Source organism: Carettochelys insculpta, chromosome 30 (genome assembly GCF_033958435.1).
Source record: "Carettochelys insculpta isolate YL-2023 chromosome 30, ASM3395843v1, whole genome shotgun sequence".
NCBI classification, from domain to species: domain Eukaryota; kingdom Metazoa; phylum Chordata; order Testudines; family Carettochelyidae; genus Carettochelys; species Carettochelys insculpta.
The window spans coordinates 15,108,565-15,178,666 of record NC_134166.1 but is presented as its reverse complement, the minus strand read 5'-3'; the positions used below and the strand labels follow the sequence as shown (position 1 = coordinate 15,178,666).

The 70,102-nt window shown below is 53.6% G+C and overlaps 2 protein-coding genes across 5 annotated transcripts in view; both read right to left on the bottom strand.

Moving 5' to 3' along the window:
• Positions 1–16,282: 16,282 nt before the first annotated feature.
• Positions 16,283–40,813, bottom strand: LOC142003820 (acetylgalactosaminyl-O-glycosyl-glycoprotein beta-1,3-N-acetylglucosaminyltransferase-like). Of its 4 annotated transcripts, XM_074981113.1 has the most exons (4): positions 40,730–40,813; positions 27,351–27,942; positions 26,668–27,045; positions 16,283–16,948 (listed from the first exon to the last, which is right to left on the bottom strand). In XM_074981113.1, exons 2-4 carry the CDS (start codon positions 27,940–27,942, stop codon positions 16,848–16,850), a joined length of 1,071 nt encoding a protein of 356 aa, XP_074837214.1. In that variant the 5' UTR covers positions 40,730–40,813; the 3' UTR covers positions 16,283–16,847. The 4 variants fall into 4 exon arrangements, 3 of the variants coding, with proteins under 3 accessions (XP_074837214.1, XP_074837213.1, XP_074837215.1); XM_074981112.1 differs by lacking the exon at positions 16,283–16,948 and having other exon boundaries at positions 23,272–27,045; XM_074981114.1 differs by lacking the exon at positions 16,283–16,948 and having other exon boundaries at positions 23,272–27,015.
• Positions 40,814–64,669: 23,856 nt separating this feature from the next.
• LOC142003543 (guanylate-binding protein 3-like) overlaps positions 64,670–70,102 on the bottom strand; it is a 10,048-nt gene continuing 4,615 nt past the window's right edge. Inside the window, exons 7-10 of the mRNA XM_074980581.1 lie at positions 69,198–69,472; positions 68,478–68,690; positions 67,921–68,023; positions 64,670–67,334 (exon numbers count right to left, since the gene is read on the bottom strand). Coding sequence (XP_074836682.1) covers positions 66,910–67,334; positions 67,921–68,023; positions 68,478–68,690; positions 69,198–69,472 — 1,016 coding nt within the window. The 3' untranslated portion in view covers positions 64,670–66,909. The remainder of the gene's footprint in view (positions 67,335–67,920; positions 68,024–68,477; positions 68,691–69,197; positions 69,473–70,102) is intronic.

The following is a 70,102-nucleotide window of genomic DNA, read 5'->3' as shown; positions in this document are numbered from 1 at the left end:
TTCTGAGTCTGGGTCATTGGCCAATCTCTGACAGCCCCCACTTTAGCTGGCTCTGGCTTTAAGCAGCCGCTGCCCACCTTGTGGCCCAGGTAGGTCACCTCAGCCATCCCCACCTTGCACTTCCCTGCCGTGATAGTCAGACCAGCCTTCTAAAGTTGGTCCAGCACCTGCTTGACCTGGGACACATGGTCCTCCCACGTCTGGCTGAAGATTCAAATGTCGTCCATTTAAGCCAAGGCAAAAACCTTCCATACCCCTCAGAAGCTGGCCCAACATGTGCTGGAAGGTGGCAGGTGCCATGTAATGGGGTTCAGGGGTCCCCAGGCACTCCACCCCACCCGCAGGCAGGAAAGACTCTCACTCAACAGGTAGAACAGGAAGCTTATTAGTCAACAGAGGGTCAGCTCAGCACAGAGTTGTCAGTACAGCTGGCAGACAGGCATTCCAACCCATCTAGGGGAGAGGAGCCTGAGGGGTGTCCCATTTGGGGTCTGACCTCCCCTCAGCCCAGGCAGGCTGCCTTCCCTCTCTCTCCCAAGCTTCTAACTTCTGCCTCGGATTCAAACCCCAGCTCGACTCCTCCCTGCTCATTGTTCAGGACAGAGGTGTTACCTGCCAGCTTAGGTTACAGCCCCAGGGGGTCACCCATAGCCACTGGGAGCTGCTCTGCCTGTCACATACACATCCAGCCTGAGTCTCACACATCCACCTCATCACGTGCCCCCTTGAGGCCAAGGGGCAGGACCAGGAACTCGCAGAGCCCCCACGAGGGTAATGAAAGCCGATTTGAGATGGGCATCTTGAACCAAGGGTACTTGCCAGTACCCCTTGGTGAGGTCTACGGTGGTGAGGTAACAAGCTCCCCCCAGCTTGTCCAGGAGGTCGTCCAGCTTGAGCATGGGTTAGGCATCCAACATGGTGATGGCATTGAGCTTGTGCTAGTCTGCACAAAACCAGACAGCCCCATCTTTTTTGGGGACCAGACTGGAATTTCTGCACAAGCTTGACCCCTTCAGATGGGCTCTGAACAGGGCCTGGGAGAGGCTCTCCCATTACAAGCATAGGGAATGTGGCAGAAGGAACATAATGCTGCTGAAGGCTGGGAGGAATGAGTCTCCCAGAGATCATCTGCATGAGAATGCAAAGGTGTGCATGGGTGATACCTTTTCAGGCGAAGCCTAATGGGTAGCAAGTAAACCAAGAGATTTGGTCTGTTGTAAACATGTAGTTGTAAAATCACAATTTAAGCTGACACTTAATGTGGGAGTTGTGAGATCTCACCAATGCTCTGGGTTGTTGTGGGGGACAGGGCAGTCGCCTTAGCTGCGTAAGACATTGATTACACAGGGCTCCCTGGTTTAAAGCATTGTGAGGGAGAAGGGGGGGCGGTGGGGCACTGGTTGAGCCAGCTTGCTGAGTGCCATGGCCCTGCCTATACCTTGGCCATACAGCTCTAAGCCCGGCTTGACTAACCCTCCCCACCTGTTGAAAGATAGAGCTGGATACTAGGGTGTTTGTGAAACCCCATATGAGAGATACCAGGAGCTGAAATCACAGAGTGGCAGCTGAGGCCACACAGAGCTGAAATCACTGAGTTCTGCCTTAGGGTGATCCCAAGCAGTGGGGTTGGGCAGATGATAGCGGCCGGTGGGAGCGGTGGCGGATGATGGCGACTGGCAGACAGCTGGTGACAGCAAGGGGAGGCTACAGCCAAGTGGACAGCTAGTATTGCCCTGGTGATGTATCTGTGGGCTCTGGGTTCGGGACTGCACCGCAGAGGGTACACCCTGTAACTGTGTGTGTGTGGAAAAGGGCCAAGAGCCCCAGCAAGAGACTGGGTTCTACTGCATATGGGGATGGTATCTGGGTAAAAGGGGTTTTGTCTCTTCTGTGCTGGGATATGCTGCATCTGTCGCTGTAACCTTGGGGTAGGTTACGGTCATTAGACAAGCCATTTCTATCTCAGACTCTGTGCTTGCGAGGGGGGGGAGAACTGCCTTACAGGCACCCAGCACGGGGGTGAAATTGTCCCAGGCCACTGGGTGGGGGCTCGAGCCGCTTGGTTGTATCCTTGGTAGGAAAACCCCACAAGAGTTGAACCCGGCCCTTCTGGCAGGCATCTGGCGTGAACAGAAGGTTACACAAGTGATTTTGCCCTTCAGGTATTCCAGCTTTCTTACCAGCTGTGTTGAAATTGGGCCATGGCCACCCTCACAGAATCCCACCGGGCCTGGGAGGGCAGTGGGGGCTGCTGGTTAGGGTAGGGGGGCTGGGAGCCAGGACTCCTGGGTTCTCTCCCCGGCACTGGGAGGGAAGTAGGAGCTGGTGGATTGGAGTGGCAGGGAGGGGTGGGCTGGGAGCCAGGACTCCTGGGTTCTCTCCCCGGCGCTGGGAGGGAAGTAGGAGCTGGTGGATTGGAGTGGCAGGGAGGGGTGGGCTGGGAGCCAGGACTCCTGGGCTGTCTTCCCAGCTCTGGGGAATCCATACAAACACCAGCTGTTCCCTATCTCTAGCTTCTCTTCCAAATCTCTTCTCTCCCCAAGTGGATGACGATGAGTTCGTGAACCCCCCCACCCTGGTGACCTACCTGCACCAGACGCCCAACGTCTCCCACGCCATCCATGGTAACATCCACCGCCATGCCCCTGTGATAAGGGAGGGGAAATACGCCATCTCCCACTCGCTGTACCCCCAGGACAAGTATCCCTTCTTTGCCTCTGGTGGTGGCTTCCTCCTGCCCCGGGCCACCATCCCGGCCCTGGCGGCTGCTGCCCAGGTCCTCCCCGTCTTCCCACTGGAAGATGTCTACATCGGCTTCCTGGTGCTGGGGGCCGGGCTGCAGTTCCGGCAGAACAACCTGGTCCGGGTCTTCGGCATGAAGGACGAGCTCTGTTATTACCGGGAGGCCATGGTGGTGCATGGCGTGGGGCTGGAGCGGGTGGAGGAGGTGTGGAGGGAGCTGTATGTGGAGGGTCGGTGTAACATGATGGGACCTGTCCTTACATATTGAGCGCCAGCTCCCACCCTGCCCCGGGACAGGGATTGGCTGGGACGGCGGCAGTGGGTGGGTAGGGATTGCAGGAGGGGTCTGTCTTTCTAGGGTGTGCCGGCTCCCACCCGGCCCCAGCATGGGAATTGGGACACGGGACCTTTGTCCATGAATCTGAATTAAGTTTGACTTCTCTTGCATTACTCTTGTCTGATTGTAGCTGAGGTATGGCGCTCTTGGTGCCGTTGGAGGCCAGAGAGGGGAGGTGAAAATTATTCTGTGAATGACGCCCAGGGACTCTGTATCTCCCACTCTACTGGCTGACCCCAATGCTGACAACAGAGATGGTTACAAAAATGTCATTAGGTTTCAGAGTTAACACGTACAGGACTCAGCCCATTTTTCTCTATGGCCGGAATGGCGGCAGACGCAGACTAAGGTCTCAAGCATGTGGAACCCCCAAAAGTGGCTGCCCAAGAAATGTGCAGCTCTAACCAGGTGGAGAGCCGTGGCAGATTGGCTCATGAAGCCCCCGAATCACATGTGGGTGTGGGGTGAAAGGAAGCCGAGAGAAGCCCAATTAATGCTGTTCACTGTGGTTCCTACTGAGCTGCTTGGCCTGGAATGAGCGGAATGTTGTGGCTGCTTTTGGGCAATGGGCCTGGCTGACCCTCTTCCGATTCAAAATGTGGAGAAATTTGATTGGTTTGATTACAGCATCCAACCACCAGGAGTGGGGTCCAAAGAGGATGGAGAGAAGCTGTTCTCAGTGGTGAGAAAAGAGAGAACCAGGAGCAGGGACACAGCCCTGGCTGAGAAGATTGAGTTGGGGGTGGTCCTGCTTGGAGCAGGGGGTTGGACTTGATGATCTCCAGAGGTCTTGTCCTGCCCTGGGATTCTAGGACAGCCATTCAGAGGGGTCACCAGCTTCGTCTGTTTCAGCAAAAATGACGAGTCGTCATGTGGCGCCTCAAAGGTTCACAAGTGTAATGGAGGCTGCAGCTCCTGCTTCCAGGTGCACCAAGCAGCAGGTTCAGATGGTGGAGATCCAGGCACACTCACAGTGTCAGGAACCTTACATCAGTGCTAATGAGGCCAATTCCGTGAGGGTGGATGTGGCCCAATTCCAACACAGCTGATAAGAAAGTTGGAATACCTAAAGGGCAAAAATCACTTGTAATGCGAGAGCCTCTCCCACGCCCTGTTCAGAGCCTGTCTGAAGGTATCAAGCTTGTGCAGAAATTCCAGTCTGGCAGCTTCTCGCCTCAGTCTAGTTTGAAATTTTTTTGCAGCAACTTCTCAGTCTGTGGCTGTGTGGCCAGGGGCTTAAAATGTTCTTCCCCGGTTTTTGTACATTCCCGTTCTCACTGTCTGATTTGTGTCCATCTATTCTGCAGCGTGGAGCCTGTCCGGTTTGGCTAATGTCCGTGGAAGAGGGGCAGCCTTGGCACCCGATGGCAGTTACCATGTTAGTAGACGTGCAGGTGGATGAACTCCTGAGGATGTGGTTGATGCAGTTCTGTCCTTCGCTGGCGTCGCTCGCAGACGTGCGGACAGAGTTGGCAACGGAGTCGTGTGATATGGCTGGATTTTATATGGATAGGGAAACCATTGTATGTGTCTATTGTATCTATTGGCACAAATTGGCTGTCTACTGAAAGCTAACGATGCGCTGAATTTATGTACATGGTTTACAAGTCTGTATCACGCTGGCATGTAACGCTATTGACTTTTAGCTCTGCTGCTCTACGAGGAATGTTCCAGTGCTGACGTTCACAATGGGAGGTGTTTAACATGGAACTCGTAACATGCTTGTATTTCAGGTGACAAGTATTGGCCCTCTACTGGTGTTAGGAATGTGAAAGTTCTGGGAATTCCCTGCTGGAGGCGAGGTCACCTCGTTGCCAGCTGAAAGTGGACTTAGCAGAGAAAACAAAGAGAAGTCCTGTGGCACCGTGTAGACTAACAGATGTTTTGGACCATAAGCTTTTGTCTGACAAAGCGGGTCTTTGCCCACAAATGCTTATGCTCCAAAAATCTGTTCAAGTGCCCCAGGACTCCTCGTTGTTTTTGCGGATACCGGCTAACACGGCTGCTCGCCGATGCTTACCAGAGAAAGGGCCCCATCGGTCTCCAGTCCACATCGCAGGAATTTAGCTGGGACCTGTCCTCTGGCTTGTTGCCAATGGCAGAATAGCCAAAAAAGGACACGGGCCGGCGATCTCATCATGTCTTTCTCCAGTGTGAATGTGAAACAAGGCAGGGCGGTCCCTCCACATGGCTGTAGCAGGGACACAGAGAATCACAGGAACATCTGTGCTATGAACTGAGCCTGACTGGACTGCCGTCCCGTCCCAGCAAAGGATGGATTCCAGACACTAGAAGAGAGCAGCTTGTTCCATCATGGGGACTGGGGTGATTTAGGGGGAATGGATCCTGCTTTCAGTGGTGGGTTGGATTCAATGACCTCCTGAGGCCCCGTGGGTTGTATGACCCCCTCCCTACACTATCCCTGAAGATTTTTAGAACAGCTGACATGAAGGTGATAGCCTGGACCATGAAGGCCCTTTGGTCATTTTTACAATCTGGGGCCTGATCTCAGGACCAGACCTTGCCAGAGTGCCGCACGACGACAGGGAATTCGGAAGGAATCCGGTTTAATGACGTGCAGTTCTCAAGTAGGGTGCAGATGGGAGTGGGGGGTGTCACGTCAGGTCCCGGCGCTGAGTAACGAGGGCCGGAGAAGGGCCCTGGCTAACCCCTGGCACAGAGCTGGAGAAAACCAGCCCCTTGTGGCCCTGAGGAATCACTCGGTCCCCTCCCTGTTCAAAATGGACAATTTATCTGCTGTTGTCTAACGTCCACTTCCAGACCCCATCGGCCTGGGAGCTCATGTTCAGCTGTTGCTCCTCTAAAGTCTCAGCACACCAGCTTCCCAGACGGTGGTTCCTGGACACAGAGCACTCGGGTGGCTGCCCAGCCGAGATCCAGGTAGCGCCCAGCTGACTGGCTGAGCGCCCCCAGCCGGCAGTGTGGGTTTCTGTGGGTGTTCCAGAGCCTTACATGCCATGGGGCACAGGACGCAATTTATTCCACTCACAGATGGAAAAATGAGAGGGGCCCCTGTCTGTGACCTGCCCTGTTCTTCACCAGCTGGCCTGTTCTTACACCGAGGTACTCGCTCGGGACATCCTAAAACACCAGCATGGAAACTCCCGCAAGGGCTAACCAGCGTGCAGCTTGCGGCCTTTGCTGGGGAAAGAACCGCACAGTGGTTTTATTCCCCTTTTATTTTAATCACAATCAACTCTGCTGCCATTTGACCACATCACCTCTTGTCCCGCACGCTGGGGCAGAGAGCACAGGTTTTGCTTTTCACATGACAGCTGTTCAGGTATTTGAAGACCGTGGCATAAAGCCTCTGCCTGTAGTGTAAAAGTCCATTTTAGTTGTATCCAGGGGTAACGTTGAATAGTAGCAGAACAGTCACTATGTTAGTCTGTACTCCAACAAAACAAAACGGCAGAAATGTAGCACTTTAAAGACGAACAAAATGATTTACTCAGTGACGAGCTTTGTAGGACAGACCCACTTCTTCAGATCAATCAAGGGTAGTGTTGTAATTTAGGAAAATCATGTGGTCTGTGCCTGATGTTGAGCTCAGACTGAGATATTATAAAAGAGCGTGAGGAATGTTTGTTAAAACTAACCTGATGTTCTGTCTAACTGCTGATCTCGCATCTATGCTAACGAAAGCCCCTGGGTGCGTAAGTGAGGAATGTGTGTGGTAACTGCGACACCATCCCCAGATTTTCTTGGGTGGGAGCAGGACAGAGATGAGAATGGCTGCAAAGCCTCATTAAAATCTGAGAAGAGGGCATGTGGATGAACTCTGGAGGAGGAACCAGGCAGTCATCAGTGAGAACCAGCCTAATGGGGCAATAGATAAAAGATAATAAAAACAACTTAATTAAATATTAAATCAGTTCTGTAGAACCTTAAAGACTAACAAAATAATTGAGTAGGTGATGAGCTTTCGTAGGGCATACCCTTTCTCCAGATCTGAAGAAGTGGGTCTGCCCCATGAAAGCTCATCACCTACTCAATTATTTTGTTAGTCTTTAAAGTGCTACGTGACTGCTGGCTTGTTTTCTGAAGGGCGAGGTCTTTGTGATTAATTAAGCATTATGAAACCTCAGAAGTTCACAATCACTCACAAACAGGATGTGATCTGCCTTCTCAGCCACTTCCACCGGAATCTCAGCCCCTGCTGAAAGGGACTGGTTCTGATTTAGCCTCTTATTTCATTATTTTGGCCAACTAATTGGACTCGAGCAATAAATAGGGAATGATAACATCAGCTGGAAGCACAGGGTGTGGGGGGTGAGCAGCTGCTAGCTGCTTTTCTACTGAATTTTTAATAAACACAGCATGTACCTTTTCCACTGAGAAAGATCCTGAGTTCTTCCTATGAGCATAACAATGCAGATGTAGGTCCTGTATCTTTCTCTGAGCTCTGTTTTATAGCAGCTGGTAGGTCTGTATTAAGTATTATGAGTTAGTAAACCCTGGTTTATAGATCTCATAAGTCTGTAAGAATCCTGGCTGTTCCTTTGTAACAGAAATTGCTCTCTCTGAAGCCAGCTTGCTTGTGTGAATGAGAAGAGTGTACTTGTGGGCATGTGTGAGATGGAATCAGCCCCTGAAGCCGGCCTGTGTGGGTGACCAGCTGCCAGCAGCACCTGTATGGCCAGAGACCGGGGCAGGGACCTTGTCATGAATGAAAGCCTGTAAAGGGTTAACGCTGAGCGATGGGGTTGAGCCACTATTGAGGTATTATGGATTCTAATCTGACAGTGCAGACACAATGTTTTTGTTATATTATACCTTAGTTCTGCTAAATGACTAGCAGAAAACGTATTTAATTTGTAACTGGCTTATCACAGGGACCAGTGCCTAGATACAAGTAGTCAGACTGGGTGTCCAGTTACATGTAGAACCATCTGATTTTTTTTTTAAGATAAAGTTTGCTCATTTTGACCCCATTCATTGTCCCCTTCCCCTCTTCTGTAGCAAAGGCAAATTTCCTTGTCTTCCGCCGTGGGTTTCACAGATAATTGCTGACTGAACTCTTGGGCCTGCGTACAATACCTGTTGGGTTTTTTTTTTTAATATTGATTTCACAGTCCCGGCTTTCTTATAAACCCTTTTCACTTCGCTATTGCCAAGTGGGCCGTATGTTTGAAAGGAATTCTTGTTCCACCTCTCACTTAACGGGTGCACACTGCTGGGCGTTCCTAGTGTTGTGCTTTGCTGTTCCATAGCTGAGCTGGTTCGCCAACATCTCTATCCAGCGCTCCTCCATTTTCTCAACCCTAAAACAGTTTTAGACACACTACACAACAATGCTGGCGATAAGTCAATGTGCTGCAAGCTGGACAAAACATTACATCTAGAAAGCCCAATCTTTGTTGCAACAGTAAATCCATGATGTATTTTGGTTGATCCTCGGTTTGTACCAGCTTTTATCCCTGGGGGGTGGCAGATTATAGCTTAAAATCCTCCTTTCACAAATACCTTTGCTGATTTTTGGCAAAACAGAGGAATTACTCCCAGGTTTACTTGTGTTTTTGTTCTGTGGCCAGGCCAGATTTCAATGGCTTCTACCCTTTAAGCTGGTTTAGGGTGAATTATCCCACGGGTCAACCATCAAAATTCATGCGGCGGCATGCCTCACTTTCCTGTCTATCCAGCAGACCAGGAATGTAATAGTTTCTCTGTCGTGCAAAGCTTTGGGTTTATTCACAGATAACTGAGAAACATTATTACAATAGTGACACGCCCCCATTTTTATGAGTAGGGGTGTTTCCAGTTGCCGTTTCCAACATGCTTAAAGCTTCTCTTTTACCGAAAGAAAATCATATACATTGCTGCTTGTTACAGGGTCACTTGGGAACATTAACAGTGTGTTAAACTGTAACATTAGCATGACATCTTTCACAAATGGCTGATTATAAATATTTTGCTAATTCTCCTCTCTTCTTTCTAGTGCCAGTAACTCTATAACCAGGGGAGTGAGAAATCTAATACTCCTCTGCTCTTTACCTTGCCTTTTACCTTGAGGGTTTGCACACCTTAATGATCAATCATTTCAGTTCCCCGAAAACATTTCTGCGGTATAAACCACTCATCACCGCAATTGAACACCTGTGTGCTATATTCTCCTTTTACCACTTCTCCACTCGTTCTCAAAGCCAGCATGTGCTGTCCCCCTTGGGCAGTTCTCCACCAGTAATGGCTTGCTTAAAAGAAGCACACAGGATCTTTCTCAGAAGAGAAGACAATACGCTGCATTTACGGAGAGTATCAAAATGAAAAAGCAGTCGAGTAGCACTTTAACAAAATAAGTTATTAGGTGGTGGGCTTTCGTGGGACAGATTCATTTCTTCAGACCATACCCAGACCAGAACAGACTCAATATTTAAGGCACAGAGAACCAAAAACAGTCACCAAGGTCGACGAATCAGAAAAATGTAATCAAGGTGGACAAATCAGAAGAGCAGAGGGGCGGTAGGTGAGGGGGAAGTCAAGAGTCAGATCACAGTAGGTAAAAAAGTCCATATAATCACCCAGGTAATTGGTGTCCCACTTCAAACTATGTGTTAATGTGTTGAATTTGAGTATAAAAGAGAGCTTGGCACTGTCTCTTTGCAGCGGATTCTTAAAGTTCCTTTTCAGTAAAACACTGACTTTCAGGTCATTAACAGAATGGCCCACTCCATTAAAGTGCTGGCTGACAGGCTTGGGAGTTAAGAGCTTTTTGAAGTCTGTTTTGTGTCTATTCATTCTTTGTCAAAGAAAGTTTACCATTTGTCCTATATACAAACTATGTGGGCATTGTTGGCACATGATGGCAGATATGATGTTAGTAGAGGAACAGGAGAATGTGCCCGTGATTCTGTGAATCACCTGGTTAGGTCCAGTGATGGTATCCCCAGAATAGATATGTGGACAAAGCTGGCAATGGGGCTTGTTGCAAGGAAAAGTTCCAAGATTGGTATCATTGTGGTATAGTCTGTGGTCGCTGGTGAGAATCCTCATAAGGCTGGGAGGTTGTCTGTAGGAGAGAACAGGCGTGTCACCTAGGGCCTTCTGGAGTGCGGCATCCTGATTAAGGATGGATTGTAGGTCTTTGATACGGCGTTGCAGTGGTTTGAGTTGGGGGCTGTAGGTAATGACCAGTGATGTTCTATTGTTGGTTTTTATGGGCTTACCTTGGAGTAGCTGGTCTCTGGGTATTCGTCTGGCCCTGTCAATTTGCTTTTTTTATTTCTCCTGGTGGGTGAATCAGGTTAATGAATATACGGTAGAGATCTTGTAGTTTTTGGTCTCTGTCAGAAGGATCAGAGCAAACGCGATTGTACCTAACGGCTTGACTGTAAACAATGGATCTTGTAGTACGTGTAGGATGGAAGCTAGAAGCATGTAGGTAAGTATAGTGATCAGTCGGTTTCCAGTAGAGTGTGGTCCTGATTTCCCCCCTTGATTACATTTTTCTGATTTGTCAACCTTGGTAACTATTTTCGGTTCTCTGTGCCTTAAATACTGAGTCTGTTCTGGGCTGAAGAAGTGGGTCTGTCCCACGAAAGCTCATCACCTAATAAATTATTTTGTTAGTCTTTAAAGTGCTACTGGACGGCGTTGTTGTTTTGATAGTGCACAGACTAGCACGGCTGCCTCTGTCACTGACAATAGAGTAGAAAAGCCGTTAGTGGATGCTCACATGAACAGACACACACCTAGTCCCCCCACCCCTCCCCAGAGAGCTACCAGTCCTGGGAGCTGATCCCAGTGGAAGGTGTCTGCACCAGGTCCCTGAGGCAGCCGCTGCTGCTTCTGGCTGCCAAATCCTACCTGGAGTCCACTTCCTGAGGCTCATGGGCCCGGCCCTGGCTGCTCAGAGGTTACTGGGTCCAACCCGTCTTCCTGAGCTCCAGCACATGGCCCTGCTGCCTACTACTTTACTTGGGTGATCCCTAGTTCTTATCTTATGGGGCCAAGTAAATAACTTGTCCTTATTTATTTTCTCCACACCAGCCATGATTTATACCCCCTCCAGCCCCCTTAGTCGTCTCTTTTCCAAGCTGAAAAGGCCCCATCTTTTTAATCTCTCCTCATACGGCACCTGTTCCAGACCCCTCAGCATTTTTGTTGCCCTTTTGCGATGGCAAGGTACCTTTTTTGAGATGAGGCTACCACATCTGTCCACAGTTTTCAAGATGCAGGTGTACCATGGATTTATACAGAGCCAATAAGATATTGTCTGTCTTATTCTCTCTCTCTTTTAATGCTTCCTAACATCCCACATGCTTTTATGACTGCCACTGCACATGGAGTGGCTGTTTTTAGAGAACTACCCATAGGGGCTACGTGTACACGTGAAGCCAACATCGAAATAGCTTATTTCAATGTAGCAACATCGAAATAGGCTATTTCGATGAATAACGTCTACACGTCCTCCAGGGCTGGCAACGTCGATGTTCAACTTCGACGTTGCGCGGCACCACATCGAAATAGGCGCTGCGAGGGAACGTCTACACGCCAAAGTAGCACACATCGAAATAAGGGTGCCAGGCACAGCTGCAGACAGGGTCACAGGGCGGACTCAACAGCAAGCCGCTCCCTTAAAGGGCCCCTCCCAGACACAGTTGCACTAAACAACACAAGATACACAGAGCCGACAACTGGTTGCAGACCCTGTGCCTGCAGCATGGATCCCCAGCTGCCGCAGCAGCAGCCAGAAGCCCTGGGCTAAGGGCTGCTGCCCACGGTTACCATAGAGCCCCGCAGGGGCTGGAGAGAGAGCATCTCTCAACCCCCCCAGCTGATGGCCGCCATGGAGGACCCGGCAATTTCGACGTTGCGGGACGCGGATTGTCTACACGGTCCCTACTTCGACGTTGAACGTCGAAGTAGGGCGCTATTCCGATCCCCTCATGAGGTTAGCGACTTCGATGTCTCGCCGCCTAACGTCGAAGTTAACTTCGAAATAGCGCCCGACGCATGTAGCCGCGACGGGCGCTATTTCGAAGTGAGTGCCGCTACTTCGAAGTAGCGTGCACGTGTAGACACAGCTAGGGACTCCCAGATCTCTCTCTGAAGTGGTTATGGCTAGATTAGTCCCTGTCATGTTGTATGTAGAGCTGCAAATATTTTTTCTCACGTTCATTTCTTTAGATTTGTTATCATTGAAATTCATTTGCAGTTTTGTTGCCCAATCACCTAGTTTTGTGAAAATGTTCGAAGCTCTTTGCAGCCTGCTTTGTTCTGAGCTATCTTCAGCAGTTTAGTGTCATCTGCCAATTTTGCCGCCTCACTGTTCACCCCTTTCTCCAGATCATTTATAAATAGGTGGAATAGGACTGGTCCCAATATGGACCCCTGGGGGACACCTCTAGTTACCTCTCCCCCTTCTGAAAACAGACCATTTATTCCTCAACAACAAGAAGTCCTGTGGTCCCTTATAGACTAACAGGTATTTAGGAGCATCAGCTTTCGTGGGCAAAGATGATGCATCTGAGGAAGAGGGTCTTTGCCCATGAAAGCTGATGCTCCAAAATAGCTGTCAGTCTGTAAGATGCCACAGGGCTCCTTCTTGGTTTTGAAGATCCAGACTAACACAGCTCCCTCTCTGATGCATTTATTCCTACTGTTTGGTTCCTGTCGTTAACCAGTCACTGGTCTAGGAGAGGGACCTTCTCTCCTGTCCCATGAGAGTTTACTTTGTTTCAGAGACTTTGGTAAGGGACCAGGTCTAAGGCTTTCTGGAAACCTAAGTACACGCTACCCACCGGCTGCCCCTTGTCCACCTGCTTCTCAACCCACACTAGTAGATGAGAAAGATGTGATTTCCCCTTACAGAAGCCATGTAGACTCTTCCCAACATATGAGGTTCATTTAGGGCCTGGTCTGGCCTGGCCATGGGGGCTCTGAGAGGGCAGTGGGGACTAATGGTTAGAGCGGGAGAGGCTGGGAGCCAGGACTCCTGACACTGCATTGCCTACACTCCTTGTCTGCATCGTGCCTGCATCCCCCACCCCCCACCGCACCATCAGCCTTCCCACAGTTGTTCCCCTCCCCTCCCCAGTTTCCTTCCTTCCTGCACTTAGCCTGTCCCATTGTCCAGCAGGAGCAGGACATGACGCCCCATTCCCTGCTGGCTACATATTTCCGCTGCCTTGGGCCTGGGCCTGATGCTTGGAGAAGCTCCAGTGGTCTTTGGGCCTCTCCCGGGGCCATCTGGTTTGCCAGAGCAGGCGCCAGTCTGCAATCCTTTTCCCAGCAGGGCAGCATCTGCCAAGAGCCCGCCAAGGAGGCAGGGTGGAGCTGCTCCTTTCTTTCCAAGCCCGTAAAGAAAATAAATACCAGAGCCCCAGCCAAGATGAACACGGGGGGGTCACAGGTGCCAAAAATCCGAACCCCACACACTGCTGCAGACGCTTCTCATACGCAGAGATCAGCTGCTCCCTGCAGCTCCGCTGGCCCCCTGGGTTTCCTCCCCAGAGATGGTCCCGTAGCCACCCCGGAGCTAAACGCCCGACAGGCTGCTACGCTGGGCAGGAAAGAAGTTCATCCCCGGTTAACACGAGCAGACGAGTTGCCTATTGTGACAGCGTCCTGGGGACCTGGCTCCCCAACAGCATCCTGGAGTGTGGTGGGGGGGGGCGGGGGGCGTGTCTCTGCCCTGCTTCAGGATCTCCAGCCTGGAGTTCAAACAGCCACCAGCCAGGAAAAGAGCAAATCATCAGGGCCCTTATTTTTACTTCCAGTGCTCAAATCCCTGGGCCTTCCGTCCAGTCTGGGCCCTAGTGTCTGCGAGGCAGCACGTTAATTGTCCAATCCCGACACACACAGGTTTTAGATGGACGGTTAGGAGGCCTCAAGGACCAGTTCTGAGGCTGGTATTATTTAACATCTTTATGAATGACCTGGAGGAGGGGATGGATTGCACCCTCAGCAAATTTGTGATGACACTAAGCTAGGGGGAGAGGTAGGTACATTGGAGGGTAGAGGTAGGGTCCAGAGTGACCTAGATAAATTGGAGGATTAGGCCAAGAGAAATCTGATGAAGTTCAACAAGGACAAGTGCAGAGTCCTGCACGTGGGATGGAAGAATCCCAAACATTGTTACAGGCCGGGGACCGACTGGCTAAGTAGCAATACAACAGAAAAGGACCTGGGGATTACAGTGGATGAGAGGCTGGATATTAGTCAACACTGTGCCCTTGTAGCCAAGAAAGCTAACAGCAGACTGGGGTGCATTAGAAGGAGCATTTCCAGCTGATCTAGGAAGTTATTATTCCCGTCTATTCAGCACTGGTGAGGCCACATCTGAGCTACGTCTACACGTGTATGCTACATCGAAACAGCTTATGTTGAAATAGCTTATTTCGATGAATAGCGTCTACACGTCCTCCAGGGCTGGTGCCGTCGACATTCAACGTCAACGTTGGGCAGCACCACATCGAAGTAGGTGCTGCAGGGGAGCATCTACACGCCAAAGTGGCCCACATCGAAATAAGGGTGCCAGGAACAGCTGCAGACAGGGTCACAGGGCGGACTAGCGCTTCCGGGGCAACAGCTAGCCGCTCCCTTAAAGGGCCCCTCCCAGACACACGCAGCCTGCACAGCACGCGGTCTGCAGAGCCACAGGCACGCACACCTCGGGCAATGCAGTCATGGACCCCCAGCAGCAGCAGCAGCAGCAGCAGCCAGAGGTCCACACAGCCGCCCCTGCAGGAGCAATGCTCGCCCTGCTCAATGCTATGCAGGAGGCAGCTGACCACCTTTTATTCGCGGAAGAGGAGCTGCCCCCAGGGGAGGAGGAAGCAGCCCCAGACCTTGCTGCCCTCCAACCCCCACCCCTGCCACACACGCCGCCAGCTGTGGAGCTACCCCACGAACACCGACTGGTGGGAGCGGCTGGTGGTCGGCAAGTGGGACAACGAGCGCTGGCTCCAGAATTTCCGCATGAGCCGGCAGACATTCGTGGAGCTCTGCCAGTGGCTCACCCCTGCCTTACGGCACCAGGACACCGCCATGCGACGTGCCCTCATGGTCGAGAAACGGGTCGGCACCGCTCTCTGGAAGCTGGTCACTCCAGACAGCTACCGATCTGTGGGGCAGCAGTTTGGCGTGGGCAAGGCCACATTCGGGGCTGTCCTCATGGAGGTAAGAGGACCGGGGGGGAGCCCTGGGAGGGGGAAGCCCTGGGAGGGGGGAGCCCTGGGAGCGGGGAGCCCTGGGGTGGAGGGCCAGACACACCCTGCACACCCCTCACTGGTGCTCTCCCATGTCCTTCCCCTGCAGGTCGTCCGCACAATCAACGCCCTGCTCCTCCACAGGCTCGTGCGGCTTGGGGACCCGGATGCCGCCATCGCGGGGTTTGCCACCCTGGGCTTCCCAAACTGCTTCGGGGCTCTGGATGGGACCCATATCTCCATCCGTGCCCCGGAGCACAGCGGAGGATGCTTCCTGAACAGGAAGGGCTACCATTCGGTGGTCCTCCAGGCCTTGGTGGACAGCCGGGGCCGCTTCCTGGACATTTATGGTGGCTGGCCTGGCAGCACCCACGATGCCCGGGTGTTCAGGAATTCGGGCCTGTGCTGCCGGCTGGAGGCAGGGACCTACATCCCCCAGCGGGAGATCCCTGTGAGGGACACCACGATGCCCCTCTGCATCATCGCAGGCGCGGCATACCCCCTCCGGCCCTGGCTCATGCACCCTTACACGGGCCATCTCACAGCCAGCCAGGAGCGGTTCAACATGTGCTTGAACCATGCGCGCCAGGTGGTCGAGCGCACTTTTGGCTGCCTCAAAGGGCGCTGGAGGTGTCTCCTCACCCGCCTTGATGCAGGCCCCACCAACATCCCCCAGGTTGTGGGCGCGTGCAGCGCCCTCCACAACCTGGTGGAGAGCAAGGGGGAGGCATTCTTCCAGGGCTGGGCTGTGGAGGCTGGCAGGGCTGACGTGCAGCCACCCGCTGCCCCCAGTCACCAGGTGGACCCCAAGGGGATCCGGGTCCAGGAGGCCCTGCGGTCCATTTCGACCAGGCCACGGGTTAAACGCTGGCAGGCCCCCCACTGCACACCCCCCATCCTCCACAACAATCCCTGCCCCTACGCCCACACCACAGAGCACCCAAAAGCACCCCCCCCCCACTTTTCTTGCAAATAAAAATGGACCTGTTGTTTTTGAAACCAAAAAACAGTGAATTCTCTTATTAATACAATATATATACATATATATAGAACAAAAGGGGGGGACTATTTACATGGGGGGGCAGGTACCATAAAAGAACAGGGGTCCAACAAAAACTATATACAAATAATGGGGGATATGTACAAAGGGGGAGGCGGGGACCACGTCCTCGGCCCCGCACCTCTCTACTGTCCAGTGCCCGGGGTGGGCGGGTGTGACCCTCGCCTCGGCCCCAGCCCTGGCCGAGGCTGGGTGGGGGCCGGGCGAACCAGCAGATACGGCCGGCGGGTGTCTGCAGGCCCCAGGTCCCCCTCGGCGGCAGGCCCCAGGGCGGTGGACGGCGGGTGGAGCGGCGGGCAGGGCGGGCAGTGCAGCATGGGGGGGCCAGGTATTCCGCTATGCGCTCGAATGTGCGCATGAAGGCCCCCCAGGCCTCCTGGTGCCAGGCCAGCGCTCGCTCCTGGAGCTCCAGCCGCTGCTCCTCCACCCGCAAGCGCCACTCTGACACCTCCAGCTGACGCCGGAGGGTCGCGAGCAGCTGGGGGTCCGTTGCCGTCCTCTGGTGGCTCCTCCTCTGTCGGCCTCGTCCTGGGGCTGGTCAGTGCTCTGCCGAGGGGCTGGCCTGCTGGGATGGCCCCGGTGGGCTCTCCAGGACCACTGAGACCTCACCGTTGCTCTCCGGGCCCTCCGATGGTGCAGCTGTGGAACACAGGGGGGAAGAAGAGTGGAGACAGCCATTAGTGTGGGCCCCAACCTGTGGCCCTTGTCCCCCCACCCCTCTGCTGCTGGCTCCCCATCCCTGGGAGATGCTGATGATGATGGGTGTCCCCCCCGACTGGGGGACCCTAGGTTCCACTACCCCCATCCCCACGGATGGGGCATGGCGCTGTCCTGCTGGGGGGCAGGGGCTGATGCACTCTTCTGAGGGACATGCCACTGCTGTCCTTGGGGCCACGGTCATCTGGGCATGTGGAGGGCCCTGGTCATGTCTCTTGTTCCCTCCCCTTAACCCTGGGGGTGTGCACCGGGGGGGTACATACCTGACAGTCCGCTCCCACTGTCGGGGGACACCCTCTGGGCGGACGCCCTGCTGGAGCTGTGGGACGGGATGGCGATCCGCAGCCCCCCGTCACTGGAGGAGGATTCCCCCTCCTCCTCCTCCGGCATCCCGGGGGGGGCCCCCGGGGTGCGGGGCTTGCCTCCGGGGCGGACTCCGTCTCCGGGGCCTGCTGGGGCTCGTCGGCCAAGCTGTCAAGAGTGGCCAGCGGGGAGGAGGTGTGCCAAGGGCCCAGGATGGATCTGAGCTCCCTGTAAAAGGGGCAAGTGGCAGGGGCGGCCCCCGATCGGCTGGCCGCATCCCGGGCCCGGGCGTAACCCTGCCGCAGCTCCTTAACCTTACTCCTGATATGGTCAGGAGTGCGGGCAGGGTGACCCCGGGCAGCCAGGCCCTCGGCCAGCCAAGCAAACGCATCCGTGTTCCGCCTCTTGCTCCCCATTACCTGCAGCACCTCCTCCTCGCTCCAGAGCCCCAGCAGGTCCCAGATCTCAGCCTCCGTCCAGGAGGGGCCCCACTGCCTTTTCCCAGGCTGGCTGGCTGGCTGGGAGCCCTGGCTCCCCTTGGGAGGGGTGCCCTGACGGCGCTTGGGGGGCTGGCGAGCAGCTATCGCTGTGGGGGTGGTGGACTGGGGCTGCAGAGGGCGTGCAGGCTGGGTGCATGGCAGTGCTGCCTCCTGCACGCGCTCTCAGCTTCCTGCACAGGAAGGCATGGGGCGGGGAGCTTTAAGGGGCTGCTGCATGCGGTGACCAGAGCTCGGGGGCTGGAGAGAGCGTCTCTCAACCCCTCAGCTGATGGCTGCCATGGCGGACCCTGCTATTTTGATGTTGCGGGACGCGGATCGGCTACACATGCCCTACTTCGACGTTCAATTTCGAAGTAGGGCGCTATTCCCATCCCCTCATGGGGTAGCAACTTCAACGTCTCGCCGCCTTACGTCGATTTCAACTTCGAAATAGCGCTCACCATGTGTAGACGTGGCGGGCACTATTTTGAAGTTGGCGCGGCTACTTCGAAGTAGCCAGCACATGTAGACGCGGCTCTGGAGTATTGTGTCCAGGTCTGGGAACACCAGTGTAGAAAGGATGTAAATGCTTTGGAGTGGGTTCAGCGGAGGGCAACGAAAATGCCAAGGGGTCTGGAGCACACGACCTATGAGGAAAGGCTGAGGGATTTGGGCTTATTTAGTTTGCAGAAGAGAAGACTTGGTGCTGATTTGACAGCAGCCTTCAACTTCCTGAAGTGGGGCTCTAAAAAGGCTAGAAAGAAGCTGTTCTCAGTAGTGGCAGAAGACAGAACACGAAGACATCGTCTCAGGTTTTGCTGGGAGAGGTGTAGGTTGGATATTAGGAAAAACTACTTCCCCAGGCAGGTGGTGAAGCACTGGAATGCGTTACCTAGAGAGGTGGTGGAATCTCCATCCCTAGAGGTTTTTAAGTCCCTGTAAAATACAGAGGATTTCTTGGGCACTGCTAAGACAACCAAATCTGGGCAAAATGCTTAAAACCAGCTCAGACTGGGGTTTTCTCCTCTATAAGGTGAATCAAACCAATCACAAAACGCACCTCTGTTGCCTTTCTGGCCAGACAGTGGTTACATAATCAAATTCCTCAGGTTCTCCTGCTTTCCTGGTGCCACAATCAATCCCCTCCTTACAGATGAGAGGATACGAAAACCAGTCTCACCAAATCCACACCAGTCTTTCCAGTTCTCATTGGGACCAGCCACATTCCCAAGTTTATTACACGTAGATCTTATCCAAAGCAGCAGGATCCACTGATCCTTTAGAATCTAAAATCTAAAGGTTTGTTACTAAAGAAAGAATGAATAGGGTGAGAGTAAAGATTTTTAAAGTGGTCAAATGACTTACATCAGTCATAAATTCCTTGGTGCAGGCCCCAGCAGTTGGTAAAAGCTACTATCTTAAAAGTCTCTGGACTACATCCTTTGCTGGGGGTGGGGGCCCACAGTCCAGTCAGCTTAGTTCATAGCAGAGATGCTCCTGCAAGCTGCAGCCTAGAGACAAGATCGAGACTGCGGACTGAAGGCCAGATAGTCACTGTTCCTTCTGTAGTTCTGCCCATGTAGAGGGACGACCCCACTTGTGGTCACGTACACATGATCTGGTCACCTGCCCACGCTTCTTCCGTTGGCTGCGTGGTCAGACGAGACATCCCAATAACATTGCTGACGTGGATCAGAATCCACTCTGCTTTATGTGGCTGGGCTCTCTGTCACAGTAGGTTGCCCTGCCTTCTTCTGTATCCTAACTTTAGCTACACACACAGAGCCAATACTTATAACTTCACATACAGACATGATACAAACAGACAAGCAGCATAAACAGATTCAGCGAATCACCAGTTTTCATTAGACTCAGCCCATGGCCCACCGGGCACAAGACCTGGTGCAAGCTTAGGACAGTGCTTACAGTAATGATTTTTATTTTCATTTTAAAATCCAATAACGTCACAGATGGAAAGAGCGAGAACAGCCAGTTCATGCGTATTAGTGATGTGAGGTGAGATCCATCCTGCTGGGAGTGGAGCAGCCATCACTGGTGCTGAGACAAGTACCTGGTCTGGCGAGGGCCACCCTCCAGGCCCACCTGGATCCAGGTAGGGACACCATCTCTCAGGTCTATTCAGTCAGGGTGGATATGGCCCATTCTCAGCGTTTAATGAGGAGTAACCTACCCTGACTGAAGAGACCTTGTCAGCTCTGGCCCTCCCTTTCAGTGAGACCCCCCTCTTTAAATCCTCCTCTGAAACCCCCCCCATGCATCTGATGAAGCGGGTCTTTGCCCATGAAAGCTTATGCTCCAAAATATCTGTTAGTCTATAAGGTGCCACAAGACTTCTGGTTGTATGTGAAGAGAAATAAGTAGAACTCTGAGCTACAGAAAATACCCAACTTGCCTAAAAACATGTTGAGTGAGAAATACGTCTTCAGTTCAGTCTCTGTGAGATTGTCAGTCTGGTCTGCATGTTCTGTGGTAGGTGCTTAGTAAACTCACTTGTTCTGGGGCCGTCCTGTGTAATCACTTAACTGTAAAAGGGAGATTTTAATAAACTCAGTTTGGCTGATTGTTCAACCCAACTTGTGTAATTTCTAACAGGAGAGGGGCCGAAGCTGTGCATCTCTTCCTCCACATGGTGTGCGTGGGCGAATTTCCCAGGCTGCATTGCAGAGGTCTCTCTCCTGTGTCAGAGGACATGATGGTGGGTGTCCTCCGGGGAGGGATCTGCACTTGGGTGCTCCCAGATTTCCTCGCTGACTTTTCTCCCGTTTGCCGACTGTTCTGCACCTGGGTGTGTTCCATGGGTGGTGGGTTGTGATGGGGTTCAGGGGTCCCCAAGCTCTGCACCCCCTCTGCAAGCAGGAGTGACTCTCACTCAGCAGGAGAACAGCGGGTTTATTAGCCAACAGGACACAGCGTCGCACAAAAGAGTCAGTACAGCCGGTGGAAATGGCCCGTCCAATCCCTGTTGGGGAGAGGAGTCCCCAAGTGGCCCCCAAAGCCGGGGCCCGGCCCCCTCCTTTGTATCTCTCTCACCCAGCCCAGACTCACTGCTTCCAACTCCCAGTTCCAATTCAAACCCTTCAGGTTCCACCTGCCCCTTTGTCTGCAGCCCAGAGGTGTCAGCTGGTCACCAGGTTACCCTCAGCAGGAGCCCCCCACCCTTTGTGAGCCACTCACATATACACACGTATCCCCCACTCCATCACAACCACATGCTCAGGGGGTTGGGGAGTCACACTCAGGAGCTAGGAGTCACTCGCAGGCTGGAGGGGACTAGGGGAGGCACACGGCTGGAAGCTGGTTGGAGCATTATGCTCCAGCCAGCAGTGCCAGTTGCTTAGGTGCAATGGGAACCTCAACCCCCTCAGCTGGAAGCCAGTTGGGGCGCAGAGCCCTGCCCGGCAGCACCAGCTGTGGGAACCCTGCTAGGGTCTGTAGGGACCCCACCTCCTGCAGAGGCTGGAAGCCAGGGAGCTAATCAGCTCTGCCTTCCCTCTCAACCTTGAACTCAGGCCCCTATCTTGCCTGAGCTGGGCACTGCTCCTCAGGTATGCAGTTCTCTGCCCTGCAGCTGAAATTTTTCTCAATGCAATTGATTGGTTTAACTGCCTGGCAGGTGTTAATCTAACTAAGAAGTTAAGAATCCAATTCAGGGTTGTGACTGGCTTCTTAATAGCTACCTGTGGGCCTCCCAGCCCAGCCAGCAACCCTTTTGAAGTGTAATAGTTACCCATATTCGGGTCCCGATCCATAGGTTGTGAAACTCTGCTGTAGGAGAACACTTTACTCTCTCTGGACACTCAGTAGCAGATTTTAAAGTAGCCGTCCTGCAACAAAAAGACTTCACAAACAGACTCCAAAGAGAAACTGCAGAGCTGCAATTCATTTGCAAATTTGACACCATCAACCAAGGATGAACAGAGACTGGGAGTGGCTTGCCAACCTGAACACCTGTACATCAGCTGCTGAAAGTGGGCCACATCCTCCCTGACTGAACTGACCTCATCAAATCTGGCCTTCCTCTCAACTGGGACTCCATCCTTGTCATGCGCTGCCTCTGGAATCCCCACTATGTGCATCTGAGAAAGTGGGTCTTTGCCCACGAAAGCTTATGCTCCAAAATATCTGTAAAGGGCCACAGGACTTCCTGTTGTTTTTCCAGACACTGATTAGTGCAGGCTGATCCTAAAGCAGACATCTGAATACACATAAACCTGTCAGTGAGCATTTCAGTGGAGTGGGCCTTACTGTTAGAGCCCTGACAATCAACGTCTTAAAACAAAGAGATTTTAACACCAGATTACAAGGGGAGACATCTGAACTGGAATTTATTCTCAAATCCGGCACTGTACACCTTGGTGTCAACAGAAGTGGCAATTACCTCACACATTACAAAGATAGCTTCCCCATCTTTGATATTCGTAGCGATCTCAGGCATGTCACATAACTTTACAGATACTTGCAGTAAGTAATTTTCTTCCCCCTGTTCCCTCTCCATACCCGCCAACTTCTTGTATCATTGATGTCTGCTCTGTGGCCATTCATTCTTTGGCGAAGTGATTGTCCAGTCTGTCTGATACACACAGCAGAGGGGCATTGCTGGCACATGATGGCTTATAACACGTTGGTTGAGGTACAGGAGAATGAGCCCCTAATGCTGTAATTAACGTGGTTCGGTCCAGCAATGGTGTCTCCAGAATAAATATGTGGACAAAGTTGTCAGCGGGGTTTGTTGGAAGGAAAAGTTCCAGGCTGAGTATCGCTCTGGTGTGGCCTGTGGATGCTGGTGAGAATTTCCTGAGGGTAGGTGGTTGACTACAGGACAGCACAGTCCTCCAACCAGAGCCCCTCGGAGTGCAGCATCATGTCCCAGGAGAGGTTGTAGGTTGTGGATAATGCGCTGGAGGGGCTTGAGCTGGGTCTCGAGGTGATGACAAGGGCTATTCTGGTATTGACCTTCTTGGGCCTGGCTAGAAGTAGCTGGTTTCCGGGTATTCATCCATTAGGGAATTGTAGGGCAGTAACAGAGAGGTGGCCGTGTTAGTCTGTATTCTAATAAAACAAAACAGCCGTCGTGTAGCACATTAAAGACTAACGAAATGATTGATTAATTGAGATCTGAAGAAATGGGTCTTTGCCATGAAATTATGTTGTTAGTCTTTGTTAGTCTGCTGGTTTGTTTCATTAGCGAACTGTTCAGGAATTACCTGGAGTGGCCACCTGAGGTAAGTGTGGCTGCATCAGGGGATGCCACAAGCCCCTCTGCCAGCAACTACCAACCCTTCTTCACCCCCGGGCAGCACCTCCCTGACCACATTCTACCCTGCCTCTGTACCAGCACATCCCCTGACCCCCAGGGCTCCCCTAACCCCTGCTGCCTGGGTCTCCCTTTATTTCCCCAGCCCCTGGGCCTTTCCTTCCCCACCCACCCCCTGGGCCTTTCCAACTCTCCTCTCCAATCCCAGTCAGAACCCCCTGCTCTCCCGACAGGCTTCCCACACTCCCAAGGGATCTGGCTGTGGTGCCTGCCCCACCCATCTCAGTCCGACCAGGCCCTGGTGCTGCTCGACACAGAGTAAGAGGTAAGGGGCTCTAGCGGTTAGTGTGGCGGGTGCAGGGAGCGTATGTGGCCGGGAGCCAGGACACCTGCGTTCTCTCCCTGGCTGTGGGAGTGGGGATCAGGCCATCAGTACCACACTCTACCAGAAACCCACTGATTGCTATACTTACCTACACCCTTCTAGCTTCCATCCTGCATGCACAATTAGATCCATTGTTTACTGCCAAGCCCTTAGGTACAATCACATTTGCTCTGATCCTACTGACAGAGATCGAAAATTACAAGCTCTCTACCAAATATTCATTAACCTGATTCACCCACCAGGAGAAATAAAAAAAACGAATCGACAGGGACAGACGAATACCCAGAGACCAGCTACTCCACAATAGGCCCAAAAAAGCCAACAACAGAACACCACTGGTCATCACTTACAGCCCCCAACTCAAACCACTGCAACGCATTATAAAAGACCTACTACCTCTCCTTAACCAGGATGCCACACTCCAGAAGGCCCTAGGTGACAGGCCTGTTCTCTCCTACAGACAACCTCCCAGCCTTATGAGGATTCTCACCAACAGCCACGGTCAAAACCACAGGAACAGCAGTCCTGGAACTTTTCCTTGCAATAAGCCGTGTTGCCAACTTTGTCCACATATCTATTCTGGGGATACCATCACTGGACCTAACCAGGTGATTCACAGAATCACAGACACATTCTACAACTAACATCATATATGCCATCATGTGCCAACAATGCCCAGATGCTTTGTATATTGGACAGACTTCAAACTCTCTCAGACAAAGAGTTAACGGGCACAAACCAGACATAAAAACACTCCTGATTCACAAACCTGTCAGCCAGCACTTTAATGGAGTGGGCCAGTCTGTTAATGACCTGAAAGTCTGTGTTTTACTGAAAATGAACTTTCACGGCCATTTGGAAAGAGAGGCTGCTGAACTCTTTTATATTCAAATTCGACATATTAAGACGTGGATTGAACCAGGATGGGAATTTTTTAGGTCATTATAGGTGCTCTTTTACATACTTTACTTTATCCAATTCTTGACTCGCCCCTCCCCCCGCCCCTCTGCTCTCTGCTCTGCTCACCTTGATAATAATTTTTCTGATTTGTCAACCTTGATTACTGTTTTTGGTTCTCTGTGCCTTAACTATTGAGTCTGTTCTAGTATGGCTATGGTCTGACGAAGTGGGTCTGTCTGACGAAAGCTCATCACCTAATAAATTATTTGGTTAGTCTTTAAAGTGCTACTGGGTTGCTTTTTTGTTTTGATAGTATATAGACTAGCATGGCTTCCTCTCTGTAACTTTCTTGAAACGTGGTGCCCAGATCTGGACACAATACTCCAGCTGAGGCCTAATGAATGCTGGGTAGAGCAGAATGACTCCCCATGTCTTGCTCTCAACACTCCTGTTAATGCATCCCGAATTCATGTTTGCTTTTTTTGCAACAGCATCACACTGTTGACTCACATTTAGATTATTGTCCACTACGACCCATACATCCCTTTCCACAGGTCTCCTTCCTAGACAGTCACTTCCATTTGTGTATGTATGAAGCTGATTGTTCCTTCCCGAGTGCAGTACTTTGCATTTGTCCTGTTTAAACGTCATCGTGTTTACCTGAATCCGTTTCTCCAGTTTGTCCAGATCATTTTGAATTTTGACCCTATCCTCCAAAGCAGTTGCAACCCCTCCCAGCTTGGGATCATCTGCAAACTCAATAGGTGTACTCTATGCCAGTGTCTAAATTGCTGATGAAGATATTGAACAGAACCAGTCCCACAACAGATCCCTGCAGAACCCCACTTGTTCTCCTCTTCCAACATGACTGTGAACCATTAAATATCACTGAGAATGATTATCCAGCGAGTTATGTGCCCAACTTATAGTAGCCCCAGCTAAGTTGTATGTGCCTAGTTTATTGATAAGAAGATCAGGCAAGACCATGTCAAATGCCTTACTAAAGTCTAGGTATACCACATCCACCACTTCTCCCTTATCCACAAGACCTGTTATGTCGAAGAAAGCTCTCACATTGCTCTGGCATGATTTGTTCTCCACAAATCCAAGGTGGCTGTTACTTAACACCTTATTTTCTTCCAGATGTTTGCAGATTAATTCCTTAATTACTTGCTTCATTATCTTTCCCAGCTCAGAACTCACACTGGTCCATAGTTTCCTTGGTTGTTCTTCTTCCCTTTTTATAAATGGGCACTATATTTGCCCTTTTCCAGTCTTCTGGAATCTCCCCGGACTTCCAGAGCTTTTCAAAGATGATAGCAAAAGGTTCCCGTACTTTCTCTAACTTGGGGTATTCTAGGGTACATTTCATCAGGCCCTGGTGACTTGCAGACATCTAATTTTTATCTTGTTTTTTTTTCATTTTATCCTCTAAACCTACCCCCTTCCCGCTAGCATTCACCCTGTTAGACATTTCTGCATCAGACTTCTGGGTGAGGACCATAACAAAGAAGTCATTAAGCATCTCTGCCATCTCCAAGTTTCCTGATCCTGTTTCTCCCTCCTCACTAAGTAGTGGACCTACCCTGTCCTTGGCCTTCCTCTTGCTTCTAATATATTTAAAGAATGTCTTCTTGTTATCCTTTATATGTCTAGCTAATTTGAGCTGGTTTTGTGCCTTGGCCTTTCTAATCTTGCCTCTGCATACAGGTATTGTTTGCTTATGTTCATCTTTTGTAATTTCTCCTCATTTCCACTTTTTATATGACTCCTTTTTGATTTGGAGATCGTGCTAAGATCTCCTGGCTAAGCCAGGGCAGTTCTTTTACCATACTTTCTAGCTTTCCTATGCAGCGGTATAACTTGCTTTTGTGCCCTTAATAATGTGCCTTTGCATGTGGGCCTTTGCCCGCTGCCTGCTTTTTCTAGCGGCTGCCCACGTGGTCCATGTGAAATGGTAAGGGCTGAGAGCCGGGAGCAAAGGCCGGCTCTTTCTTTGGGTGAGGGGATTGATGGGGGGGCTGAGTCGCCTCATATCCCCCTGGAATTTCATCACACCCCCCAAGAGGGCACACCCCCGGCTTGGGAAACCATGCCCTGGAGAGACAAGCCTCTGCCCCATTCCCCACCCCACTCCGTCCCAGCCAATCCCTGCCCCGGGGCAGGGTGGGAGCTGGTGCTCACTATGTGAGGACAGGTCCCATCGTCTTACACTGACCCTCCACGTACAGCTCCCTCCACACCTCCTCCACCCGCTCCAGCCCCACGCCATGCACCACCATGGCCTCCCGGTACTGACAGAGCTCGTCCTTCATGCCAAACACCCAGAATCGGTTGCTCTGCTGGAACTGCAGCCCGGCCCCCAGAGCCAGGAAGCCAACGTAGACGTCATCCAGTGGAAAGACGGGAAGGTGCTGGGCAGCAGCCACCAGGGCCGGGATGGTGGCCCAGGGCAGGAAGAAGCCACCAGCAGAGGCAAAGAAGGGATACTTGTCCTGGGGGTACAGCGCATGGGAGATGGCGTATTTTCCCTTCCTCATCACAACTGCATGGCGCTGGATGTTACCATGGATGGCGTGGGAGGCGTTGGGCGTCTGGTGCAGGTAGGTCACCAGGGACGGGGGGTTCACGAACTCATCGTCGTCCACTGGGGGAGGGAAGAGATGTGGAAGAGAAGCTAGAGATAGGGAACAGCAGGTGTTTGTATGGACTCTCTAGAGCTGGGGAGACAGCCCAGGAGTCCTGGCTCCCAATCCACCCCTCCCTGCCACTCCAATCCACCAGCTCCTACTCCCCGCCCAGTGCCAGGGAGAGAACGCAGGAGTCCTGGCTCCCGGCCCCCTGCTCTGACCACCAACCCCCACTGCCCTCCCAGCGCCGGGGAGAGAACCCAGGAGTCCTGGCTTCCAGCCCCCCTACCCTAACCAGCAGCCCCCACTGCCCTCCCAGGCCCGGTGGGAGGACCCAGGTATCTGGACTCACCTACAAAGAGGAAGTCGGCCTGCCTGCAATGCTCCTCTGCCCAGTGCAAGAAACAGCGCATCTTGAGTGACAGGTTGTGATGGCTCTCATTGAAATCCCACAGCACCACGTCCCTGAACTCCACACTCTCTCTCCTCAGCAGGGCCATGTGCCGGGGGTTGGGGGACACTGCCACCAGGAAGATGGGTTGGACCCAGTAGCCCCTGAGCAGCCAGGGCCTGGCCCACGTGCGGCGGGCGGTGGCACGTCGGGCCGTGGACCCTGGGTGGGATTTCACAGCCAGGAGCAGAAGCAGCTGCCCCAGGGACCTAGTGCAGATGCCCTTCTCTGGGATCAGCTCCTGGCACTGGTAGCTCTGCAGGTGGGGGAACTCGGCCTGGAAGGCAGCATAATCCAAGCGGAAGGTGTAGGTCCCGTCGCTCAGCTCCACCGTGTCAGGGCCGGGGCCAGGGCCGGGGCTTGGGCTGGGGCTGGGGCCAGCCCGTGGGGTCCGTCTCTGCTTGTTTCCCACATTGTAGATTAGCCAAAAAGTGCCCCCAGAGAGCAGGATCCAGACAAGCCAACACCACATCTGCACTCTCCTGGGAATCATCTAAAAGCAGTTAAAAAACAGACCAGGGTGTGATGAGTAAATTGTGTTGCCCTTATATTGGGCAAGGCCACTGGGGCAGGACTGATTGTAGATCCAGGAGTCCTGGCTTCCAGATCTAACCACTGGCCTCCACTGCCCTCCCAGTGCCTGGAAGACACACCCTGCTCCCAGTCCCCCTGCTTTAACCACCAGCCCCCCTCTGCTCTTTCAGAGCCAGGGACAGACCCCAGGAGTCCCAGCTCCCAGCCCCATGGCTCTAACCTACCAGTCCCCACCACCCTCCCAGAGCCAGGGACAGACCCCAGGAGTGCCAGCTTCCAGCCCTGCAGCTCTAACCCACCAGTCCCTGCTGCCCTCCCAGAGCTCGGGAGAGAATCCAGGAGCCCTGGCTCCCAGTTCCCCCTGCTCTAATCACCAGCCCCCACTGCTCTCCCAGAGCTGGGGAGAGAACCCAGGAGTCCCAGCTCTCAGCCTCCTGGCTCTAACCCACCACTCCCCATTCCCCTCAGAGAGCCAGGGAGAGAACCAAGACATTGCGGCTGAAGCCCTAAAGACCTTACAAACCAAAAAGATGGGAAAGAGACTTTCCTACAGAGTCTCAGGCAGGACAATTAACATCCCCTGACCCCTCCTCTTCCTCCTATGTATTTGATTTGTCAGTTTTTATTACAATTTTTTTTTGGTCCTCTATACTTTTAAAGGTCAGTCTGTATTGGAAATGAGATTGATATGATGAAGTCGGTCTGTCCCAAGACAGCTTATCACCAAGAGAGGTAGATATGTTAGAGGGTAGACATAGGATCCAGAGTAACATGAATAAATTGGAGGATTGGGCCAAAAGAAATCTGATGTGGTTCAACAAGGAGACATGCAGAGTCCTGTACTTGGGATGGAAGTATCCCAAGCATTGTTACAGGCTGGGGACCAACTGGCTCAGCAGCAGTACAGCGAAAAGTAACCTAGGGGTTATGGTGAATAAAAGGCTGGATATGAGTCAACAGTGTGCCCTTGTAGCCAAGAAGCCTAATGGCATATTGGGGTGCATTAGGAGGAGCATTTCAAGCAGCTCTAGAGAAGTGGTTGTTCTCCTCTACTTACCACTGGTGAGGCCACTTCTGGAATATTGTGTCCAGTTTTAGGCCCCCTGGTATTGAAAGGATCTGGATGTGGCTCTAGGTGATGACAAGTGGTCTGTTATTGACTTTCTTGGGCCTGGCTAGAAGTAGCCGGTTTCCGGGTATTCGTCCATTAGGGAATTGTAGGGCAGTAACAGAGAGGTGGCCGTGTTAGTCTGTATTCTATAAAAACAAACCAGCCGTCGTGTAGCACTTTAATGAAATGATTGATTAAGTGGGATATGAAGAAGTGGGTCTTTGCCATGAAAGTTCATCACCCAATAAATGGTGTGGCTGTGAGCTGAAGTGGTGGGTCTGTCCCACGAAAGCTCATCGCCGAATAAATGATTTTGTTAGTCTTTAAAGTGCTACGTGGCGGCTCTTGCGTTTGGATAGTGTACAGACTGGCACGGCTTTCTCTCTCTCTCTCTTACAATTCAGGACATTATTTGTTGCTCTTTGTTCGTCTGCTGGTTTGTTTCCTTAGGGAAGTGTCCAGGAATTCCCTGGAGCGGCCGCCTGAGGTCACTGTGGCTGCAGGGGATGCCACGCACAGCACGCCAGGGAGCCACCCAGCATCACTGTTGCTCCAGTAGTGATTTGTTCATCCGCTTCCCCCCGGGGCCACCTGCGCGGGCGCTGGCCGATGGGGCGTGTGCCGCATGGACAAGACGCTGGAGAGCGACGGCACGGCCAGCCCTGAGGTGATGGAGCAGAAGGGCATCTCCATCACCAAGGCGGGCGTGCTGGCTACGCTCAACGCCCGTCGTGCCATCCCCGCTGCGGGCACTACAACCCCTGCGAGCGCCTGGAGTAGAAGGTGCAGCTGCCGGTCGCCCTGCTGAGCCCTGCTCTGGCCCCACAAGGCCGCCCAGCCGCAACAACGCCCTGCAGTGAGCCCTGGCCGGGGGCTGGGGGAGCTGGGCGCTGGGATTGCAGTGGGGTGCAGTGGGGGAGCTGGGCATTGGGTGTGGAGTCCCATGGGGCTAGGGGAGCTGGAGGTGGGGTGGGGCAGCCGGGTGCTGGAGCGGTGTGTGGAGGGGAGGGGACTGAGGGAGCTGGGCACTGGGGGGCAGTGGGAGGCAAGTAGGGGAGTCAGTCGCTGGGTGGGGGGCGCGTGGGGCTGGAGGAGCCGGGTGCTGGGGTGGTACAGGGGCACATGGGGCAGGGGAATGGAGCTGCTGGGGGTGCTCCTGGCAGCCACACCGACGGCTGACAGCCCTGCAGCCGGGCCCAGCACATCGCCTAGATGCACCAGCACAGCCGTCAGCCCCTGCGCCTTCCCGCAGCTGGACGAGACTCACGCAGGGGTGAGAGCTGGCCTGGGGGCTGGACTCCTGGGTCTCTCCTTAGCTCTGGGAGGGGAGTGGGGGCTGAGGGCCAGAGCAGGGGGCTGGGAGCCAGGACTAGGCCCAGGTTAGCCCTGAGCCTGCTGCCAGGGGGAAGACCCCCCATTCCTCTGCCCCACTCCTGCGGGAGCTACAGGGCCATGTGCAGGCGGAAGGAGCTGGCTGTGCCGGCTGCTGGCGATTCCACCATGGCCGCCCATGGGGAGGTGCGTGAGGAGGCCTGGGCCAGTGAGGACACGACCTACCCACCGGCCCGCACCCTGCCGGGCGTCCTGCACCTGGCCAGCGCCCGCCCGGCTGGGGGCACAGCCCGAGGCCACCAGCTCTGCTCACAGCTCCGCCCAGCAAAGAGCTCCAGTGCCCAGGCACACTGCAGCGGGGGGAGGGAGGGCGTGCGGCTCTGGGGGGCCTGGCATTGGCCAGGCTGAGGCCTCGGGCAGGGGTGCGCCAGGAGGGGCTCGGGGCCAGGAGCAGCTTGGAGCAGACATGGGGGGGTTGGCGTGGGGGTGGTCCAGAGCAGGAAGTGCTCTGCCCGTCCCCTGCTTGCCCCAGAGGCTGCCCAGGGCTGTGTGCGCAGGTGGCGTGCGCGGCTGTCTGCAGACCCCCCACCCCGGTGGGGGCACCTGGCCCTGGCAGCCCAGAGGCTCTTGCATGGCTCATGTCTGCCAGGGCCGTCGGGGTGCAGCCCCACTGAGCTGAGCAGGGGGTCGGCCGGGCCAGGAGCTGGCAGTGGCTGAGATGCTCAATGCCACCACCATGTCGGACGAGGTAGACCTGCCAACTTCCTGGACAAGCTCAGGGGAGTCCGCTACCTCCCCACCATAGACCTCACCTAGGCAGGTACCATCAGACAAAGATGCCCGGCTCAAATTGGCTTTTATCTCCCCTGTGGGGCTCTGTGAGTTCCCGGTCCTGCCCATCGGCCTCAAGGGCGCTCCAGCCACCTCCGGAGCCTGGTGGCCCAGCTGTGCAGGGGGTGGAAGGTTTTGCCCTGGTTAACACTGGTGACATTTGTGTCTTCAGCCAAACACGGGAGGACCATATGTCCCTGGTCGGCCAGGTACTGGGCCGACTTCAGGGGACCGGGCTGACTATCAAGGCAGGGAATTGCAAGGTGGGGACGGCTGAGGTGACCTACTTGGGCACAAGGTGGGCAGCGGCTGCTTAAAGCCAGAGCCAGCTCAAGCGGAGGCTGTCAGAGCCTGGCCAGTGCCCCAGACTAAGAAACAGGTTGAACTGCAATGGGGCCGTTGGAAGTTGGCTGGAGAGGGACACCAGAGACAGGCCCCCGGGTTCGGAGACCCCCCTCTCAGGGCCCCTCTCCCCGAGACAGATGGTACTGACGGCTTCTGCTTTCTGTGCTGACGGGTCTGTTCTACACCGAGTCCCTGTCGCCTGATAACCCTCCTGTTCTCCTGCTGAGCGAGAGTCACCTCTGCCAGTGGACAGGGGCAGGGCCTGGGGACCCCACGCTCTGTGACAGAGGGTGGGGGGCTGTGCTGCAGGGGGTGGGGTGGGGGTTACTGGGTGGACATGTGCTGCAGAGAGAGGGTCAGAGGGGGGAGTGAAGGGCCAAGCTGTGGAGCCCAGGCTGGGGGTTCACCGGAGGGCATTGGGATCCCAGGAGGCTGGGGCTGGTGGGTCTCTGTCTCATCGGGATTGCGGTACCTAGGGAGGGAAGATTTGCACTGGGGATGGATGAGACTGAGGCAGAGGCTGGATCTGAGCTTGGCCACGCCCCACCCCTTCTGGCACAGTGGGGTTCATCTCTGCCCCCAAAGCAGGGGTGCTCAGGGAGCACTTGGGCATGCAGTGCTGTGTGTCATGGCCCCTGTACTGCCAGCAGCTGCTGCCTTGCGAGGACCTCAGCATGGCAAGCCCAGGGTTAAACACTCCTTCCCCACAGGCTGGAGACACAGCCCCAAGGGAGCCCCCCCCACCCCCCCTTGGGCTGCATGGCTGCAGGGCCCAGGGTACTGCCAATAAAGGTTAGCTGTCAGAATTAGCTCCTGCTCTGGGGTTATCCCACGCTAGCACGGCCACATTGCTGGGTCAGAACTAGCTACCAGTGCACCATGAGCTAATCCACACAGGCGGGGAGTCACTCTGGCATAGGGGGAGCTGTGTCTGAGGATGGGGGTTCACCTCTCAGATTTGACTCCCTTGGTCCAGGGGGGCATTTCCCGGGCACCTTCATCATTGTAAGCAAGTGAGGTGCCAGCACCGCCACCCAGGAAAGGGAACAGCACAAAGATGTGAAGGAAAGGAGAAGAATGTGTATTTGGACAGAACGACTTCGGCCAAGAACTTCACCCACCCGCAAACCACATTGCCTGCCCTAGTGAGATCCTCTCCAGCGTAAGGAATGTTCCTTGAGGAGCAGCTGTCCTAACCCTGAACCAAGCACTAGTATATTGTGCTCCTCTCTGCCTTCTGCTGAGCTCCTGTGACCACAATAAACCTCTTCTTCCCAACATGGCAATTTACTGTTGTCCAGGTAACAGTTTAACCTGGACCTGTCTCCTCTCCACCCTTCCCCATTGCTGTCTTCAGGCTGGAGTCAAATCGTGAAGTTCTTGAAGATGAACCCTCACACCCACTGTCTTCTTCTTCATCATCAACAGCAACTGCGGGCTCAGCGCCTGTTGGCATCTGATGCCTCTCTCACTATTTCCTCCCATCTTTCCCTGTTCAGTGCGGAGTGGCCTAGTTTCTGTAGACTAGCTCCACACCAAGCTACTATATCTATGAGACGATATGGTAGATTGGTGCAGAGCTGGTCTACAGAAACTAGGCCACTCTGCACTGAACAGGGAAAGATGGAAGGAAACAGTGAGGGGAGACATCAGACACCAACGGGTGCTGAGCCCACGGTTATTGATGATGATGATGATGATGAATCTACTATATCATCTACCCATTCCTTGTGGGGTCGGCCTCTCCTATTCGAACCGTTCATTGTGCCGAATACCAGAGTCTTGATTTTTTGTTGGTTGTTCATTCTACAAATGTGCTCGAATAGCTGTAACTTCCGTTGTACAGCCTTCTGCAACAGGTTCTCTTTCGGCTGTATCTTCCTGTATAATTCCCTGTTGGTGACCTTCTGCATCCATCCTGTTCTCAGGATCTTTCTATAACAACTCCTCTTGAACGCCAGTATTCTTCTCTTTGAATCTTTCGTTATCACCCACATCTCATATCCTTACAACATGCTGCTGAATACACATTTTCAAGACATTCAGCTTCATGCCTAAACTAATTGCTTTGCTTTTCCAGATCTCATCCATCACCTCCAAACTCGCTCTTGCTTTTGCTATTCTAGTCGCTATTTCCTTCATACAATCTAGATCACACCTTATGTTGCTCCCCAGAGGTGTGAACTTCTCTACATTCTCCAGTTCAATCTCACCTACACTGATCGTCCTTCCTATTTCCTTATCTCCAAATAAGGAGATTAGTTATTAGTCCCCTCTATTCGGCACTGGTGAGGCCACGTCTGGAATATTGTGTCCAGCTTTGGGCCCCCCAGTATAAAAAGGATGTGGATTTCGTGGAGCAAGTTCAATGGAGGGCAACAAAAATGATTTAGGGGCTGGAGCACAAGACCTATGAGGAGGGGCTGAGGGATCTGGGCTTGTTTAATTTACAGAAGAGAAGACTGAGGGGTGATTTAATAACAGCCTTCAACTTCCTGCAGGGGAGCTCTAAAGAGGATGGAGAGAAACTGCATTTTGCTAGTCTTTAAAGCGCTACTTGACTGCTTTTTGTTCTCAGTGGTGACACATGGCAGAACAAGGAGCGATGGTCTGAAGTTGCAGAGGGAGAGGTTGTGATGGGGTTCTGGGGTCCCCCAAGCTCTGCACCCTGTCCGCAGGCAGGAGAGTCTCTCACTCAGCAGGGAAACAGCAGGTTTATTAGCCGACAGGACACAGCATCGTACAGAGGAGTCAGTACAGCAGGCAGAGACAGCCAGTCCAATCCATGTTGGGGAGAGGAGGCCCCGAGGGGCCCCCAGAGCCGGGGCTTGGCCCCCTCCTTGGTCTCTCTCCCCCTCAGCCCAGACTAACTGCTTCCAACTCCCAGTTCCAATTCAAACCCCTCAGGCTCCACCTCCTCCTTTGTCTGCAGTACAAAGGTGTTACCTGGTCATCAAGGTTACCCTCAGCAGGAGCCCCACACCCTCTGTGAGCCACTCACACACACACACACACACACACACACAGGTATCCCCCACTCCATCACATCTCTCCCCCCTTCCAGACCGAACTGAGCAGGGTCACTCAACTGGTGACCTGGGGAAGTTCGGGGCTCTCCCCTTGTGACAGGGCATTGGCTGTACCCTCTGTTCTCCCCTCGATGTGCACCACCTCCACATCATAGTCCTGCTGGGGGAGGCTCCAAGTCAGGAGCTTGGTCTTGGCCCTTTTCATGTGATGCAGCCGGGCAAGTTCCTTTAGTTCCCTTGGGTTGGTTGGTCTCGCTGCAGCACCAACAGATCAAACAGGTCTTTTGTGGTCTGGGTCCTGCCCCATCTGACCACCAGTCCATACAGCTGCTCCAGCCAATGTCTGGAATTCAGTTACAGTCCAGTGACGGAAGGTACAAATGCTTCCATCCTTGGCATTTAGCCAGACCACCACAATGGCTGTGCGCCTCAGTTTCCCCTTCCATGCCACACAATAGGTTTGGAATGTTCCTTCTCATGTCAGAGGTTGCGAGACTAGTTACAGGGAACAATGGTGACATTTCAGAGTTACAGACTCCTTTAGCATACAATTTATGCTTCTACATCAATGTCATCATGTCACATGGCTCTTTTTAAACATTCAGTGCATGGTACAATTCTACAGCTTTTGGTAGCAGCACCCCTTGGTTACAGCAGTCAGCGTGAGTAACAGAACAAACCCATTGCAACTGTACATTTACGTTGCTCTTTGGTAGACCACAACTTTTGTGTAACCTCCTTGAGAATCTGGTATTTTGGGGATAAATGGCTGAGGCCTTTCTTAGCACCATCAAGTTCTAATCTTCTCTCTTGCCCCCTGGGGTGGAAATTTGATCTCTCTGGCTGTGCCCTCTCTTCTAACAAGAGCTGGGCCATTGATGATCTCAGGGAGATGGCTCCCCTCCACCAGTCTGGAAATTTGCAAACCAAACTGCTTTCTGAGAGTTGTTTTGTGAGTCCCAGACGCAGAATCCACATGAAGGAATCCCTGTTTATCCCTTACTGGCCCACCAGGCCCACAGCTCCTTCGTCCTTCCACCTCCAACTACTGCCTCCCCATGGAATCAGAAGTGGAGTCCAGTATAAGAATATAAGTGTTTCCACCATCTGGAGATGGGGAATTGCTGGCGCTCTCCTGCATCCTACAGAGACTGACTGTGCAGCTGTTTTATTTGGTTCTCACAGGGCTGCTCACATTCCCTGATAGTTTTCACTTTACTTGCACCAACTTCCAATTCCTGAGAAACTTTTACACTGCCTGCTTTGGACCCTTCCAGAGCACAGCCAGTGGTTTCACACTCAGGCAGGTCCTGGCCATCAGGAGCTGAAACAAACTTCTCCCCAGGCAAAGGGCTGCTCTGGCTCTTACAGACAAGCACCTTTCCTGTTCACTCTCCTTCACCTCACTCCCATTGTCTGCAGTCCCCACAGATGGGTCAGGAAAAGTTTCAGGGAAATTCTCTTCCTTAAGAGCTTCCCCAAAACAACAACTCACCCCTGTCTGCCTCCACAGGGGCACTGCTCCCTTGAGCCACAACCAGCTCCTGGGTTTCATAAGAACATAAGAATGGCCATACTGGGTCAGACCAAAGGTCCATCAAGCCCAGCATCCCATCTGCCGACGGTGGCCAATGCCAGGTGCCCCAGAGAAGGAGAACAGAAGACAAGTGATTTATCTCCTGCCATCCATCTCCTGCCCTTGTTATGAAGGCTAGGGCACCATACTTTATCCCTGGCTAATAGCCATTTATGGACCTGACCTGCAAAAATTTATCAAGCTCTTTTTTAAACCCTAAGAGAGTCCTGGCCTTCACAGCCTCCTCGGGCAAGGAGTTCCACAGGTTGACTGTGCGCTGTGTGAAGAAAAATTTCCTTTTATTAGTTTTGAACCTACTACCCATCAATTTCATTTGGTGTCCCCTAGTTCTTGTATTATGGGAAAAGGTAAATAATTTTTCTATATTCACTTTCTCCACACCATTCATGATTTTATATACCTCTATCATATCGCCCCTCAATCGCCTCTTTTCCAAACTGAAAAGTCCCAGTCTCTCTAGCCTCTCCCCATATGGGACCCTTTCCAAGCCCCTAATCATCTTAGTCGCCCTTTTCTGAACCTTTTCTAATGCCAATATATCTTTTTTGAGGTGAGGAGACCACATCTGCACGCAGTACTCGAGATGTGGGCGTACCATAGTTTTATATAGGGGAAGTATGATATCTTTTGTCTTATTATCGATCCCTTTTTTAATAATTCCTAACATCCTATTTGCCTTACTAACTGCCGCTGCACACTGCGTGGATGTCTTCAGAGAACTATCCACTATAACTCCAAGATCCCTTTCCTGATCTGTCGTAGCTAAATTTGACCCCATCATGTAGTACGTGTAATTTGGGTTATTTTTTCCAACATGCATTACCTTACACTTACCCACATTAAATTTCATTTGCCATTTTGCTGCCCAATCACTCAGTTTGCTGAGATCTTTTTGTAGTTCTTCACAATCCCTTTTGCTTTTGACTGTCCTGAACAACTTGGTGTCATCTGCAAACTTTGCCACCTCACTGCTTACCTCATTTTCTAGATCATTGATGAACAAGTTGAACAGGATCGGTCCCAGGACTGAGCCCTGGGGAACACCACTAGTTACCCCCCTCCATTGTGAAAATTTACCATTTATTCCAACCCTTTGTTTTCTGTCTTTTAACCAATTCCCGATCCATGAAAGGACCTTTCCTCCTATCCCATGACCACCTAATTTACATAAAAGCCTTTGGTGTGGGACCGTGTCAAAGGCTTTCTGGAAATCTAGGTATATTATGTCCACTGGGTGCCCCTTGTCCGCATGTTTATTAACCCCTTCAAAGAATTCTAATAGATTAGACAGACACGACTTCCCTCTGCAGAAACCATGCTGACTTTTGCCCAACAATTCGTGCTCTATGTGCCTTGCAATTTTACTCTTTACTAGTGTTTCTACTAATTTACCTGGTACTGATGTTAAACTTATCGGTCTATAATTGCCAGGATCTCCTCTAGAGCCTTTTTTAAATATTGGTGTTATATTGGCCGTCTTCCAGTCATTTGGTACCAAAGTGGATTTAAAGGATAGGTTACAAACCACTGTTAATAACTCCGCAATTTCACATTTGAGTTCTTTCAGAACCCTTGGGTGAATGCCATCTGGTCCTGGAGACTTGTTACTATTCAGCTTATCAATTAATTCCAAAACTTCCTCTAATGTCACTTCAATCTGAGTGAGTTCCTCAGATTTGTCGCCTAAAAAGGCTGGCTCAGATTTAGGAACCTCTGTATCATCTTCAGCCGTGAAGACTGAAGCAAAGAAATCATTTAATCGCTCCGCAATGGCACTGTCTTCCTTGATCGCTCCTTTTATATCTTTATCATCCAAGGGCCCCACTGCTTTTTTAGCAGGCTTCCTGCTTCTAATGTATTTAAAAAACATTTTACTATTGTTTTTTGAATTTTTGGCTAGCTGTTCCTCAAACTCTTTTTTGGCTTTTCTTACTACATTATGACAGTTAATTTGGGAGTGTTTATGTTCCTTTCTATTTTCCTCACTAGGATTTGACTTCCACTTTTTAAAAGCTGCCCTTTTCTCTCTCACTGCCTTTTTAACATGGCTGTTTAGCCATGGTGGTTCTTTGTTAGGTCTCTTACTGTGTTTTTTTATTTGGGGTATACATTTAAGTTGGGCCTCTAGTATGGTGTCTTTAAACAGTTTCCATGCAGCTTCCAGGGATTTTAGTTTAATTACTCTACCTTTTAGTTTCTGTTTAACTAGCTTCCTCATTTTAGTGTAATTCCCCTTTTTGAAATTAAATGCCAGAGTGTTTGACCGCTGCGGTGTTCTTCCCAACACAGGAATATTAAAAGTTATTATATTGTGGTCACTATTTCCAAGCGGTCCAGTAACAGTTACCTCTTGGACCAGATCCTGCATTCCAGTCAAGACTAGATCGAGAATCGACTCTCCCCTTGTGGGTTCCTGTACTAGCTGCTCCAAGAAGCAGTCATTTAAGGCATCAAGAAATTTAATCTCTGAATCCCGTCCTGAGGTGACATGCACCCAATCAATATGGGGATAATTGAAATCTCCTATTATTACTGTGTTTTTTATTTTGATAGCCTCTCTAATCTCCCTTAACATTTCAGCATCACTATCACTGTCCTGGTTAGGTGGTCGGTAATATATTCCTAATGCCATATTCATATTAGAGGAATGAATTGTTATCCATAATGATTCTATGGAACATTTTGATTCCTTTAGGATTTTTACTTCATTTGATTCTATATTATCCTTCACATATAGTACCACTCCGCCACCCGCACGACCTCTTCTGTCTTTCCGATATAATTTATATCCCGGTATGATAGTGTCCCACTGATTGTCCTCATTCCACCATGTTTCTGAGATGCCTATTATGTCAACTTCCTCCTTTGATATGAGGTACTCCAGTTCACCCATCTTATTAGACAGACTCCTAGCATTAGTGTAAAAGCATGTTAGAAAACTACCACTATTTATATGTCCGCCTTTCACAGACGTGGTGGATTTTTTTATGCACGATTGTTTCACATCTGATCTTGCCCATATATTATTTCCCACGTTCCCTATCTGACTAACTTCTAGGGAATCCCTGTCTATGGAGCCTCGTGTAAGAGAAGTCTCCGTCCGATCCAGGTGCTCCCCCGCACCAATCGGCTTTCCCCCACCTCTTAGTTTAAAAACTGCTCTATGTCCTTTTTAATGTTTAATGCCAGCAGTCTGGATCCACCTCGATTTAGGTGGAGCCCATCCTTCCTGTATAGGCTCCCCCTACCCCAAAAGTGTCCCCAGTTCCTAATAAATCTAAACCCCTCTTCCCTACACCATCGTCTCATCCACGCATTGAGACTCTGAAGTTCTGCCTGTCTATCTGGCCCTGCGCGTGGAACTGGAAGCATTTCAGAGAATGCCACCAAAGATGTTCTGGATTTCAGTCTCTTTCCTAGTAACCTAAATTTGGCCTCCAGAACATCTCTTCTACCCTTCCCTATGTCATTGGTACCAACATGTACCACGACGACCGGCTCCTCCCCAGCACTGCCCATAAGTCTGTCTAGATGCCTCGAGAGATCCGCAACCTTCGCACCAGGCAGGCAAGTCACCATACGGTTCTCCCGGTCATCACAAACCCAACTATCTATATTTCTAATGATCGAATCCCCCACTACTAAAACCTGCTTCTTCCTAACAGCTGGTGCTCCCTCCCCCGGAGAAGTATCCTCGGCACGAGAGGATACAACATCACCCTCTGGAAGGAGGGTCCCAACTACGGGATGGTTTCCCTCTGCTCCCCTTGACTGCTCTCCTTCCCTGAGCCTTTCATCCTCCGTAACAGCCTCAGGACTGTCAGATTGGAGGTGGGACAGCCCTACTATGTCCCGGAAAGTCTCATCCACAAACACCTCTGCCTTCCTTAGCTCCTCCAGTTCAGCCACCCTGGCCTCCAAAGCACGCACTCGGTCTCTGAGGGCCAGGAGCTCCTTGCATCGAGCGCACACATACGCCACCCGCCCACAGGGTAGGTAGTCATACATACTGCACTCGACACAATAAACAGGATAGCCCCCACTCTGCTGCTGGGCTTCTGCCTCCATTTCCTACTCTAGTTATATATGAGGGTTAATTAAATGTTTCAGATAGAGGTTGTTATAAAGGATTTAGTTTAAGGGCAACAGAAGTAAGTCACTGGCTCCCTCCAAGCTCCCCCTCTAAACTCCCCTCTCCAAACTCCCTCCTGTTAGCACGCACCCTGGTTGCCAGCACCCGGTCGCAAAGCTCCCTGGTCGCTTACTAGCAGGTTTTAAGTGCTCGGCCTCCCTGATAGCTCCTCCCTCTGCCTACAGCTCAGCCAATCAGCACACGGTGTTTCAATTCAAACCTAATCAGCTTCCAACTGCCTGCCTGCCTGCCTGCCTGCCTGAGTACACGGCCTTTCAAAACAAACAAACACTCAGCTCAGCACTCCAAACAAACAAACTCCAAACAAACACACAAGCCCAAAACCTCAAAATATAAGCAGCCACTTACCCCAAGGTGCTTTAGTTTGCTCCTTCCTTCTCCTCCTCCAGGAGAGCCTCTCCAAACTCCCTCCTGTTAGCACGCACCCCGGTTGCAAAGCTCCCTGGTTGCTTACTAGCAGGGTTTAAGTGCTGGGCCTCCCTGATAGCTCCTCCCTCTGCCTACAGCTCAGCCAATCAGCACACGGTGTTTCAATTCAAACCTAATCAGCTTCCAACTGCCTGCCTGCCTGAGCACACAGCCTTTCAAACAAACAAACAAACACTCAGCTCAGCACTCCAAACAAACAAACTCCAAACTCCAAACAAACACACAAGCCCAAAACCTCCAAATATAAGCAGCCACTTACCCCAAGGTGCTTTAGTTTGCTCCTTCCTTCTCCTCCTCCAGGAGAGCCTCTCCAAACTCCCTCCTGTTAGCACACACCCCGGTTGCAAAGCTCCCTGGTTGCTTACTAGCAGGGTTTAAGTGCTGGGCCTCCCTGATAGCTCCTCCCTCTGCCTACAGCTCAGCCAATCAGCACACGTTGTTTCAATTCAAACCTAATCAGCTTCCAACTGCCTGCCTGCCTGAGCACACGGCCTTTCAAACAAACAAACAAACACTCAGCTCAGCACTCCAAACAAACAAACTCCAAACTCCAAACTCCAAACAAACACACAAGCCCAAAACCTCCAAATATAAGCAGCCACTTACCCCAAGGTGCTTTAGTTTGCTCCTTCCTTCTCCTCCTCCAGGAGAGCCTCTCCAAACTCCCTCCTGTTAGCACGCACCCTGTTTGCCAGCACCCGGTCGCCCAGGATCACTTCTGGCCCATTAGGCAGATTCCCACGTAATCCCCCTCCAGGCAGACAGCCAGTACCACCGGACAGAAGGTTAGGATCCCTTTCCTCCCTTCTGCTACCAGCTCCTTTATTTCATCAGTCAGTGTAACTCCATTGCCCGTCTGTTCTTGTGTCCTGGCGAGAGGATGACTCTGGTAGGACAGAGTCCTCTCACCCCCTCCCAATAACACCTCAGCATCAGGCAAAGAACAAGTACCAGAATCGTCTGGTCTCTGGGATTCCCTGATGATCCTAACTGGATTAGACCAAGTTAAAGCATCATCCCCCCTGAGAGACACAGAGGTAGGCCCACTTCCCATCTGGGCTTCAGCTGCCCTCAGATCCAGCTCTGGGATCTTGGCTCCATCTCGAGCCCCCACAGGCTCAGGCAAAGGACTCACTTCCCCAGAAGCAGAAGCACTTTTCTTGCACCAAGGACCAGTGTCCTTAGCAGGGATACCACTGCCCATCCCAGAGCCATTCCCTCTGCTCCAGCCCCCATGGCTGGATTCAGAGACACACCTGGAATGCTCTTTTCTGGTGGATCCTTCTCCAGCCACCCTAGGCTGAGGAATCCTCCTCAGACAATGGGCTAGTTTCCTCATTGGCACCTTTTCCAAACGCAGGCTCTGCTCTCTCCCCAGGCTGCTGCTGCTGTTCAACACAGACAGACAATGGGAGACACTCTCTCCTTTGTCCCAGCCCCCTGGCTGGTCTCCACACACACACAGAAGGTGAAGCAGCTTCTCTCACAGACAACTTGCCATTCCCAGTGGACAAGCTGCTTTTCTGCACAGACACACAGGCACCTTCCTCGGCCCAGGCCTGGAAAACTCTTCGCAGGTCTGTCTTGGCCACTAGTAGATGATGGGTTGGAATCGCTCCTTCCCTCCTTGAGCTGCGGCAGGCCACTCGGTTCAGAGCTCCAGGCAGTCCAGGGTTCCCTGCCCCGATCCGGGCTCACCTTTGCAGGATTTTTCTTAACCCTCACCTCTGCCACTGCACATCCACGCTGCCTTGACCAGCTTCTTTAATCTCGATTCGGTTTCCAGGTGCTGCCACTTCACAGCAGAGTTGCTCAGCGTGGTTGCAGGCTCTCAGGCTGATGCCCTCTGCACTCCACGATTCCTGGAAGAATCCCTTCAGTGTGCCAGGTTCCTTGAGGGTCACAAGCTGCCTGGGGTTAGGCCGTAGGCCCCTCTGCCCTCTGGGACCGACTCCAACAGACTCCCAGCGGAACCCCTTCTTCAGTGTGACACCCGCTCTCAGGGACCATGAGCACCCTGTCTTGGGAAGGACTCATTCAGCGTCAGTCTCCTCAGGGGTCACTTGTTCCTGGGGGTTGGGCTCTCGGCCCCTCCACCTTCTGGGACCGACTCCAACAGATTCCCAGGAGTAACCCCTCCTCGGGTGTGACACCCACTCTCGAGGACCACAACCGCAGTTGCTTGGGTTTGGCCGCAGGCCCCTCCGCCTTGGGGAACTGCACCTCACTGCCCTTCAGCACACCTGGGTCTCGCAGGCCCCACTTCTTCCGGGGCCCCGGTCACTTACTGCTGGATGCTCCATCCTCGGGGTGCGGAACATCCCACTCCTGACACCAGTGTGATGGGGTTCTGGGGTCCCCCAAGCTCTGCACCCTGTCCGCAGGCAGGAGAGTCTCTCACTCAGCAGGAAAACAGCAGGTTTATTAGCCGACAGGACACAGCATCGTACAGAGGAGTCAGTGCAGCCGGCAGAGACAGCCAGTCCAATCCATGTTGGGGAGAGGAGGCCCCCAGGGGCCCCCAGAGCCGGGGCCAAAGCCTTCCCGGGGACACCATTTATACGGCCAGGCATTCACCTCCAAAATGCACCTGTCTCTGCCTGGGCCCCTGCCTTTGACAGGAAGGTTTGAAGAGAAAACCACCCGCGCCCCAAACTCCCTCACCCGCACTCCCAGAGCCCTGTAGTCACTCGTGACCCGCTCAGTGTCACACCTCGCGGTATCGTTAGTGCCCACATGGGTGAGTAGCAGGGGGTAGTAGTCAGAGGGCTGGATGATCCTCGACAACACCTCCATAACGTCTCGGATACGGGCCCCCGGCAGGCAGCATATCTCCTGAGATGAAATGTCAGGGCGACAGAGGGGCGCCTCTGTCCCCCTCAGAAGAGAATCACCGACCACCACCACTCTACATTTCCTCCTCGCAGTGGTGGCAGCTGACCTGCCAGCCGTGGGGGTACGAGGCTCCTCCTCTGCTGTAGGGGGTGATGCTTTGTCTCCTGTATCAAGTACAGCATAACAGTTTCCTAGGACCAGAGTGGGAGGTTTGGGAGCAGGGGTGGAGCACTGCCTGCTGCCAGAAGTAACCAGCTGCCCATGTCCACCCTGAGCCATCTCCTCCTCCACCAGGGGTGGGTCAGCAGTCCTGTGTACTGGGACGGCTACCTTGGCTGTCTCCACATGAATAGCGTCCAGGAATTGCTAGTGGATTCGGATCCTCCTCAGCCGCCACCTCCTCCTGCAGCTCTTCCGCCTGCTGCCTGAGAGATTTCTCCTGTATCTCCCACACCCAGAATGGCGTAACGGTTTCCCAGTACAATGGTGGGAGGGTTGGGAGCAGGAGTGGAGCGCTGCCGGAAGTGACCAGCTGCCAGTGTCCCCCGCAAGCCATCTCCTCCTCCACCAGTGGTGTCAGTCTTTGGTGGTGGGACAGTTCTTTTAACCTCAGCTGTCTCCAGCGAACACTGTGCAGGAATTGCTCGTGGACACGGCTACTCCTTAGCCTCGCCACCTCCCCCGTAGCTCGCCCACCCACTTCCTGAGAGATGCCACCAGAAGACACCTTCCCTGGGGCAGGGTCCCCACAGCCTGGACCTCAGTAAGTAGGAATTGCAAGTCACAGTCCATGCAAATCCACACCAGGGGCTGGGTGGAGGCATCCCTGGCCGGGAGGTCTGTCTGACTGCAGGCGTGGGTGGAGGAGACGGGAGCAGTGCTGCTACAGGTGTTGTGGGTCTTCCTCACCACAGTGGAACCCCTCTGTCACCCCCTCTCTTAAAACTCCCATCTGCAGACCCTGGCTGCTTTCCTCCCCTGGTCACTCTGCCTCTGGCTTTTTAAAGCCTGCAAACCTAGGTCAGGCTTTCCTTCTTGTGGAGGGGTTCAAGGGTCCCCAAGCTCTGCTCCCCACCTGCAGCCAGGAGTGATTCTCACGCAGCATGTGCAAGAGAAGGTTTATTCGGTGATAGGGATACAGGGTGGTGCAAAGCTGTCAGCGCAATAGTCAGAAGGCTTGTCTCTTGTATGGTGAGGAGAGGAGATTCCCCCACCACAGGGAACCACCACAGGGAGGGGCAGTGGGGGAGGGGCTCACCTGGGGCAGGTGGAGGGCCCCAGGGGTCCATGGGGGGTGGGAGGAGGCAGTGGGGGAGGAGCTCACCTGGGGCAGGTGGAGGGCCCCAGGGGTCCGTGCAGGGGGGTGGGAGGGGCAGTGGAGGAGGGGCTCACCAGGTGCGTGCAGGGCCAAGGGCCAGGGAGGAGCCCATGTGCCTGGTTGGGAACCACTGAGGCAGGCAGCTGCAGCTGAACCCGAGCGCCCTGGCCCTGCTGCAGAGCATCCGCCAGCCCGTGGTGGTGGTGGCCATTGCCGGGCTGTACCGCACCGGCAAGTACTTCCTCATGAACCAGCTGGCCGGCCAGGCCCGGAGAGATGGGGGGGTCGCTCTGCCCGGCTGGGGGTGGGGTAGATGTGGGGCTGATCTGGGCCGGGGAGGGGGAGGGGGACAATGGGGGTGGAAAGGCCTGTGGGGTTAGCCAGGGCCGGGGGCAGGGTTGACAGGTCAGCGGCAGCCGATCAGTCCCACCGGCTCCTGTGCCCCCAGCTCTGGGAGGGCAGTGGGGTCCAGTGGTTGGAGCAGGAGGGGCTGGGCCAAGACCTAAGCTCCCTGTAAGAGCCACCTCCTAAATATGGGCCAGTCGCTCAGAGACCCGGCCCGGCTGGCCCTGCTGGGGGCAGGGCACCTTTCCCCACCCGCCCCGATGCTGCTGTGGGGAGAGCTGGTGTCAGGAATGTCCATTGGCCTCAGAGATGGCCGACCAAGGAGCAATGGTCTGAAGTTGCGGAGGGGGAGGTGTAGGTTGGATATAAGGAAAAACTACTTCTCCAGGCGGGTGGTGAAGCACTGGAATGTGTTACTAGAGAGGTGGTGGATTCTCCATCCCTGGAGGTTTTAAGTCCTGGCTGGACGAGGTCCTGGCTGGGATGACTTAGTGGGGGTTGATCCTGCTTGAGGCAGGGGGCTGGACTAGAGACCTCCTGAGGTCCCTTCCAGCCCTGGGAGTCTATGATGGTAACGCCATAGAGCACTTGCACGTTTGGTTTGAGTACCAGCCTGGCCTAGTCCTTGGGCTGGTGCTACATCCCGGCTCTCACGTGCAAGGCCTCTTCTTCGAATGCGGTCGCTGGGGCGACTGTCCCTCCCTCCAAACTCCAAGGCCCTGTCCACGCTGGGACGCCCTCCCCTGGCTCTTGTGAGTGAGATGGGGGGGAGCGGGGGTGACCTTCCACTCATGCTGACTGGGTTTCTGACCCTTGGCCTATAGGGCTACTCCAGACTGGAGGAGTGGAATAGGGTTGTTAGCAGAATACCAGAGCCTGCCTCAGAAATTTCCATCCTACAACTGGGCAGCACTCGTGGGAGCAGCAGCCCTGGAGCCACCGTCCTTGGGGCGTGAGCGATCTCAGCTCCCTAGGGCCGTGCTTGGGTTTACCACTGGGTCCCCTGATGGCAGTCTGCCCTTCGCCCTGCCCGGAGCTGGGAGAACTGGGGCCGGGCGGGGGGGTGGAAAACACCCGTGTGGGATGGGGTTTGGGCATCTGCTTGTGGGTCGACCCCCGTTTCCAGTGGTGTTGTCCCCACTTGCCTGCACTGTGCAGAGTGGGGATCTGAGCCAGGGGCCGCAGCAGCCTTCCCAGGATGCCAGGTGGGGACTCCCTTGGGTGCCCCCCACTGCAGAGAAGCCCACGGGGCGCCTGGGAGCAGAGCTGCGCCAGGTCGCTGTGCGGCCAGGACCTCAGAGCCCGGCGTGCCTGTGCCAGCAGGGGACTGGGGTGCTGCTCCTCCGAGCCCAGGTCTGCTCCCGGCTGGCTCTGCAGGCTGAGCCGTGGCCTTGCTCCCGAGCCCCAGCAGCCGGCTGGGAAAGGTCAAGGAGTCACGGCACCTGCTTGACCTCCAGAGAGTTTGCAATGCGCCGCCGTCTAGTCTCTGGGGTGGTTCTCCCCAGGCAAAGCCAACGGAGCAAGAGAAACCTGCCTGGAGTGACACCTCTGGGTGCACAAACACCCAACCCCCCCAGCTTGGACCCGCTGGGCCCCACTCCCTTCCTCCAGCTGGGGGAGAACCCAGGAGCGCTGGCTCCCGCCCTGTGCTCACAACTCTCTCACATTTTGTCATCCCTCCTCCGTGCCGCCCTCAGGGGATTCAGTGCCTGACCCTGGCATGGGGGGACACAGTACAAGTCCGGAAAGACCCAAATGCTCCCAGCAGGGTGCGGAGTGGAAATGGGGTCCCGGCACCCCAGCTCGTCTCACAGTGCTGCCCCCCCAACAAACAGCCGGTCTGGGAAGCCCCCAGGTGCCCCACAGGCAGCTCAGTGGCCCCCAGCTGCTGCCAGCAAGTGCCCCTGCCAAGGCTGAGCTGGGGGTTGCCAGGCCCAGACCCTGGCCTCGGGGGAACTGCACCCACAGCACCTGGGTGGCAGCTCCACTTGGCTACAAGCCTTCTGGCCCCACTTGTCCCCCCCCACCAAGCCTCCCAGCCCCACAGCACCTCTGCTGAAACTCCCTCTCTGCTGCCTGCGGCATGACCCCCCTCCAGCCCCACAGAGCCCCTCGCCGATCCCTCCCTCCTTTGCTGCAGCAGGAGGAGCCCCTCCAGCCCGTGGCTGTGGCCTGTCTGAGCATCGCCCTGGGCTGGGGGCAATTCAGGCTCTGGCACATGGAGCAGCGGGTTCCAGGCCTGCCCGGGCTGTGACTCGCAGGCACGGCAGGAGGTGCCCTGGCCGGGGGCTGAGTCAGGCAGCTCTAAATCCCTGACTGCCTCATCAGACGGAAACCGAAAGCAGCCGCCCGCAGCCTTTCCGAGCCCAGGGCCCATTCCGGGAAATGAACCGGCGGGGGCGGAGGGCGTCTGTGTGAGCTGTGAGGAGAGGCTGAGGGATTTGGGCTTGTTTAGTTTGCAGAAGAGAAGCCTGAGGGGTGATTTAATAGCAGCCTTCAACTTCCTGAAGGGGAGCTCTAAAGAGGAGGGTGAGAAACTGGTCTCAGTGGTTGTCAGATGGCAGAACAAGGAGCCATGGTCTGAAGTTGCAGAGGGGGAGGTGTCGGTTGGATTTTTGGAAAAACTATTTCCCCAGGAGGGTGGTGAAGCAGCTGCGATAACACTTTAAGCTGCCACCCTCGCAGGCCTCAGATTCAGCGCCTCCCTACTCCCACTGTCATGCCGCAACCATTCTGCCAGCAACCCACTGCATGAGCACAGCCCCCGGCTTTTCTGGAGCTGCACGGGTCATTAGCTTAGATCCGAGGGGTGTTGCTGTAGGCTAGAGAATGCGGAAGCCAAAGGTGCACCCCTGCAGGGGAGAGAAAAACGAGAGCAAAGCAGCCAGCCCAACTCTGAGACTTATGGATTTCCAGGCAGTGACCCTGGGGGAACTTGCAGCTTGAGCTGATCAGGGTTTCCGGAGGTGGTGGTAGCTGGGGGTCCACACCCTAAGGGAGAAGGTGAAATCCGAGTGGGACTGTTGCTGAGTTGAAGCACCAGGACCCCTCACTTGGGCAGGAGTGGGTGGGTGGGATCTGTGGGCAAACGCCAGAGGCTCTGGAGGGACGACTAGATTTGTTAGGGGCTAGAGGGGCGGTTGAAGGAGGTTCTCAGGGTGCCTAAACCAGCACTTTCCAGTAGGAATTCAAAACTCGCCGCCCTTGTGGTTGTGTCTTTCAATAGTTGCCCCATTAACCTCCTCCCTGCTTTACGTAACGGCTTTCCCCTCGCTCAGCGCCCGGCCCTGCAGAGATGGGGAGCGGGAGAGATGTGCCAAAGTGGGGGTCCCTGCCTGTGTGAGTAGCTCCCATGGGGTAGGGAATTCCAGCTGGCTGTGACCTGGGCCTGGGTATTTGTAACCTTTGCCTCCCAGGGCCCCAGAACAAAAAGGGGGCCGTGCTGGGCTGGTGTTTTACTGGGAAGCTGGGGCAGTTAGGGGTGTTAGTCTGGAAGGGAACAAGGGAGGCAGGATCCCCAGGCCTGGGCATCCCCTCTCAGGGCCTCCTTGGCCCCCAGGAGGGGTCGGACAGAACCCTTCTGGCTGCTGTGCTGGCAGCTCTGCACCATGCTGTAACCCTGTCGCCCTCCTCCTCCTCCTGCTGCGAGAGTCACCCTGGCTGCAGGTGGGGGGCAGAGCTTGGGGACCCCTGAACCCCCTTACAGTCACTCCTACCGGTTCTCCTACTGTGTGTGTCGGCCCTAGTGGAGGGGCTGAGTGCTGTGCTCAGTGTGTTGTGCGCACTGGGACTAGAAGTGGTGGTCAAGCCCCAGACAGCGGGTTGGGGTCTCAGCATGCCCTGGCAGCGTCCTCCATGGGGTGGGAGCTTGGGGCCCTCCTCAGCTCAGTGACCCTGCAAGGAGCAGATGAGGGCCCCTGTGCCGCACAGGGCGGGTGGGAGGGGGAGCGCTGTGCCACTGGGAGAGGGTCAGAGAAGAGAGCGCAGTGCCAAGCTGTGGGGAGCCAGGACGGGGGTTCACCGGGGCGCTGGGATCCCAGGAGGGGAGATTTGCACTGGGCGTGGTGGGGAAACTGAGGCAGGACTGGGAAACGAGGCAGAGGCTGGCTCTGAGCTTGCCGGTGCAGTGGTGCTCATCTGTGTCCTCTGAGTGGAGGTGTGGAGGGAGCACTCCGGCCGGGTGTGTTGTGTTGTGTGTCATGGCCCCTGTACTGCCAGCGGTTGCCTCCTCGTGAGGAACCTGTGGTGGCGAGCCCGGCCTTAACACCTCAGCGGGACACTCCCCCTCTCCGCACACCACTGCTCCCGAGACAGGGAGAGAACCCAGGAGTCCTGGCCCCCCAGCCCCTCCCCTGCTCTAACCACGAGACCCCACTCCCCTCCCCCAGACGGGGGAGAGACCCCTGCAGTCCCGGCCCCCAGCTCTCTACCCCCGCCCCCAGCCGCCTGGCCCGGACCCCGGCGTGGCGAGCCCGCCGTTAACACCCCGGCGGCTGGGGGGCTGCAGGGCCCGGCGGCTCCCAGCGCGCAGAGACGCCCCCGCCCCGCTCCGCCCTTTCCCGGAATCGCTCCGGCCGCTTTCGGTTTGCAGCTGCCGGAGGCGACCAAGGCCGCCAGGTCCCCCCGGGGCCCCTCCCCCAGCGCCCCCGGGGCAAGGCCCCCCCTTCCCCCGGCCCCAACTGACCCCGCCCTGCAGCGGGCCCAGCGCCGCCAGCTGCCCCCCCCGGCGGGGTCACCCCATGGCCCCTCCAGCCCCGGTCTAGTGCAGCTGCCGCGGCGGGACGGACGGCGCAGGGAGCGTAGCGGTGACCCAGCCCCGGCGCCGAGGCACGGGGGTCCCCGCTCCAGGGGCTGGGCCGCGAACTGGGGGCGGAGCTGCCGGGAGTCCCGGCTCCAGCTCCAGCCCGCCCCCCTTGGACCCCGCGTCCCTCCCGGGGCCAGGTCGTGCCGCTCCCGCCTGCCCGGTCGCTCTCCTGGTACCGCTGCGCCGCGCCCGCGCCGTCCCGCCCCGTCGTCGGCCGGAGCTCCGGCTGGAGCAGCGGGTCCCCCCTTCCGCTGTACCAGCAATTCCGGGGCCACCCGCCCCAGCCCCTCCCCCCCGAGCCAGGCACCCCCCATCCTCCCATCTAAACCCATCCCCTCCCCCAAGCCAGGCACCCCCAGCCCCCCCAACCCCATCCCCCTCCCCCGAGCCAAGAACCCGGAGCCCCCATCTAACCCCATCCCCTCCCCCAAGCCAGCCTGGGGAGCCTTTGCCTTGAGGGCTTCAGCTCCTCTCCAGTCGATCGCTTGCTCCCTCGCCGGGCTCTGCGGCCCTGTCAGGAACCCCCAAAGTGGGAGCAAACTGCGGGGGTTGGGACTGTCCCTCCGGGGGGGTACGGCCGCAGAGGGGCAGGATCAGCTGCCAACACTGCCCCTCAACTCTGCCCCACGTGCTCTGTCTTCACGGGAGTGTTTTACCCCCAGGCGGAAGAGAGCTCCCCTGGGAGGCAGGTCCCCCCCAGCAGGGAGCTCATGGCATATTGATGGGAGCGCATAACTAATCCAGTGTGTGCCCATCTCTGGCGCCAGGCGGATGAGGCCCTGGAGCGGTTCCTGGCCAGCAAGAAGGCTGAGGCAGAGGCGGTGCTGAGGGCCGACCACCTGCTGACGGAGGCGGAGAAGCGCAGGGCTGGTGAGCTCCCACTGCTGCGCCTTCTCTTTGCACAGAACAGGTCTGTGTCTTTGCAGTGGGGCTGTGCAGCGCCGCAAGGCTTGGGCCAGGCCTGGGGCCATGCAGCCCCTCCACCCCACACGCTGGGGTCACAGGCTGCAGAGTGTCTGTCGGCCAAGCTCAGTGCGCCTAGGGGTGCCCTCTCCATCCCCCAGCAAACCCCATGGGTCCCCCTCCCACCCCCTTATTTCAGGGACTCCATGTAACCCGCATGCCCCTCCTTCCATAGCAGGGCTCTGCGTACTTACCACATCCCGCTGCAGCTGGCACCGTGTGCCATGCCACGCCTCTCCCAGAGCTCTCTGTGCCCCCCACTTCCCCAATCCCAGGGCTCTCTGTGCCCCCCACACCCAGTCTCACTGCCCCCTCCCCACTCCGTGATCTCCGTCCAGACTGCCCTTCAAGCCGTTACTGGGTAGGTCACCTGGGACGTCTCCCTTTGGGGTACCCCAAGCACTTAACCCCGCTCAGGAGAGACCTTAGACACAAGAACTGTTACTTAGTACCTGACCTTTCGATCTAAGGCATGCATGTACATAGCCCCTTCTTATGACAGAGGATCAGAATAATTGCTTACAAAGAGTGATTTATTCACAAAACAAGAGCAAAAGAAATCATGGGTTGCATGCAACGGAAGTATTTCCCTGGGATTCAGCTTAAAAGTTCCAGGGGAAAAAAATCTCAAGTCAAACAACAATACAAAAGAGGGAAAAAGAGCAGCCAGTCCAACCAAATTCAAAGCAACCACAACCCGATCGTGTCTAACTCTACATTTCCCTTTTACTGACACCTTGAGGGCTGGTTTTGCAACTGTCAGGATATTTCCAGTTTTCATTCCAGATTGCCTGGGAGATGCGTTCTTCCCCCGGACTTTCTCTCTGCTGTTACACAGACAAAAAGCCCCCAAAAGCTGCAATTGTTTTCAGTTTAAACAAAGCTACTTCACTCCCATTGGCTCACCTGTGCTTAAGTTACATCTGGAGAGATTAACCCCTTCCCTGCACTCAGTCATGACACAAGCCCAGTTTGTGGATGTAAGGATTGTGCCAGCTGCTCAGTGCTGCTGAAGGCTGGGAGGAATGTGTTTCGCAGAGATCATTTGCATGAGAATGCAAAGGTGTGCATAGGTGATACCTTGCAAACAAAGCCTGATGGGTAGCAAGGAGGCAATGACATTATGTCTATTGTAAACACATTGGAAAATCACAATTTATGCTAACACTCAGTATAAGAATTGTGAAATCTCACCAATGCTCCAAGTCATTGTGGGGGACAGGGCAGTCATCATGGCTGATTAAGACGTGGATTACACATGGCTCCCCTGGTTTAACGCACTACAAAATAAAAGGGAAGAGATATGGATTGAACTAGTTAGCTGAGTGTTTTGGTCATGTTTAAGCATTAGCTGCATAGTTATAACTCTGGTGTGGCTAATCCACCCTACCTGTTAAAAGATAGAGCTGGGTGCTTGTCTTTGTGGGTGCATCTGTACTAGCCAGCTACTTTGAAGTAGCCGGCACAACGTTGAAATAGCACGTCGCATCTACATGTGCTGTGTGCTATTTTGATGTTGAAATTGATATTAGGCGGCTAGACGTCGAAATTGCTATTCCTATCCGAAGGTAGGAACAGCGCCCTATTTTCATGTTCAGTGTCAAAGTAGGGCATGTGTAGACGATCCGTGTCCCGGTACTTCAAAATAATGGGGTCCTCCATGGAGGCCATCAGCTGAGGGGTTGAGAGACACTCTGTCCAGCCCCTGTGGGGCTCTATGGTCACCACGCAAAGCAGCCCTTAGCCCTGGGCCTCTGGCTGCTGCTGCTTCTGCAGCTGGGGGTCCATGCTGCATGCACGGGGTCTGCAACTGGTTGTCAGCTCTGTGGATCTCGTGCTGTGCAGGCCGAGTGTGTCTGGGAGGGGCCATTTAAGGGAGAGGCTTGGGGCTTTGATGGCCCCTTATTTCGATGGAAAGCATTTGTGTGTGTGGTTCCTTCCAGGGCGGCTCCTTTCAACGTTCTCTGTTGCTACTTGGACGTTGAACATCGACGGCACCAGCCCTGGAGGACGTGTAGAAGATACTTGTTGAAGTAGCCTATTTCGATGTTCTTACGTCGAAATAGCCTACTTCGATGTAGTGTGCTAGTGTAGACGTAGCCTGTATGTTATCTAAGAGTGTACTTTGATAGATGCTGTGAGCTGAGATCACAGGATAGCAGTTAAGGCTACTAAGAGCAGAAATCACAGGGTTTTGCTTCAGGCCAAACCCACAGCAGACAGTGCAACTGACATAGGGATGGATGGCATGACCAGCGAATGGCTAGTAGGAGGAGCGGCAGACGGACGGTAGGAGAGGTGGATGGATGGCGTTGCCAGCGGCCAGCCAGTGTAGCAGCTGGCAAGGAGCAAGCAGAACGCTGGACCAGTGCAAAGGGGGCATTGCCTCAAGTTCCATGAGGGAATGCTTCAGCGTGAGGTGTCAGTGCTCGCATGGACTGGACCAAGTGGTAAGTGGGGCATTTGAATTGGGGGTGTGGAGAAAGTTGGGTGTGTGGGTTGGCTGGTTACAGTATTGGACTGGTGAGCCTCAGAGGCCAAGGACACTGCTCAATGCATTTGAGCTGGGACAGTTACTTGAGGGTTGGTTATGAACTCTGGGTGTGGGATTTTCCCAAGTTTATGCTAATTGATCTTTCTGCCCCTTTCATTAAAAGTCCTTTTCTACGCTTAGAGGCTGTGCTAGCAAGTGGGGAAGCATTGCCTCTCCGAGGCGCCCAGGGGTGTGTGAACTTCCCAGGCTACTGGGTGGTGGCTCGAGCCGGTTCTGTGTGAGATGGATGAAAAGGAACCCCTAGGTGTGGAACCCGGCCCTGGTTGCTGCCGACTTCTTCCAGCAGAAGGGTTACACATTGATATACGAATCTAGGTATAATGATGGTCATAAAGCCCATGTAATGATTTGCTTGTAAGTTTTGTGTGCTCCTCTTTCACCCTGCCAGCCACCGTTCCTGGGTAGCAAGAAGGTCATTTCTGTATCTTACCACACGGTTTTATTACAGTTATCAGAGGGGTGGCCGTGTTAGTCTGCGTCCTGGCCAGGTATCTTCATCATTATGTTATCCGTGGTCTTTGGGGAACCTCTGTGGCTCTCAGTGGGCCAGCATCACTGAACACGAACACACACACACACACACACACACACACACACACACGAGCAGACTTCTGGTTAGCATCACTGATGGAGCCAGAGACCCGTGAGGACCCCACAGTCGCAATCTGGATTACACCCATGTTCAGATGTGAAGATGCAATGTTCTTGTGGACTCAATGACCTCCTGAGGTCCCTTCCAGCCCTAGAATTCTACAATTCTATGATGATTTAATCCTTGTGGGTTTGCTGCCTGTCCAAGCGGCCTGCAAGGTAGCGTGTGGGCTCCAAGTTAGTCTCTGTAGCACCAGGCCAGAGCAAAGTGAGGGGAGCTGGTCTTCTTTGCCTTTGGGAGCAGCCTTCTTTGTCTCTCTCTGGTTTTGGTTATGCAGCAGCCTTCCAGCAACAGGGTTGAACAGTTTTTATCTAACGTTTCTGGCTGGGTGGCAAGAAATGTAACCTTGGCAGAGTTCCATTCCGATGAACTGGCCAGTCCGAGCAGGGGATCTGTCAGGACTGGAATGTGCTCAGTACGTTGCTCCCATGCTCCCGTACAATCAATCTTTTACCTCCTGGTTTTACTCTCAATAAGAAAACTCTGCTGCACAGCGGTAACTGTGTCATGGTACTGGAGAGACAAGGTGGGGGAGAGAATCTCTTTTACTGGACCAGTTTCCTCTGGGGAGACTGATCCCTTGGGGTGTCTATACAATGAACAAGCTCCTCCATACCCTCACCATCTCAGGTTTGTCTGATGTGGTGGGAACCCCAGGCTGGGTTGCTTTCAGGTTACTGTGTATTTTTTGGCTTCTTGGTAACCTGTGAGGAGCTGTAGGAGCAGTTTGTAACTGGGTTGGTGAATCTAATGATAAAACTAAGCTGCAGTCTGGGGATCAAAGGGGAGAAAGGTGAGCAGTGAGATACAGACCCTTGATTTCAAAAGAGCACAATGCGACTCCGTGAGGGTACTGATGAGCAGAATCCCCTGGGAAATGAAGATGAAAGGGAAAGGAGTTCAGGAGACCTGGCAGTATTTTAAAGCAGTCTTGCTGAAGGCACAGGAACAAACAACCCCACTGCATAGTAAGAAATGCAAATATGGTAGGCAACCAGCTTGGCTTAACAGGGAAATCCTTGGTCAGGTTAAACTTAAAAAGGGTGCATACAGGAAATGGGAACTTGGACAGATGACTACGGAGGAGTATAAATATATGGCTGGAAAATATGGGGCAGTAATCAGGACAGCAAAGGCACAATTGGAACTGCAGCTGGCAAGGGATATGAAGGGTAACAAGAAGGGTTTCTACAGGCTTGTTAACAATAAGCGGGTTATCAGGGAAGGTGGGGCCGTTACTGGATGAGGGAGGTAACGTAGTGACAGATGATTTAAGAAAGGCTCAAATACTTGATGCTTTTTTTGTCTCAGTCTTCATGGGGAAGGACAGCTCCCATGCTACGGAGCTAGACAATGCAGTATGGGAAGGTGGAGGGCAGCCCTCCGTGGGGAAAGAATGACACAAGAACTACTTAGAAAAACGAGATGTACACAAATCCACAGGTCTGGATTTAATGCACCCAAAGGTGCTGAGGGAATTGGCAAACGTCATTGCCGAGCCTTTGGCCATTGTCTTTGAAGATTCTTGGAGATCAGGCCAGGTCCCAGATGCTTGGAAAAAGGCAAATGTAGTGCCCATCTCTAAAAAAGGAAAGACATGCAATCCAAAGAACTATAGACCAGTCAGCCTTACCTCAGTCCCTGGGAAGCTAGTGGAGGGGATCCTCAAGGAATCCATTTTGGAGCACTTGGAAGAGTGGGAGGTGATCAAAAGTATTCAGCATGGATTCACCAAGGACGAGTGCATGGGGTGCATTAGGAGGAGCCTTTCAAGCAGATCTAGAGAAGTGGTTGTTCCCCTCTATTCGGCACTGCTGAGGCCACGTCTGGAATATTGTGTCCAGTTTTGGGCCCGCCAGTATAAAAAGGATGTGGATATGCTGGAGCAGGTTCAGCAGAGGGCAACGAAAATGATTAAGAGGCTTTGAGGACGACAAGAAGTCTTGTGGCACCTTATAGACTAACAGATATTTTGGAGCATAAGCTTCCATGGGCAAAGACCCATTTCATCAGATGCACGAGTTGGGGGGTGGTTTCAGAGGGGTATTTAAAGAGTGGGGTCCCAGTAAGAGGGAGGTCCAGAGCTGACAAGGTCTATTCAGCAAGACCTGTGAGGAGAGGCTGAGGAATTTGGGCTTGTTTAGTTTACAGAAGAGAAGACTGAGGGGTGATTTAATAGCAGCCTTCAACTTCCTGAAGGGGAGCTCTAAAAGGGATTGAGAGAAGCTGCTCTCGGTGGTGACAGATAGCAGAACAAGGAGCAATGGTCTGAAGTTACAGAGGGGGAGGTGTAGGTTGGATATCAGGAAAAACTACTTCCCCAGGCAGGTGGTGAAGCACTGGAATGTGTTGCCTAGAAAGGTGGTGGAATCTCCATCCCTTGAGGTTTTTAAGTCCCGGCTTGACAAGGTCCTGGCTGGGATGACTTAGTGGGGGTTGATCCTGCTTGGAGCAGGGGGCTGGACGCTATGACTTCTTGAGGACCCTTTCAGCTCTGTGAGTCTATTATTCAAATTACCAGGATTGGTTTTCTCAGAGGTGGCCAGAAGCCTGATCATATTACAGTCGTGCAGCATCTTTGTGGATTAAATTAGGAGTCTTGATGTGGGCATCTGTAATTTTGTATTTGCTGCTTTGGGTCACATGACAGTGAACTCTAAAAGAAATTAGCCTGCCTTGAAACATATGGGTCCACTTGTAAAAAATGGCTCAAGGGACCCGATAGAGACATGTCACCCTGGTATCTATTACCAGAAACCATCCTGAGTTCTGTGCTTTTCCAGGAGAAGCTGGGAGACTGTCAGACTGTGCAACAAAGGAGGCCCACCTTATTCAAAGCCTATTTCATGGTTTCCCAAACTGGGGGTGTGCCTCCCTGGGGGCATGAAGAAATTACAGGGGGGGTGCGAGGTGACCTAACCCCCACATAATGCCTCCCACCCCAAAGAAAGAGCTGGCCTTTGTTTCCGGCTCTCAGCCCCTGTCATTTCATGGGTGTGACCCGGCACGGCCACTAGAAAAAGCAGGCAGCCGGCAAAGACCCACGTGGAGCTGGCTGCCTCCTGCAAAGGTGAGTGAGTGTGGGGTGGGGAGGAGGAGGATGGGGGTTAGGTGGAGGCTGGAGGTGCCTGGCTTGGGTGACGGGAATGGAGTAGGAGCAGGGGGCTGGTGGTGCCTGGCTTTGTGAAAGGGGAGGGGCTCTGGTGGTTGGCTTGTGGGACTTACAGTGCTCAGGTAGCTGGGTCCTGGCAGTGCTCAGGTAGCTGGGTCCTGGCAGCGTGGGGCTTGGGTGGCTCAGGCTGGCGGGTGTGCGCCTGGCCCTGCCAGCATGGGGCTTGGGCGGGTGGCTCGGGCATCTGGCCTGCAGCCGAGGCAGGTGGCTGGTGAGCGAGTGGCTGGCCCTGGCGGTGCAGGGCTTGGGCTGGCAGGCAGCTGGCCAGTGGGGGCTGCACCAGGCACCCACAAGGGGCCAAGGAAAACTATTTGCGCTTGTTTTTAATTTTCAATAATGTTTTTATATCAGGCTTTTGTATTTATTTTAGGTTAGGAATTGAATTGTTTGTTAAGGGGGGTTGGGTGATGGTAAGGAAGAGGTGAGGGGGCATGAGGGTTTCTCAAAAATCTAAAGGGGGGGCATGAAGCTGAAAAGTTCTGGAACCACTGGCCTATTTAAAGGGTGGGGTGAGGTAATCCAGGGTGTTGGTGTTCCCCTACTTCTCCTCACAAGATGGCTCCTAGAAATAACTCCCAGAGGTTCCTGACTCATCCTGTCCAACCCTTTCACTATTGACCTGCCAGCTTTTCCCAGTCCTCTGGGCCCTCCTGTGCACACCCAGGGTTGTTACAGATCCACCTCAAAGGCGGCAGGGGTGTCCCAGCAGCCGAGGAGCCGTGGGAACCACCGTGGACTTGGGGAAAGGGGCCTCCCTGTGATGGACGGCGGGAGCGATGGGTTATCACCCGTGGGCACAGTCTGGGAGCCATGGGAACTGCCGAGGGCTGTAACCCCGCCAGCTGGGCTGGCCTGTCACTGGCCCTGTTATCACCCAACATGACAGCAGGTGGTGCTGCACAGCCAGTTAGAGGGCTCTGCCAACCACCACAGGATACACAGACAGGTTCCCGCCTCCCGCTTGGAGCACAGCCCCTGAACTCTACTGTCTGCCCTGCGCCGGGATCTGCTCAACGGATGCTTGTGAGTCAAGGTCGCTGCTTCCTCCTGGCCACCGGGACGATGTGCCACAGCCCTCAGTGAGCTGGAATTTCCCAGCACACCATGCCAGGCTGGTTTGGGGGCAACTCAAAATAAGCTGGCTAACCGCAAAGGCAGGAGTGCAAGCAACGGCAAAGAGCTCAAAGCAGATTAGGAAAGAAACCAGGGGTCAGCATCCCTGCCGAGGCAGCGTGCCAAAAGGTGACCTTTGACCTCTACAGTCCGAGTGCCGCTGATACTTTTTAAAGTCACTAATAGTGCTACTTACGACAGCTTTGTTCGGAAATCAAGGACGGTTCAGAGCGTTACCGCTCGGGGGTGGTCAGGAACATGAGCTGGTCTTTTGTTAATCTGCAGGCGGCCTGGCTTTGAACAAGGTCCTAGCTGCATGCAGGAGGAGGAGCGAATCCGAGCTCCTGCCTGGGGTGCTGCTCTTGGCAGCCATGCTGGGGGTTGCTGACCCCTGGGCAGGACCATCCCTGCACTCACCAGAAGTGGCAGGGCACTTCCAGAGAAAGTGATGGGTGGGGTTGGAATGAGGCAGGTGGCTGGTCCCCCTCCCACCGGCAGCCCCCCAGCAGCTGCTATTGCACAGACTTGATTTAGTTGGTTCTATCACTGCTATAGCCCCGAAGCAAGCCCTTTGCAACTCTTACAGGCATTCGAGTCCAATTTTAACTTTCTTTCTTTCTTTAGATTTTAGATGCTAGATGTTAGGTCTGATCCAGGAGTGTGGCTGGTCCTTGGGGATCAGAAGAACCTGTTGTTTGACAAAATTGGTTTTAAAGAACTTCTTGTCTCTAGACCCAGTGGTTCTAGAGGTGACAGGAAGGCTGGAATGCCAAGGAAACTTCTTCCAAGACTTCTTGTTAGCCAGAATGACGAGACAAAAGTTATTTTGTGATTTGTTTGGTACGTCCTCTGCGAAAATCATCACTAGCATGTTGGGGCAGAGCTAGGTATTTCTCAGCAATCTGACCTGATGTTCTGAGTTGTGACATGGGGCAAACTGCAGCAAATGGGGCAGGTGATCATCGAATCACAGAGCTAGAGGGGACCTCAAGAGGTCATCGAGTCCAATCCCCTGCCCCAAGAAGGATCAGGCCAGGACTTAAAACCCTCTAGGGATGAAGATTCTACCACCTCTCTAGGCAACACATTCCAGTGCTTCACCACCCTCCTGGTGAAGTAGTTTTTCCTAATATCCAGCCTACTCCTCTCCTTCTGTGATTTCAGACCATTGCTCCTTGTTCTGCCATCTGTCACCACTGAGAACAGTTTCTCTCCATCCCTTTTAGAGAACCCCTTTAGGAAATTGAAGGCTGCTATTAAATCACCCCTCAGTTGTCTCTTCTGTGAGCTAAATAGGCCCGAATCCCTCAGCCTCTCCTCATGTGCTCCGGCCCCTTAATAATTTTTATTGCCCTGCACTGAACCTGCTCCAGCACATCCACATCCTTTCTATATCGGGGGGCCCAAAACTGGACACAATATTCCAGATGTGGCCTCACCAGTGCCGAATAGAGGGGAACACCCAATTCTCTAGATCTGCTCAAAATGCTCCTCCTAATGCACCCTAATATGCCATTGGCCTTCTTGGCCACAAGGGCACACTGTTTACTCATATCCAGCCTTTCATCCACCATAACCCCTAGGTCCCTTTCCGCTGTACTGCTGCTTGGCCAGACTGTCCCCAGCCTATAACAATGCTTGGGATTCTTCCGTCCCAAGTTCAGGACTCCGTATTTTTCCTTGTTGAACCACATCAGATTTCTTTCAGCCCAATCCTCCAATTTATCCAGGTCACTCTGGTTTCTCTCTCTACCCTCCAACAAATCTACCTCTCCCCCTAGCTTAGTATCATCCGCAAACTTGCTGAGGGTTCAATCCAGTCCCTCATCCAGGTCATTAATAAAGATGTTGAACAACACCGGCCCTGGAACCAAGCCTTGCGGCACTGTGCTTGAAACCAAACACCATCCAGATGTTGAACCATTATCCCCTACCTGTCAGGCCTGATCATCAAACCAGCTTTCTGTCCATGTATCCATCCATACTTCCTTAACCTATGGGCAAGAACATTGTGGGAGACTGTATCAAAAGCTTTACTGAAGTCAAGGGATGTCACATCCACTTACCCTCCCCCATGTCCACAGACCCAGTGTCCTCATCATAGAAGCTAATCAGATTGGTCAGGCAGGTCTTGCCCCTGGTGAATCCATGTCGGCTACTTTTAATCACGTTCCCCTCTTCCCAGTGCTCCCAAATTTATTCCTTGAGGATCCCCCTCCATTATTTTCCCAGCTACTTAGGTAAGATTGACCAATCTATAGTTTCCTGGATCATCCTTCTTTCCTTTTTTAAAGATGGGCACTACATTTGCCTTTTTCCAGTCATGCAGGACCTATCCCAATCTCCAATCTTCAGAAACAATGGCCAAAGGCTCGGCAATGACATCTGCCAATTCCCTCAATACCCTTGGGTGCATTAAATCCACACCCATGGATTTGTGTACATCTGGTTTTTCTAAGTAGCTCTTAACTTGTTCCTTCCCCACTGACGGTTGCCCTCCACCTTCCCATACTGCGTTACTTAGCACCATAGTGTGGGAGCTGTCTTTGCCTGTGAAGACAGAGGCAAAAAAAGCATCGAGTACTTCAGCTTTTCTCACATCATCTGTTACTAGGTTACCTCCCTCATCCAGTAATGGCCCCACACCTTCTCTGATAACCCTTTTATTGTTAGCAACCCTTCTTGTTACCCTTCGCATCCCTTGCCAGCTGCAGTTTCAATTGTGCTTTCTCTTTCCTGATTACTGCCCAGCATTCTCAAGCACTATGTTTATACTCCTCCTTAGTCAACTGTCCACATTTCCATTTCTTGTACACAGCCTTTTTAAGTCTAAGCTGACCCAGGATGTCCCTGTTAAGCCAAGCTGGTTGCCTACCGTGTTTGCTTTTCTTTCTGTGCAGCGGGATGGTTTGTTCCTGTACCTTCAGCAAGATTTCTTTAAAATACTGCCAGTTCTCTTGAACTCTTTTCCTCTTCATCTTCGTTTCCCAAGGGATCCTGCTCATCAGTTCTCTCAGGGAGTCAAAGTCTGCTCTCCTGAAATCAAGGGTCTGGATGTTACTGCTCACTCTTCTTCCTTTTGTCAGAATTTTGAAATCTACTATCTCATGGTCGCTGCAGCCCAGGTTTCCACCCACTTCTATTTCTCCTACTAGTTCTTCCCTGTTTGTGAGCAGCAGGTCAAGTTGTGCACGGCCCCTGGTCAGTTCCTTCAGCACTTGTACCAGGAAGTTATCCCCAACATTCTCCAAAAGCTTCCTGGATTGTCTGTGTGCTGCTGTACTAGTCTCCCATGAGAACCCGGGCCTGTGATTTGGAAGCTTCACTTAGCTGTCTGAAGAAATCCTCATCTACCTCATCTCCCTGATCTGGGGGTCTATAGCAGACACCAACTACAATGTCACCTCTGTTACTTCCGCCTCTAAGCTTAACCCAAAGACATCCAGCTGGATTTTCTCCCTCCTTATACTGGAGCTCTGAGCAATCACACTGCTCCCTCACACACAGCGCAACTCCTCCTCCTTTCTCCCGTCTGTCCTTCCTAAACAGTTTATAACCTTCCATGACCTGCTCCAGTTATGCAGCTCATCCCACTGATTCTCCGTTATTCCAACCACCTCATACTTGTGTGACTGTGCCAGGGCCTCTAATTCTTCCGGTTTGTTCCCCAGGCTCCTGGCATTTGTGTACAAGCACCTTAAGGAAGTGACTGATTGGCCACTTTCTCCTCTTCACCCAGGAAACCTACTTTATTGTTCCCTCCTCCTTCCCCATTTACCTCAGGGCTTGTGTCAGCTTCCCCCAATGACCTAGTTTAAAGCCCTCCTCACTAGGTTTCCAAGCCTGCCGACAAAGATGCTCTTTCCTCTCTTCATTAGGTGGATCCCATCTCTTCCTAGAAATCCCTGTTCATGTGAGAGAATCTCATGGTCAAAGAAACCAAAGTCTTCTCTGCGATGCCACCTACACAACCACACGTTTACTTCTGTGATCTGACGATCCCTACCCGGACCCCTTCCTTCCACAGGGAGGATGGACGAGAACACCACTTGTGCTCCGTATTCCTTGATCTTCTTTCCTAGGGTTACATAATACACCATGGTGTTGTCAAGGTCGCTCTTGGCTGTATCATTGGTTCCTACTTGGAGAAGTAGGAAGGGGTAAGAGTCTGCAGGTTTAACGATTTTTGGTAGAAACTCTGTTACATCCGGGATTCTAGCTCTCAGCAAGCAGCAAACTTGCTGGGATTCTAGGTCCGGATGGCAGATGGATAACTCTGTCCCTCTTAGGAGGGAGTCCCCGACCACCACCACCCGTCTTCTTCTCTTAGGAGTGGTAGTCGTAGAACCCCCATCCCTAGGACTGCACATCCCATGCCTTGGAAACCCTGGGGTGTCCTGATCCGGTCCTTGTGAGGTATCAGCCCCAGCTATCTCTGCCATATCACGTGTGCAGAGAGGCTGAAAGCGATTACTTAACTCCACTGGAATTGGTGACACCTGAACTGGTTTTCTCCTCCTGGAGGTAACATGCTTCCAGTTCTCCTTCTTGTCTTGAACAGCAGCCTGCTGCTCCTGCAGTATTATCTGGTGCCTTCTATCCAGAAAGTCTTTGCCTTCTCTGATGGACCTGAGGGTTGATATTTGGGCCTCAATTCCTCTAACCTTCTCTTCCAAAATTGAAACCAGCTTTGTACTTAGTACATAGAAAATCTTTTCTGTCATCCGGGAAGAAGACGAACATGGCACATGCAGGGCAGGTCACAATAGCAGCCTTCTCACTAGTCATGTCACTGTCCATTCTTTTCCTTTTCAGAGAGTTCCCTTAGACGTTTCTCGTGCCACCTTGAAGGGCACAAGAAAAATAAACCTATAAGAAAAGGGAAAACAGATACAGGGCTACCCCCAAAGGCAACTCCCTGGAAAATTCTCTGTTCGCTGCTCAGTGTTACTGTGGCTGCCTTCTTATAAAGCTGCTACCTGGTTAGGGCCAGCTCAAAGCCTTTGCCTCCAATCTAATCAGCCCTTGGAGGCCCACCTGGAAGGAAGATCTCCCAATTCACATCTTGCAAACTTGCCAAACTGCCAAACACCCTTTCCAGCTGCCCCTCTGTGCAAAACAAAATGCTCAGGCCCACAGGCAGCTATTCAGCCCTTGCCAGCTGCAGTTCCAATTGTGCCTTTGCTGTCCTGATTACTGCCCCATATTTTCCAGCCATATATTTATACTCCTCCGTAGTCATCTGTCCAAGTTCCCATTTCCTGTATGCATCCTTTTTAAGTTTAACCTGACCAAGGATTTCCCTGTTAAGCCAAGCTGGTTGCCTACCATATTTGCATTTCTTACTATGCAGTGGGGTTGTTTGTTCCTGTGCCTTCAGCAAGACTGCTTTAAAATACTGCCAGGTCTCCTGAACTCCTTTCCCTTTCATCTTCATTTCCCAGGGGATTCTGCCCATCAGTACCCTCACGGAGTCGCATTGTGCTCTTTTGAAATAAGGGTCTGTATGTCACTGCTCACCTTTCTCCCTTTTGATCCGCAGACTGCGGCTTAGTTTTATCATTAGATTCACCAACCCAGTTACAAACTGCTCCTACAGCTCCTCACAGGTTACCAAGAAGCCAAAAAATACACAGTAACCTTAAAGCAACCCAGCCGGGGGTTCCCCCCACATCAGACAAACCTGAGATGGTGAGGGTATGGAGGAGCTCGTTCATTGTATAGACACCCCCAGGCATCAGTCTTCCCAGAGGAAACTGGTCCAGTAAAAGAGATTCTCTCCCCCACCTTGTCTCTCCAGTACCATGGCACAGCTACCGCTGTGCAGCAGAGTTTTCTTATTGAGAGTAAAACCAGGAGGTAAAAGATTGATTGTACGGGGGCATGGGAGCAACGTACTGAGCAAATTCCAGTCCTGACAGATCCCCTGCTCAGACTGGCTAGTTCATCGGAACGGAACTCTGCCAAGGTTACAGTTTCCACCACCCAGCCAGAAATATATTGTGTGTGTGTGTGTGTGTGTGTGTGTGTGAGAGAGAGAGAGAGATATGCAGGCCCACTGACCGCAGCAGAGGTTCCCTAAAGACCACAGACCAGATAAGGATGAAGGCGCCCAGCCAGGGTTTATTGTCAAGCAAGATACAAATAACCATTGCCAAGTATAGTATTCTGCACACTCATCCCTCACTATATGAGCACAACTGGTTCCCAACTTTCTGCTTGTAGGCAGAAACTCATAAGAAGGACACCAAATTCCTATGTAAAAGTCTCTGATTCATTCCTAGTGCTCCCAAATCCGTGAAGGAGTGGCAGCAGGTGGCGCTGCTTTTGAAAGGTGAGCGAAACTTGGTTGGGGAGGGTTAAAGGCTGGGGGAGCAATTTGGGGCCATGAGCCAGAGTGGGGGTTAAAATCTGGTGGCAGGTTCGGTGGAGGGGGTTCAGGCTGCTGTGGTTTGAGGCCAGGGAGCTGGCAGGGGGGTCAGGCTGCAGGGCTGTGTGGGAGTACAGGCGGCAGGGAGGTCAGGCTGCTGCGGTTTGGGGCCGTGGGGCCAGAGAGGGTCAGGCTGCGGGACCACGGGTTACAGATGGCAGCAGGGTCTGGCCACTGGGTCCTTTTGGAAAGGATAATAGAGTTACTATAGACATAGCAAAAGACTCTTAGCTTACTTTGCAGGGCAGACAAGAGGCACAACTTAATTTTAATCGTAACAAGAATAGAGACTGTACAGTAAACACTAATAAGAATGAGAAGTCCTGTGGCACCTTATAGACTAACTCATTTATTGGAGCATAAGCTTTCATGAAAGTTTATGCACCAATAAACCTGTTGGTCTATAAAGTGCCACCAGACTTCTTGCTGTTTTTGCAGATACAGATTAACATGGCCACCCCTCTGATAACTGTAATAAGACCATGTAGTAAGATACAAAAATGGGCTTCTTGCTAATCATGAATGGTGGCTGGCAGGTGAAAGAGGAGCACACAGAATTTATCACCAAATCATTATATGGGCTTTATGACCATGATTATACCTAGATTCTTATATTAACACTAACTGGACTTTTGTCATGACTGAGTGCCGGGAAGGGGTTAATCTCTCCAGATGTAACTTGAGTACAGGTGAGCCAATGGGTACAAAGTAGCTTTGTTTGGAGGCTTTTCCTCTGCCTAACAGCAGAGAGAAAGTCTGGGGGAAGAACGCATCTCCCAGGCAGGCAATCTGGAATGAAAATCAGTAATATCCTGACCATTGCAAAACCAGCCCTCAAGGTGTAAGTAAAAGAGAAATGTAGAGTTAGACGTGATCGGGTTGTGGTTGTTTTGAATTTGGTTGGACTGGCTGCTCTTTTTTTCTCTTCTGTGTTGTTGTTTGACTTGAGATTTTTCCCCTGAAACTTTTAAGCTGAATCCCACGGAAATACTTTTGCTGCGTGCAACCCACGACTTCTTTTGCTCTTATTTTGTGAATAAATCACTCTTTGTAACCAATTGTTCTGCTCCTGTATCATAAGAAGGGGCTGTGTATGTGCATGCCTCAGACTGAAAGGTCAGCTACTAAATTACAGTTCCTGTGTCTAAGGTCTCTCCTGAGGGGGGTTAAGTGCTTGGGGTGCCCCAAAGGGAGATGTCCCAGGTGCGCGTGCCTGGATTAGGGAGGCAGTCTTTTCTCACTTGGGTGATGATACCCTCCAGGGAGCAGGGGATCTGCGCCCTGGGGAAGTGTTCAAGTAAAGCCTGCACACAGCAAGGTGTTTTAAAGATTTGGTGGTACCTCACTTTCTGCACTCGGCGTGCCAGAACTGGGGAGGATCCCTGACAACTTGTCTATACTGGGTCGGGGGTTGCGGAAAATCCCCTTTTCCCAGACAAAACACCCTTGTGTCCACACTGCAGAACTGGTTATTCTGGAATAACAGGGTGCTGAACGTGAAATAGTAACTCCACCCAAACGAGCGGCTTTCACCAACCACCCCTCTTACAATTTGGAAATTGATTCAGTGCATGCTAAGCAGAGTAATTATGACTTCCCTGGCCTCCAGGGAGACAGCCCATCATCGCTCTTATTTTGAAATTGGCTCTGCAGTGTGAACGCTCCTTTCTGTAAACCCCGGCAGTGTAGACAGAGCCAATACTACACTTTAGCTATACTCTGACCACTAGATTGCGCTCCTCTCCCCCAGCTGGGGACAGAACCCAAGGGCCCTGTGATTTCCTGGTGCACACCCCTGCAGGCCCTGTGTGAGCAGCGAGGGGTGGTGGTAGCACGTTGCAGGAATTAGCTAGCAAAGCTGTCCATTGTGCAGAGCAGCAGCGTTTGTGGGACCCACAGCGGCCTGGCTACTTTCAAGTTTGGGTTTTACTGGGTTTCCTCATTTCCTTCCCCGACTTGTGCCGGGCATTCAGGTAGTCGGCCACGCTGGAAACAGCTTTCAGCCCCTCCTGGATGGTGCCAAAAACAGTCGATAGAAAGTCGGTTTTGCTGGTGGCGTTGATCTCCCGCTGAAGGCCTGAGATCTCGTCCTTCATCAGCTGGGCTCTCTCGGCAAAGCCCTTCTGCAGCAGGGCAGCCTGCTCCTGCAGCTTGCTCTCCAGCGCCCGCTCCGCCTCCTGCCGGGAGCTGGCCAGCTCCTCCACCATCTTGACCTCCAGCTGCCTTATGTTCTCATGGTGGCTGCGCTCCTGGTCCTTCATCAGCTGCTCCACCTGCAACTGCTTCTCCTCCGCCACCTTCCGCTGCTGCTCCAGCATCTCAGCCTTCTGCTGCTCCTCTTTGGGGGCACAGGACAGTAAGAGAGGCACAAGCCCTCCCCAGCTGCCGGGCACCCCACGAACCCCCACCCCTGCTGGTTAGTGTGAGATGGAACGAGTCCTGGCACCAGCATCCCAGCGTGTAACCTACCCAGGAACGGCTTGAAGGGCAGTCTGGACGGAGATCACGGAGTGGGGAGGGGGCAGTGAGACTGGGTGTGGGGGGCACAGAGAGCCCTGGGATTGGGGAAGTGGGGGGCACAGAGAGCTCTGGGAGAGGCGTGGCGTGGCACACAGTGCCAGCTGCAGCGGGATGTGGTAAGTACACAGAGCCCTGCTATGGAAGGAGGGGCAGGCGGGTTACATGGAGTCCCTGAAATAAGGGGGTGGGAGGGGGACCCATGGGGTTTGCTGGGGGATGGAGAGGGCACCCCTGGGCGCACTGAGCTTGGCCAACAGACGCTCTGCAGCCTGTGACCCCAGCGTGGGGGGTGGGGGGGGCTGCACGGCCCCAGGCCTGGCCCGAGCCCTGCGGCGCTGCACAGCCCCACTGCAAAGACACAGACCCGTTCTGTGCAAAGAGAAGGTGCAGCAATGGGAGCTCACCAGCCCTGCGCTTCTCTGCCTCCGTCAGCAGGTGGTCAGCCCTCAGCACCACCTCTGCCTCAGCCTTCTTGCTGGCCAGGAACCGCTCCAGGGCCTCCTCCGCCTGGCGCCAGAGATGGGCACACACTGGATTAGTCGTGTGCTCCCATCAATATGCCATGAGCTCCCTGCTGGGGGGGACCTGCCTCCCAGGGGAGCTCTCTTCCGCCTGGGGGTAAAACACCCCCGTGAAGACAGAGCGCGTGGGGCAGAGTTGAGGGGCAGTGTTAGCAGCTGATCCTGCCCCTCTGCAGCTGTACCCCCCCCCAGACGGACAGTCCCAACCCCCGCAATTTGCTCCCACTTTGGGGGTTCCTGACAGGGCCGCAGAGCCCGGCGAGGGAGCAAGCGACGGGCTGGAGAGGAGCTGAAGCCCTCAAGGCAAAGGCTCCCCAGGCGGGGGACTGGGGGCAGTTTCTAGTGGTGGGGCTGGAGCAGATCCAGCCCCATCTCTGGGAGCTGCGCTCCGTGGGGTAGCTGGCCGGGAGGGGGAGCGGGGGAGGGGTTGGGATGCTCACCTTGACCCCTTTGTTGGGCTTCGCCCGGTAATTCTCCACCACCTGGTTCTGGTCCCTGACGTAGGCCTGGTACCCGCCGGGCTGGGAGTAGAGCCCGGTGCTGAGTCTCTGCCGCATGGCCGCCGAGAGCTCCTCCAGCAGAGCACAGCAGGTCTGCTCCGACTCGGCCTCGTTCTTGGCCAGGAGGTCTCCGTACTGCTCCGTTATCCTGGCCTGGGCAAGGAAGGGGACAAAGCCCGTCCCAGGGCCGGGTCCAGCGCTCCCCTCCCCAGACCTCTGCGCTCGACTGGGGCTCACTGGCCCCTCGTGCTCAGTGGTCGTTCAGGGGTCTGCAGGGTGCCAGGCTCACTGGCCAATCACGGGCTTGGGAGCAGGGCAATGCGTGGGGGGCTCACCCCCAGTGCTCTGGGGGGGAAAGGGGGAACAGATGCTAACGGCTTTTCTTTTGTGTTCTCAACGCACGCAGCCCGTCGCCTTTTCTCCCACAAACGACCCGTCTGCTGCTTCTAGGCATAACTCCGAAAGGCCATTGGCCAATCAGAGGAGTGGAGCCCAAAGGCCATTGGCCAATCAAGCTGCTGGGGCTGGCTGGTGCCTGGGGCCAGGGCCCAATTTCAGTGGGGTTCTGGCCAGCGCAAAGGGGCCCTGCCCCCCACGGGTGCCCAGCGGCCCTGGAGGCAGCGCCATCCCAACAGGCCATGCCCAGCTGCCCCCACCTACCACCAGCTGCTTCTGGAAGCTCTGTCCCTCGTCCTTGAAGGAGCGCTGCATGAAGAGCCGCAGGGCGTCCGCCTCGCACCTCCCATGTGCCTCCGAGAGCTCTCCCAGCTCCGCCGGCAGCTGCAGCTCCTCCATCCCTGCCACGTACATCGCCAACGCCTCCTTGAGCGCAGTCTCGTTCTCCACGGCGGCCATGGCCATCACCGCGTTGTCCAGGCAGGGCACTTGCCCGCTGCGGATGGTCTCCACGTAGCTCTGCACCAAGGAGCTGAACCCTGGGCGGGAGCGGAAGAGACATTTGTACAGCCCCTGGCGCCGTGGCTGGGCAGTGTGTCCGACGCACCCATCGCTCCCAGGGGCTCCGGACACCGGGCTGCTGCTCTTCACTCTGGGGACCCCCGGCCGACCGGGCTCTTCTGGGATTGGAACAGCCAGAGCCTGGGAACCGGCATCCCCTGAGCAGAGCCAGGGCTCCGTAACCAGGCCCAGGCCACGCTCCTCTCCTCAGCAGCTCAGCGTGGGACGGGCAGAGGAGGGGAGGAGGTGCCCATCACACCAGCTGTCTGGCGGGTCACACCAGCACCATCTCACTGGGGCTCTCGGGTCGGGGCCGGGCCCTTTGACCTGCAGGTTGCCTGGGAGATGAGCTTCGTCATCCGACTCGGAAGCCGGGCACTTGAATGCCAGAGAACCCCGTCTCTGCCCTGCTGCAAGGCTGGGTGCAGCCCACTGCAGCCTGTCATGGGCGGTCTTCCCTGGGACCTGGGCACTGGGGCAGCTGCCCGGGAGAAAGGCAGGTGCCGCCCAGCTGGCAGCAGAGCCCGCAGCTGGCAGCCTGTGTTTCTCCGGGCGGTGCACGTCCGCACACGCCACGCGCACAGAACACAATGGTGACAGACGTGTGA

Bases quoted from the DNA above. Each gene is read 5' to 3' on its own strand.
- LOC142003820 (XM_074981112.1), bottom strand. From the start codon at position 27,942: ATGATTCCCAGGAGAGTGCAGATGTGGTGTTGGCTTGTCTGGATCCTG. The intron at 27,046-27,350 runs GTGAGTCCAGAT...CCCTATCTCTAG, and splicing joins GGCCGACTTCCTCTTTGTAG to CTTCTCTTCCACATCTCTTC.